Raw genomic sequence first — 60,948 nt, forward strand, 5'->3', positions numbered from 1 at the left:
GAGTTCCCATCGGGCCATAGAATGGCCTTTTTGCCCTACCCGACTCGGCTGTGTTAAGCCAACGCCATGATCCAGGCTCTCGCTCGGGAAACGGTTAAAATTTCCCCTGGAGCACAAGTGCTGAAGCCTTTGCGACCTCAGGAAGCAGCTTGATTGGGATGCCACTGAGGGAGGTGTTCTTCTAACACCATCCAACAAAGTCAGCCGTGGCCTTATGTTGGTAGGGGCCCAAACTTTTATCAGGAATAATCAGCAGCCTTTTATTAAAAATTGAAACGCTGGTCTTGGGCCCACGGTCATACAGGCAGTCACAGTCCAGGCTCACGCATCGCCAGCAGATGGCGATGTGGTAGGGACAGACCCCGTCAAGATGGTCGCAGCTGCAGAGTGGGGGGAGAGTTAAAATGACGTATAGTTGGACGCACTCTGCGCCGAGAGCCCGGACTTTCGCTCGGAGGTTCGGAGAGCCGTGAGGCGATGCAAGGATGGGTGGTGGTCGCGGGTTGCTGAGGAGATGGAGTCTGCCTCAATGGCCCGCGATCACAAATCGCTTCTTAATTCCATCAAAAAAGTAACCTGCAGCGCCACACCTATTACCATCATTAGGGGAAAGAACAGTGATCCAATCACTGACCCCCAGGAACAGGTTTGCAGAATTGCTGAGCATTTCTGTGAGGTCCTGGGGGAAGGGAAATCCCTCACCCAGGAAAACAACGTGGGACAAAGTGGGGATGACCCTGCCGAGGCCGCGGTGCCTCAAATATTGGAAGAAGAATTCACCCCCTGCGAGTGGCTGGCTGAGGTGGCATCTGTTGAGGAAGTACTAAAGGCGATCCAGAGTCTGAGACGAGGAAAGGCACCGGGGGAGATTATCTCCTAAGCAAAATGCTGAAGGAGGGTGGCGTTTGCGCAGACTGCCCTACATGACATCATAACAACAGTCCGGACCACTGGACGGGTTCTGCAGGATTGGAAGGATGCCGTGGTGGTCCCCCTCTTCAAGAAGGGGGACCGCACAGACTGTAACAACTATAGGGGCATCTCACTCCTCAGTGTGCCAGGAAAGGTCCTGGCAAGGATTATTCAACATCGCCTTGCTCGGCACGCTGAGGAGAGGCTTGCGAAGCCCCAATGCGGTTTCAGAAAGGGCGGTCCTGCACAGATCCCATATTTTCTGTCCGTTTGCTACAGCGCAGGCGTAGGGAATTCCAACAAGACCTTCATCCCTGCTTTATTGACCTGGTCAAGGCCTGTGATACCATCAGTAGGCCTGGGCTCTTGGGTTGTTCTTCGTGCTTTCAGAGTCCCTGATCCTCTGCTCACGATCATTAAGGACCTTCATGATGGTGAGCGGGCCCGGGTAAAACTACGTGGCCAGGAGTCAGAGTTATTCCTTGTACACCTTGGGGTGTGACAGGGATGTCCTCTGGTTCTCACATTATTTAACATCTATTTTGACCACGTAGTTCGTGAAGCCTTTAATTGCTGTACTGGAGGAATTTCCATCTGGTACAGATACAATGGGAGGCTGATGGTGCAGTCAAGGAATTGCTCCCTATTGCTCAACCATGTTATGTATGCCGATGATCTTGTAATTGCTGCTCACTCAGAGGAGGAGTTGGAGGCGCTGCTGCTGAACCTGGAGCTTGCCACCAAGAGGTGGGACCTTACCATCAGCTCCACCAAAACTAAGCACCTGCTTGGATATTTTGCACCAACGGACACTCCATCACCACAACTCCCAATTGGTGATGGGGCAGTTGTGGACATAGTTTCCCATACCTGGGCAGTGTTCTCATGACTGGCTCCGGTTTAACAGCAGAGGTCTCCCTCTGAATCAGTCGAGCGGCATTATCTTTTCATCGGTTGCGTAATGCTGTCTGGAAGCTACCTGGTCTCTCACTCTGCACGAAGCTTCAGGTCTTCTCGGCCACAGTAATTTCCTCCCTTCTCTACACTTGCGAAACGTGGACCCCTCTAATGGACATCTTCGCTGGTTAGAAATATTTAGGCTGGCCTGCCTACGATCCATCCTGGGTTTAACCAGGCTGAATTGTGTGAGAAGCTCACAAATCCTTGAAAGATCTGGACAAAATCCCATCGGTGAGCTCCTACGGCAGGCAAGACTGCGTTGGCTGGGCCATGTCGCCCGCATGCCTAGCCACCGCATGCCTAAACAGCTTTTGTTCGGCCGGATCGAGGGGTCTAAACGGGCTAGAGAACAGATGGAGTGATGTGGTAAAGGAAGATGGGGAGCTGAGTGGACTTGCCGATGACTGGCACCAGCGGTGTCAAGATTGGCCTCTGTGGAGGAGGCTCGTGAAAGACGCTACTGGGCAGTTGGAGGCAGTCGCCTTCCAACAACAACGGAGGGCGGAGGAGCGACGCTCACAACAACGAGCAGTGCGCCGGGTGGCTAAAGCACAGCAAGTTGGCACAGTAGGGGGCACAGGTGGTGCATCAGCCAGTCGTCTCAGTCAGTCGACCTGTGGCATCTGGGTCTGCCCCGTGACCTCCTGCCAGCGCGCGTTCGTCATTTCACGTGGCCTCAAGGTGCACATAGCCTGGCACAAGCATCGTGGCTGACGTCACCACCACTGAGTGGCGAATGGCGGTTGTTGTTGTAGATGTATGGGGAGCGGTAGTGTAGCGGCTAGTGCTATGCTGCGCTACGAACTCGGCGACCCGACGTCGGTTCCTGCTCACGGCCAACACCGGTGAAGATTATCTTGACCGGTCCTGGGCCTCCCCTAGGTCGACTCAGCCTCAAATGAGTACCTGGTGCGGTGTGTAGTAAACATCGACCCTACGGAGGCAAAGGCGGCGGGGTGTGATGCTGGCCACCATATATTTGACGGTTACTTACGATGCGTAGAGCAATGCACGCACACGATCTGTAGTATGTGTGGAGTGATAAAAGGGTCACTCCGATTTGCAGAGCATCGTCTGAAGTCACAGACACTCGCGCGTGGGTGTTTGTGCAACGAGCGCGCTCGTACCCCGGTTTGTCTGGGACGCAACCGCGGTATTCTGAAACCACGTGGCTGTTCCTGCGACACGTGCACACGTCCCGTATCAGAGCACAGCAGGTAATGGCGCATTTATTCGAGTACCAGTGGTTCTTAACCTTTACTGCAACCTGCACCCCTTTGGTTCTCAATCGTGAAAACATTTATAATGTTAATAACTACATAGGTTTGATGAAACAAAGTAGTTGTACTTACGTGCCCGTGCTTACTTTGTGTTTCCGACGATTTACCTTCTAAAAAAATCTGGCATCTCTCACACCCCCAGAAAGGGCATCTCGCACCCCCAGGGGGTGCGTGCACCCCCAGGAGGTGCGTGCACCCCAGGTTAAGAAGAATCACTGAACTAGAACCACTGCATTAGATTGCTTCTAAAACGCCCCCGAGCACAAAGAGCATCGTTACAGAGGCCATGCAAGTGCATGACTGTTCGTCCTTGTTTATCTCGTACGATAATTGCGAAGTTCCGAATGAATACATAACGATCGAATGATTCGCGTCGTTATGCGGAATAAACAAGTAAAAACATACACAAGCAGACCATTCGACTCCTCCACACAGCAGTGGTCCCCCCACACAAAATATAACAGTATGTTTTACACATCCCATCAGCCGACACGGAGTAAATGGTGGATGGTGGGGGGACCAGTAGAGCTGTTATGTGTTTTGTTTCCTATTAAGGCCACGGTGTTGTTTACGGGATGTGTTGAGTTGTTGTGTGTGCTTAAATTCAGCTGCATTGGTTCAACACAAGCTAACACTCTGGACCGCTTTGGACACTCGGTGCCTCGTGGACAGAGACACCACACGTGTGTCATGGGTGTTCGGGCTCCGACGCTTTCGCCACTGGTTTGCATCACGTGTTCTGGCTGCGTCTCGTTGCGTTTCAGCTCGTGCCAGTGCCATGCACGGAACCCGCAGTCTTCTTCTTCTTGTTGTCGTACGGCTGCTGATGTAGATGCAGAGCAACAACTACAATCTCACATTCAGACAACTACAATCTCACATCCAGATCATCGAGTCAGGAGCAGCGGAGTAGTGAATCGTCGCTGTGATTTCTCCTTCGTGTTTGTGGATCGGAGTGTTAAGTCCGTGTCACCGCGCGCCGTGCTGTTCTCCCAGTGAGCGTGCACACCTAGGACGACTCAGCCTTAAATCACGTAGGGGTATCGCTGATTGTGGTTAGGAAAAACATGACGCATTAATGGCCTCGAAGAGGCATCCCCATCACGGTCAGCAGCGACTTTTGTTTGGGGCCCTTTAAAAGTTTAATAGAACCGATGCTTGGTATTCATTTGACGTCGAACTGTGTATGTTGAACTTCTTTTGCACCGTACGTAGCCGACCATGCTAATCGTATGTGTATAACACATTTTTATTTAACACGTAGGCTAATACTTCACGGGACAGATTGCGTGCAGAAGGCGGATTTGCCTGCTTTTATTTTTGTGACGCTGCTCAACAATTCTCCGCCTGGCGCGCGACCGACAGATGCTGTGTTCAGCCCCATCGAACCCACGACCTCCTGTGGTACACAGGAGGTCGTGGGTTCGATCCCGACCCTGGCGCTTGCTATATATTTGGAGTTTGCAAGTTTTCCCCGTGGTTGCGTGGATTCTTCTCCGGGACCTCCAATTTTTATATTTCTCCTTCCACATTTAGAATCAACAACACGCGTTTCGAGCATTTGGCTGCGATACATTTCCGCACGATAAGTGGCCAGGCTTCGTTGAGCTGTCATTTGTGACCAGGTCGTGTTCTGAAAAAGGCCCCCAGATATAGATCAGTGAGTGGGGCCTCACCTGGTTAAATAGTTTACAGCTCGGGACATCTGTGTGGGCTGAGCGCCGCCCGGCGGACCGCGTGCGGTACTGCACGCGAGCCACTCCAAGCGAGCCAGGGTGGGAGAGCGTTGGTGGAAGGTGATTGGTTGAGCGCGCTGCAATTGGATGGAATGAATCGGCGACAGAACGAATGATGGATTATGTTCATGCGGAGGGAAGCCAATCAGCGTGGGGGGATGGTCAAACGTGGGGCTTTCTCCATCCACGAATCTCTCTTTAGATCCAGAAAACATGTGCGGGATTCATGATGTCCTGTGAAGAGCGCTGTTCAATGCTCGTCGTGTTCCAGGCTCACGGTCGACGCCGAGTGACGATTCATATTTGAGCCAGTCTTGGGCCTCCCCTAGATTGACTCAGTCTCAAATGATTACCTGGTGTGGTGTGTAAAAGATCGCTACTCGGGAGACAAAGGCGGCTGCGACATGTTTCTGAAACACGGTAGGACCAATACCTCTGCCGTTGCTGATCATTGTTTTAACGCTGTGGGCTCACACGAAATTGATTTTTCCAAGAAGGAGGTACTCTGCAAACCTACTGGCTACCTTCAGAGATTTGTTCATGAAGCCATCCAGATATATAAACACAGACACAACTTCAATCGAGAAGATGGGTACAAACTGAGCAATCATTATTGACCAGGTAAAGTCTTACTCTTAGGTTTTTTTCGGTAAGTAAGTCTTACTTGATACAGCAATCGTGCTGTGACGGTTCCACCTGAAGACGGAAGCTTGTGTTGCCTCCGAAACGTCGTGATTTTTATTTTACTTTTGTAAATTTTTATTTTTACCTACGTGACTTTACCGAAAAACCTAAGAGTATGAATCCTTGCAGTCACGAAAGCTTCAAATCTAGGTAAAGTCTTAATTGACTGTGATGTTTCCATCCTACCTGCCTATGTCAACTGTTATTTACGACTCTTTGTGTCTCTCTCTCTATGCCTCTCTCTTAGATCTCTCATGCTCACATGTCCTTTGGATTGCACTCTCATGCCTTTGGATTGCACCACTCTTCGTTCTTACATTAACATCTAATCTCTCACATTAACATTGCCACTTCCGTGCCCTCGTCGAGGTCGCACTCCGTTCGCACATTAACATAACTAGCCCCGCCCACTTCTTTATGACCCTTGGGCTTCACCCATTTCAAACCTTTCAAAACAGTCTGCCTCAGCAGCAGATCATGCTTTCCCACCTGATGACGGACGCTTGTGTTGCGCCTGAAACGTCGTCATTTATTTTATTTTATACCTATGTGACTTTACCAAAAGAACCAAAGTGTATGGATTCCTGCAGTCACGAAAGCTTCAAATCAAGATTATAACTATATATATTAATTTAGTCGCACCGTTTGGAGGAAGACAGTCTCATGGTGACGGTATTAATACTGTAATAAAGGACTCTTGCACTGGGTCTGTCTCCGTTGTCCTTTATTGGTTCGTACAACTTGCCCGCACAGCGTCTCGCTCAGAGTCTCCTCCGTCTCCCGCTCGGCAGCCCCCTGCTGCCGTCGCTCCTGCAGCCCCGTTGCTGGCCCACTATGCAGCCCCGCTGCTGGCTCGCTACACAGCCTCTCTGCTTCCCGACCTGCAGCCCCCACTGCTGCTCACTATGCAGCCCCGCTGCTGGCTCTCTGTCGCCTCTGTGCCCGGACACCGGTGGCCGACGGTGCCGAGTCCCAACCCTGTGGCGATCACCCCACTTTCCTTCTCCTGCCCCGCGTGGCCTCCTTCTGTCTCTACTCTCACACTCTCCTCGAGCCCTTCCGGTTCCTGTCCTTAAAAGCTCTCTCTCTCCCCACGTGACCCTAACTCCTCCCACCTGTTACGTCACATCCCGCGAGCCCGTTTACGCTCGCATTACAATACAAATAGATTTAAAGGTAACAATACTACTCACGAGTTATTGTGCGTGTGGCTTTCATCCCGTTTTCCCCATCGCTCTAGGATTCTGTGCTTCTCTATTGACACGATAGCCAATGCGTTAACGGGGCTTGATCCATGGTAGACCGCAGGTTATTTTTAATTAATACATTAAACTAAAACATCTTAACATGTTGTTACTTATTTATCTGTTAATTCGGGGCCCCTATGCATCGCATCACGCTGCCACCCCTACTGATAGTTGCGCCTCTGACCACACGCTCGATGGGGAGGTGAAATATCCGTCGCTCGTAGCGGTGACGGACACGTGAGGGCTGCAGCGAGGTCGCCTTGTCATGCAGCAGGGCGGGGGGGGGTCCCCCGGGGTCCCCCTCTAACTGACGCCTCCTGTGGGAGAGATCCTTTGCAGCGTCACTCAGCGATGACTTCTCAAAATGCGAGCAAAGACACCGGATTCTGTGAATGGGGCCAGGAGCCGGGGGAGTGTGGGGAGGGCACCTGGCACCACCAAATGTCCCTTTGGCCGCCGAATTTTCCTCTTCTCCTGAGCGGTGAGTCACTGCTGCGGTGCCCCCCCCCCCACACACTCAACGACTCCTTTGCCCCTCCACCCCACGCCACCTTCCGCTCTCCGAGAGCCGCCGCTGCCGCTGTTGAGTCGAGTTTCTCAAGTTCAAGTTCATTTATTAGGTATAGCCCTGTGAGCCATTCGGCTCTTGAATCGGGTGCAACCGCAACAAACAAAGGCTTGGAAATGGCTCGCACCAGGGCGCTGAACATCGAAACCACCCAGGGTGTTGCAGCTTCCCAAACCCCCCGTGGTACGTCCGCACCCAGTGAGGAAGAGACACTGTCTAGCCTGCCACCTACCCACAGGGGGGGTAAATGTTTCAAACAGGCCATTGGTCCCAGGTGGAGCAGTGGTGACACTTGTGTGGGGGCTGACGCCCCCCTCCTCCTCGGTCACTTCTCGCGGGGTTGCCGCCGATCGGGTGATTGGCCCCCCCACACCAGCACCCTCTCTGAGGGACATGGCTAAGTGGCTGGCTCACCACTGCCCGGAGTAATCCCACACTCCCCAAGTACACCACCACTAATGCGGAGGTGGCTGCGTGCTCGCGCGTGTCTGCGTAGGCGCACCTTCGCTCACCACGGCTCGCGCTAAAAATAGTCGTATGAATATGCACGTGCCCCTCCGCCCTCCTATTGGTCGGCCTTAATCGGCGGCCGCTGCTGGAATGTGACCACGCGCACCTCCCCCTCTCCTGTTGGGTCCGCCTTAATTCGCTGTGCAAATACGCACGCGGGCAAAAGCACTCGGGCACAAAGACGGCCGTATTGATGATAATATACGCGCGCCCCACCGTGAATGCGATAATCGCGTCGTAAACACACTGCGTAAAACGCGCTGTGTAAATGCGCACGCGGGCACAAGCACTCGGGCACAACGACGGCCGTATTGATGATAATATACACGCGCTTCACACGCACGCACATACACCACACCGACGCTCTCCCCACACACACAGAAATCACGCGGCGTCGGTGCTGTGCTAAAGTTTATTAATGGCGCGTCTATGGGACCGTCCATAAATGATGTCAAGCACCTGGGGGGGGTCAGACATTTTTGACGATGTGTGACAAGGGGGGGGGGTTTCAGAAATGTGACGTCACATCAAAATGCGCAACTTTAAATAAATATAGACAACACGTTCGACTTAAATAACATCAGTGCAGCGCCACATTAAATATGCACTACAATGACAATAGTTTAAAGCGATTTGAAGCATGTTTTATTTTTTTTGGGGGGGGCAGAGCTTTGTGACGTCATATTTGAGGGGGGATCTGACTTTTTGTGACGCCGTGTGACGAAGGGGGCGGTCAAAAATCGTCCAAAATCGCATGACGTCATTTATGGACGGACCGGAGTAAAATTCTCAGCGAGCAGCGCCCAGCCTATTCCTATTCAATCCCTGGGTGGACCCTTACTCTACTTCTCACCTCGCGGTCGTACTCACGGTGTCCCACGGACGCGGTGGGAGTCGGAGGAACGAGGGTATGAGAGGTCTCTGTCTGGGGTCGAGTCGTAGCAGCACTCGCCAGCGTCCCTCGGACGCTGCGAGCGCCTAGGAGTCCGACAGGGCAGCTGAACGGCTGGAGAACTGCTCAACGTTTTTTCGCTCCCTCCTTTTATCCCCTCGGAATCCAAAGATCCAGGGTCACGTGGTGTTATCCTGCGCGGCCAATCGGGCGCCTACCTTTCGATTTTAAACTGATGCCCCGCCCTTGCCTAGCGCGGTGCCTCCTTCACCCATTGTTGCCTTCACCCATTGTTTACGCACCACTCCTCCCCACCCCGGACTCAACCGGTTTGATCTGGGTGGCCGTCCCGCGGATACCCAGCTTCACTCGGTCAAGGAATTCCCCCCCCCACCTCCTCTTATGCGCTGCTCGCTGCCCCCGAGGCCCTATTTCCCTGTGCTGTGAGTGTTCTCATTGCGGTTCGCTCTGTGAGCTTCGTCGTGCCCATACAACTTTAAGCTAATTCACAGGGGCCGCAATGCAATTCGGCCTGGGGGGGGTCGGCCAATCTCCTGGCACTGGGAAACCGTGGGACATCCCCCCTAGGGGCCCCTCGGGTAAAAACCCATGGTACCAGGTGACCCCCCCGAGACCCTACATGGGTGCATGGGTGTGTTTAGTGGGGGTGTGCGTACGTTCGTGTGGAGGGGTGCGAGGGGATAGCAGCGCTGGCGGAGTTGCTCCGTTGCTGTGGCACCACACTTGTGCATTGCAGCAAGAAGGGGCTGGATTAGATCCCACATGAGGACGCCTTTCTGTAAATTAATTATTCCCCCCACTAGATCTGAGAAGGGGCAGAGCTTTGCTCCGTGTGGGTCTCTGAGCGCGTGGATTTCTGTGCACGTCTGGGTTTCTGTACGTGTCTGTGGGTATCTCTGATATAGTCGAGGGGTCTACCTGTAAGTTTTTTTTTAAAGAAAAGATTATTCCTCGATTCCTTCTGGAATGCAATAAGGTTCAAATGTTCACCCCCCACCACGGCGTTCCAGCCCATTTCCACCACAGGAGTATGTTCTCCCCATCCTGCATGGGTTTCCTTCGCCTTTTCCAGTTTCCTCCCAGAGCTAAAAACAAAACAACGTAACTGGTAATTGGCCAAACATCCCAATGCTGGAAATTACCCTCCAATGTACTCTGCTGAGATTACACAGCAGCGACATTGTATACCTTGCTGTGAATACATGGCAGGACCTTCCTGAAAATCGGCATAAAAATACTGTAATGAAGTCCCTCATACGACAAAGTGAATAAAATATGTTTTTATTGTAAATTCATCCAAAGCACCATTTGAAAACATAAAAAAAAAGTTAAAAGCATGATTAGACATGGCAGGGTAATAAAACACTGGACTGTAATTCACTCGAGGTGGGGAACCATTTGACAATAAGGCATCAGCGAGTTATGCACTGCAATTAAAAACAATCTCTTTTTTGAGAAAATACTTCTTTGTGTGTACACTGAACTTATTTCACACCGTGTACGCAGCCAACCGTGCTAATCGAAGGTGCGGAGGTACTTGCGTCACAAGAACGTAGCTTACAATGCGATTTAGATCGATGAAGTGTCACGGACAGGGGAAGAGAAAGCGGTGCAAGAAACTTGTGCTCCAGCCAAAGTGAGATTGCCCCCTGGGAGCGTTATGCCAAGTGCGCGACATGCGGAAGTGCGGAACTGCTGCTGCCATCGCCGAGGATGGAGATGGATTGAAGAGGCGTAAAATATATGCATTGAATAGCCCACGTGGAGTTAAAAACGATATAACCTGACTCAAATGAAAATTATTCCGTGAAGTTCAGTGTTAACTCCAATCAAAAAGGCTGGCAATTCAAAAGGACTTCATACAGTGTATATATGGGAAGCGCTGAAAGAAACGATGCAATATTATGATGGGCACTTAGCAGCAGAGGTGTGGACTCGAGTCATGTGACTTGGACTCGAGTCAGACTCGAGTCATGAATTTGATGACTTGCGACTCGACTTGGACTTGCATAACAATGACTTTGTCCCACCTATGAGATGTGGACTCGAGTCATGTGACTTGGACTCGAGTCAGACTCGAGTCATGAATTTGATGACTTGCGACTCGACTTGGACTTGCATAACAATGACTTTGTCCCACCTCTGCTTAGCAGATGTTAAGGTGTCTTTAGTCTTAAAATCTATTTGCCAAAAGTGACACTCAGTGTTATACACGTCAGGAACATTTAGATTGAAATGGGATTTTAATACATTACCTCAATTTATATGCCTATTTCAGATCCGATAAAATAAAAAAAACACAAGTCTTATGATGCATAAAAAGTGGGTGACCAATATAAAACTGTTCTGAGGCTGGAGGTCGCATTTCAGTATGTGCACTCCGTGCTAAGGCCGTCTAACCTTGTACACAGACCAAACCCGGACACGCTCCTGGGTGAGGCGAGGTCGATCAACGCCGAGCAGTCCACCGTCAACCCGGACACGCGAGAACCGCTTCCCTAACGCTGACGCCCATTGCCGGCCTGGCCAGGTCAAACCAGGGCAGAATGGCAACCCCCCAGTCGCACGAGGAGGAGGCGCCACCCCCCCTCTCCCTCCACCGGCGGTGCAGCGAGGCGTCCCGCGCCCTGCCGCACCGTGCAGGCACTGCGTGGTGAGCCGCGTGCCGCACTGCACCGACGCGCGCACGCGCACACTCTGCAATCTACCTGGCGTTAGAGATTACGGGTCACGGTTAGTGCGGCACCGACTGGCACGTAACGGAGGCGAGATGCTCCTGCGAGAGCTGCCGCTATGTGGACCCGCGTCTTCTATGGTGTCCACCCGCCTCCCCTCAACCAGCACTCGAGGCCAGTCAGCCGCTGCCCATGCAGCTCCAGCTGAGACACTCGAGAGGCAATAGGAACTATTCTTGAGAGCAACGGGATAAGAGACTGCAAGGGCAGAGCCGCTAGCGACGGGCACTTGCTAATATGGCTCGACGTTGTTTCGGCCAATGTGGAGCGGCACCGCGTGCGGCCCACCGACCCTGCGTGCGGTACGCAGCACGGCTGCGTTGCCCGGTCGGTCGAGGCAGAAGCGTGAGCATTCCGTTTGGCGGTAATCTGTGGTCAATGAGCCCGTCCCACGCAGAGGGAGCCAGGATACCTGGAGATCGCTCTGGATCTGACGGGGAGAAATGACGAGGCTGATCGGCGGCTGCTGCTGCTACACAAGGCAATTCCCTTCAGGATAAACAACGGAATCGGCGATGGCCTACGTCGTGTCACATCGTTTACACCGATGTCGTGAAATTGGCCACGGAAATCGAGGTCACGGCTCACAAGGCATTGAAGTCTGCTTGGCCTTGAACATGCAAGCGCTCTGCAGGTGAGTGGGACCTGCCATCAGCGTTTACTCGTGGTGTATAACAAAACTACGGTTGAAATTCTCACGAGGAAAAATCCCTTCAAATATAAACTTTACAGTGGCACCCAGCAGGGAAATACTGTTCACTGTTAACAGTATTGTGGATGTAAAAATATCGAAGAGTTTCAAGAAGGTTACAGAGTCAAATCTGGTTATGCTGCCCACACTGTTGAAGTTTTAAGGATGCACTTCTTACTAAGGGACACGGGACATTCCCAGGGACTTCCCAGGGTCTTCCACGGCCAAATGAGTGTTTTTACATAAAACAAATCAGTGCATGTGCACAGGTCGAGCTTGGGGAGCTAGGCCGCAGAGCAAAATCCCTTTTGGCAGATTTGATTTGTGATGTCTGAGATCAGCTTGTGACATAACTGCACGCGCTCGTTCTGAACGGCATTCACGAACCATTAAAAACCGGCTTCAATTCGCTTAGCACGTTATTTGGTGTGTGCAGCTTTTTTTTACGTTTTAAATAAACAAAGTCGGCAATTGATGGGGCCACCAGTGTCCAGAGTAATGCCACAGAAACCACCGCTTGGATTTTCAGGGTTGTTCTGCTGTGCTGCGTGGCTCACAGGCACCGGCGGAGGGCGGCGGGTGGGTGGGGGGTACAGGGAGAAGTGGAGTGTGGCTTCGCCGTGGGGACCCAGCTTAGGGGTCCACAAAGGAGACGACGATGTAGCGCGTGCCGTTGAGCACGGGCAGCCCCTCGTGGTAGTGCGTCAGGCGGCCAGGGTGCAGGAAGGCCCAGCCCTTGCGTGGGGCCGTCACGCTGCAGTTGTACCTCAAGAAGTTGCAGCCCCCGCCCTGCGGAGACGCCACAAGGGAGGGGACGCGGCGTCAGCCAGCCAGAAAAACGCCCGCGGCGTTAATCGCAGCGCGGGGGCGTTTGGCAACAGTGTTGGGATGCACCACGTTGTGCGCGCCAATTCGGAGAGCGAGCATCCAAAATCTTTCAGAATTGGAATGTTTGCAAAATACCAGTTACATCGTTTGGTTTTATTAGCTATGGGAGGAGGGAGGCGAACCAGAGTACCTGGAGTGTAAACCCATGCAGATCCGGGGGAAACATTCACTCTACACAGAAAGGCACCGTAGTCTGGAATCAAACCCAGGGCCTTCTTGCTGTGTGGCACGAGTGGTTACCACTGAGCCACACTGCCACCCACCCATATACATACCGAACACGTAATGACACGTAAACAAACACACACACTTGACGTATACTGACAAAGGGATAGGAGGCACTGTGGACAGGCATAAGAAGGTTGAGTACGAGGAGAGGGAAGCGGAGAAGATTGAAAACTATGTTCTTTAGAACTACTTTTTGTGTTTCGTTTGTTGTCCTTCCATCCGCAACCTCCAATTAGCTACGTACGGTGTGAAAGAAGTTCACCAAACATACGTACAAAAGGAACACGAGAGGGAAGGGGAGAGGGAAGGGGAGAGGGTACCTGGAAGTCCACCCCCACGCTGTTGAGCGCGATGTTGATCGTGAAGGTGGAGGCGTCGTGATGGGGGCGCAGGGAGGGCTGCTCGTCCGGCCGGTAGCGGACCACGAACATCATGTTGGACTGGCACTGGGGGAGCCACAGAGGGCACACAGTGGAAGTGGGGATGCTGCGGGCCGTCTCATGATCTTGGACATCTCACTTCCTATAATTCTACTTGCGCACAGATACGCAGCGCTAAACTTCAGGGCAAAAGCGCAGACTAAAGCAGAGTTGTGCAGCAGGGCGTGCGGAGCGCAGCAGCAGTGTGTAGGGTCCAGGTGCAAGCGGTGTGCGGAGCATGCAATGTGCAGCAGGGTGTGCAGGGTGCAGCGGCGGCGTAGAATGCAATGTGAAGCAGGAAGCACGATTGGTAGCAGGCTGTGCAAAACGCAGCACGGTGTGCAGCAGGGCAAGCAGTGCAGTAGGACGTGGTGTGCAGGAGGCAGTGCAGTATGACGTGTAGTGTGCAGCAGGGCAAGCAGTGCAGTAGGACGTGTAGTGTGCAGGAGGCAGTGCAGTAGGATGTGTAGTGTGCAGCAGAGCAAGCAGTGCAGTAGGATGTGTAGTGTGCAGGAGGCAGTGCAGTAGGACGTGTAGTGTGCAGGAGGCAGTGCAGTAGGACGTGTAGTGTGCAGGAGGCAGTGCAGTAGGACGTGTAGTGTGCAGGAGGCAATGCAGTAGGAAGTGTAGGTGCAGGAGGCAGTGCAGTAGAACGTGTAGTGTGCAGGAGGCAGTACAGTAGGACGAGTAGTGTGCAGGATGCAGTGCAGTAGGATGTGTAGTGTGCAGGAGGCAGTGCAGTAGGATGTATAGTGTGCAGGAGGCAGTGCAGTAGGATGCGTAGTGTGCAGGATGCAGTGCAGTAGGATGTGTAGTGTGCAGGAGGCAGTGCAGTAGGATGTGTAGTGTGCAGGATGCAGTGCAGTAGGATGTGTAGTGTGCAGGAGGCAGTGCAGTAGGATGTGTAGTGTGCAGGAGGCAGTGCAGTAGGACGTGTCGTGTGCAGGAGGCAGTGCATGGTGCAGCAAGGTGTGGAGCTCTGCCACTGCTTGAGACGTGTGCTGCCTGGCCTAGCGGCTGTTCAGTATGCTCAGTCGGCAGCACACCCAAGAATGGGAGAAACAGCCGGTCACGGTCAGCTATGGAGTGGCTAGTCACCGATAATATTGCCTAGCACTGGTAGTTTCACCACACCGTCTCATCGTATTTAGTAATGATTTTCTTATCCATAGTGAAACCATTAATTTGCTTGGCACGACCATCTCATCCGAGAGCCGTGGAACGGCTGCGTCACGAATCTGGAGACAGTGCAGAAGTTTGATTTCGTGTTCCGTAGCAAAGTGCTCGTTCGTAACTCCGAACAATAATCATTAATGCTGCTATAGGAAGCAGGCTTTTGGCCTAAGCTAAAATATATTGTTTATATGTCTGGAAGTGAGTGTAAGAATTTGAGAGTGTGAATGGAAAGTGGCGAGTGTAGATTAATGATTGTTAGTCGCAAGCAGTAATGAGTGTGATTGGCGAATAGTGAGTGGGGAAGTAGCGAGTGATAAGAGTGTTAAATTAGTGAGTGTAGTGAGTGAGTGTTGTGTTGGGGGGTGTGGAGGTATAGCAGTTCGCGCGCTGCACTACGAACCTAGTGACCCGAGTTCGATTCCCACTCACAGCCAACACTGGTGACGATTATCTGAACCAGTCATGGGCCTCCCCTAGGTCGACTCACCTTCCAATTGAGTACCCGGTGTGAGGCGGCCGGGTGTGGTGCTCGTCACCCACCCCCGAATGAGCTGTGCCCACCTTCATAGGTGCTCTATAACAGCACTGCCCCAATGGTCTGTTAAGGCTACACGGGGGATTTTTGTTTTTGTTAAAATAGTAAATGTGAGTGTTAAGTAGTCAGTGCGAGTGGGGAGTGAGATCTGGTACCGGTATTGTGTTGAACTTCAATGCAGGATACAGCATGCAGTTTTGATAATAGACATAGGCGCACTTGAGAAACATATCCGGGTTTTCTCTGTGGACAGGGTGGCAGCCCTAGCATGCGTTACGGGGGGGGGGGTGGGGGTGAAGCCCGGTGGGGTGGGGTGGGGTGCGGTGGTGGCGGCCGCACCTTGGTGAAGTACCCGGGGTACATCTTCTCCGTGACGGGGCCCACGTAATCGAGCAGGAACTTGAGCCACTCCTGCTCCATGGCGACCTGCTTCATGTGGATGTCGATGGTGGGCACGTTCTCGTAGCCCCCGTCCAGGCGCTCGTCCTGCCACGAGCAACACAGCGGACGGCTCAGAGAAACCGCACGCAACCCAAGCACGCAACCCAAGCAACTCACGCAACCCACGCAACTTGCGCAACCCGTGCAACAACCTGCACTGGGCGAACACCATCTGCGTTCAGTTCATTATCATTGTTCCTGCTACGCTCGTTCACCCTACAGGAATAACTAAAACTGAGTCTCGGGACTCTTTTTCAGGAAGGTCCTGCCAAGTTGTCTGGAGTAGGGGGCGATGTTGCTGCTGCTGCTGTGTGTGATCCCAACTGAGTAATTTTCAGGTCATTTTGCAGCATTGGGATGTTTTGGCTAGAGGGAGAAACCAGAGAGGACTTGGAGGAAACCCACGCAGAACAGAGGCAGAACATACAGACTCCATACAGAAAGGAACTCGAGTAAGGAATCGAACCCAGGCTCTTCTTGCCATGAGGCACAAGTGGGAGCACTTTGCCACCCAGCCACCAATCACAAATCAAGAATGAATATCAAACACGACGTTTCGATTGCAACACAAGCAACCATCATCAGGTGAGAACTGTACATTGAGGGAAAAACGTATTTGATCCCCTGCTGATTTTGTACGTTTGCCCAGCATCTTTGTTGGATGGTTATTCAAAAGCTGCTGCGAGGGTTATTATCGCACCGCCAAGGGTATAAGATTATAACTCACATTGTGGGCACCACTTGACCATTTCCCAAAATGCTCCATTTCTTCAATGAGTTCTTCACAGGCAGCTTCCGTAAAAATCGGGAACCAATACACATCTGGGCACGGCTGCAAAACAAACAAACAAACAGCATTGGGGATAAAAAATAGTGTGACAATAATAATGTTCAACTATTTTAGTTATTCACATGGCAATTATCCAATAAAAAGAAATGACACAAATAGCGGGCTGAATGAAATGTTAAAATCATGCACGCACTTATATGTGGAACAACTTCATAACATCACGATTTTTATTTATAAATTCATGTTTTTGTGGCAACCAGTCCAGTGTTGCCACCTTATTATCTACTGTAGAGCAAACCTAGCCAAGGCCTATCGGAAAGTGTGCAGCATCCTGCAATAAAGCGAAACACAATTCTGGCACCAGATCTCGGGACAAATAAATTCCTGGCACCCTAACGGAGATGCATATTCCCGTACTGTGTGGGTAGAGAACCCGCTCAGGTGGCGACCATAAATCAAGTCCCTTTAATCTTTTACGTCCACCAGGAAGCAGACGACGCGTGTTATGGTTAATACACCCGCAGGACTATACAGGGCAGCCTGCAAAATATATAAACTAAACTATTTTTTATTTTACCAGGTAAGGCCCACTGAGCTGCTATATAGATTGTTTTCATAAGCGACCTGGCCACAATTGATAGCTCAACGAAGTGGCTTATCAGTGGACATTGACAGCAGCCAAATACTCTAAACGAATGTTGATTCTAAATGTGGAGGGCAAAACCAGAGGACCCGGAGAAAAAGTCCACGCGACCATGGGGAGAGACAGGCAAAACTCTAAATATACAGGCATCAGGGTCGGCATAAAACCTACGACCTCCTGTATACCAAGCGAGGTAGTTAACATCTCGCCACTGCGGTGCCCACAATGAACCACGAACCTCTGCAGCAAGAGGCGACCATGCTACCGCTGGGCCACGTTACCGCCGCCAATTGGGTTTATGATTTAATTGATGTTGTTATTGGAGCCTTCGGTGTTGGGCTGTGGCTCCAGAGCTGTGCTACTAAAGGGGCGACGCTCACAGCCACTGATGGCACTGGAGTCTGAAACGTGGACGTTTCCAAAACCGGTTATGCAATTCATGAAGGGGGGGGGGGGTACCTTTTGCAAGAACTTACCTCCTTCACGTAGCCTTTGGTTAAAACTTTAGAGTAATTCTCGTGAATGTATTTGTCTTTCCAATCCTAAAAAAAAATATCAAAAGATACAACTTAATATGGACACCTCTGATTAGGAACATTGGCTACGTACGGTGCGCAAGAAGTTCAATATACGAACAACAAAATAATTGTAACATATTGCCAGCTGCTGCTACAGGGAGCTATGTAAGAACTAATTCGGACTTGAATGCAGCGATTGTGTGTGTGCATAGAAAACAATCATCACGCACTCCGACACCCGAGCCAGCAGTGGTGCCACATGCTTAGAGGGCTAGGGTTGGCAGATCACGTGGATTGTATCATGTTCCTGCGAGAGTCCCAACTCCATAGGTTCCATTGGCCACAGATGACAGGCGCACCGAGTGGATTCGTCACACGAGGGGGTGGGTGACCAACACTGTGCCCGACCGCCTTTGTCTCTCCAGTAGCAATATTTTACACACCGCACCAGGTACTCATTTGAGGCCGAGTCAAACAGACACTCACAGACACGCTCCCACAGACACGCTCACAGCCTAAAGCTCTCCCGCGCATTTAGAATACAAACCCCGATGTTGCCCACCGCCCCCCACCCCCAACCACTTCCCCCACCCCTCTTGTTGTTTTCTAGAACATGAACTTCAACCTTGGTCACGAACCAAGACGAACGGGACACGCTTAGTTATAGCTGGAGAACTAACTTCATTGCTGTTGAGTTGCTGTTCTGTTGATGTTCAAAAAAAGGAAATTAATGTGAAAATCGATTGTCTGCCCTGCTTATCGTGCTTACTCGTGCTGGGATGACAACCCAATTCGCAAGGGTGGCTACTTACAGTGCGAAAGAAGTTCACCATTCGTACGTACATGCAACACGACAATATGTACATACCAAGGGGTTCTGGAAGATCTGGCGCAGGTCGTTGTGCAGATGCGAGGTGTCGTAGTTTTCCATCGTGATCAAACGGCCAAACTCCACCACGTTTGTGATGTACATAAACACACCCTGCGACGCACAAATGAAGAGGAACACGGGGGAACGGTGGTGAATGTTCATGTACGAGGATAAACGAATGAAACCTCCATTTCACAGAGAGCCACGGCTCAGTCGTCGCAATGCCCGGTCTCAACGGAGGGCATCGGAGTGCGCTGTGGCCGCTCGATGTTCTGGGCGCTGTGCTCCGCAGTCGCGTGGAAAAATTCAGCCAGCCTCCATCTAGCCCACCGGGTGAGTGCTGCTCGGCGAGCCCTCTGTGCCTTCAAATGTAAAAAAATAAACTCGAAACGCTCATCAGCAACACTGCCTCAAAAATAAATGTACAACAATGCTAGTAATTATTTTGTACTTACTTGCGCAGACCTTAATTTCGGCGATGTTTTGGGCATTGGCCCTTCTTCATAGCACAATGGAAATGCTACGCAATTGAAGCTTCTGCGGCAGTCTGGAACGCTCTTCCTTCCGATATTAGGAAGCCACTGGAGCTATGCACTTTCAATCTAGATTGAAAACTCATTTCTTTAGAACTGTTTTTGTGTTTAGTTTGTGGTCCTTCACCCACGCCTCCGATTAGCATGGTTCGCTACGTACGGTGCAAAAGAAGTTCAACATTCATACAAACATGCTATGAAGAAGGGCCATTTCTTAAAACGTGGGCCGATTTTATATTTTTCTTTGTTAAGGCACTGTTGTTGACGAGTGTGTCGAATTTATTTGTTAATTGTGATATAGGATGTGTTCACACCGGGAGCCACTGCTCAAGGCCAACACGGGCTTTTAAACACGGTGGGCGTGTGGTAGAAGCAGCGTGCGCTCTCATGTAATGGGTGCGAGATGTGGCCACGCGCATGCAGTGCTGTACGTTCTGCTGTGGGCACGTTTGGTAGTGAACTACGCTACAAACCCAGCGACCCACGTTCGATTCCCCAATATCAGTGACGAATATCTGAAACGACCCCGAGGCTCCCCTATGTCGACTCAGCCTCGAATTAGTACCTGCTGCGGTGTATAAACATCACCACTGGGGAGACAAAGGTGACCGGGCGTAGTGCTGACCACCCACCCCTTTGCATGCCGTGCCAGCCTTAATAGCTGCTCGCTAACTAGCACTTGCCCCAACTATCTTTTTTGGGCTCCCGGGAGGGGAGATGTCTCTGAGCACGTTGTGTAACTGCGCAGATGGAAATGTGCGTGCATGCGTGACGGCAAGGGAAGAGCTCCCCCAGTGTTTGTGCAGACCTACCAGGGCCCGGACATTCACGCAAAAGGTCATGTCGGAGTCCTGTTTGTTCAGCATAAATATGTTCTTCATCTTCAGTTCAGCCCGGAGGAGTGAGCCGTTCACCATGTACACACTCGACATGTACGGGACATTCCAAACCCCTCTGGAAACCAAAACACATGCACACAACGATGCTCATTCCCAGCACTGTCCTTTCCCTTCCTTATCCCCGGCACCTCCGATTAGCATGGTTCGCTACGTATAGTGTTAAAGAAGTTCAACGTACATACGCACACGCTGTGCTGAGGATGACGGTGACGCTGATCTCAGGGATGACGGGATGAGGAAGAAGGCAAGAGTGGGTGGTTTCCATCTCAGACAAGCCGGAGAAAAGCCGGCTCAAGACAGCTATGGTGCGTTGCAAGAAGAGGACACCCACACGGGAACAAGGAATGTGACTGACCATGAAAGTGCCGGGGGGTGGGGGCGGGATGGAGAGGCAGGGCCTAGATAGAGGCATTTGGAGGTGGTGAACCCAGGATGTAAAGGAATATGGAGTGGACGTGGAGATGGTGGCCCGGGATAGGAATGGAGAATGAGGAGCAGGAAGGCAGAGGTCACATGGGTGGGAAACGCACCACGGTTAACATTTTTATTAAGAATCATCTTCATTAGTCATCTGCTCGACGGCACGACTGAAGCTCTCTCCATCCTGTCCGACCGACCTTCAGCTTTCCTTGTCATTTCACTAAATGGCTGCCCCTTCTTACATACCTACTTTCAGTCATCAAGCAGCGTTTTCATGCTTCTGACTCTTGACCTCTTTCTCAACATCGATATTTCCAGAACCTCCTTTATCATGAAGGTACCCAAACCACCTTCTTTGCCGTTTCTGGATTTTTCATGATAAGGCTTCTCTCCACTTGCACCTGCTCCAGAACATCATCTTTACCAAGTCTAACTCGTGTAAATGGTGACGAACCTGTCGGGGGAATTAGTATCGAGCGTGATCTCACTTGTACAACCAGGCAAGGCCAATTATACAAAAAGTAAAGACCATTTATTTTTCAATACGCTCCTACCAAGTTTTAGCAGTAGAGGGGTGTTGCTGCTGTGTACAATCCCAAAAGGGTAAGTTATAGTATAATGTTTCAGCATGGGGATGTTACGTGTTCTTTAGCTATGGCAGGAAACTGCGGGAACCCTGAGCAAACCCATGCAGAAGAGGGAGAGAGCAAAGTAACTCCACTCACACACACTCTGCAGAACGGAAGGAGAACAGAGCGAGAACATATAAACTCCACACAGCAAACAGCAGAGCCGAGAATTGAACCCAGTCCCTTCTTGCTGGGAGGCACAAATGTGGAGTGATGGGTGGGGAGTGATTGGTGGGGAGTGATGGGTGGGGAGTGATGGCGAGGGGAGTGATGGGTGGGGAGTGATGGGTGGGGAGTAATGGGTGGGGAGTGATGGGTGGGGAGTGATGGGTGGGAAGTGATGGGTGGGGAGTGATGGGTGGGGAGTGATGGGTGGGGAGTGATGGGTGGGGAGTGATGGGTGGGGAGTGATGGGTGGGGAGTGATTGGTGGGGAGTGATGGGTGTGGAGTGATGGGTGGGGAGTGATGGGTGTGGAGTGATGGGTGTGGAGTGATTGGTGGGGAGTGATGGGTGGGGAGTGATGGGTGGGGAGTGATGGGTGGCGAGTGATGGGTGTGGAGTGATGGGTGGGGAGTGATGGGTGTGGAGTGATGGGTGTGGAGTGATTGGTGGGGAGTGATGGGTGTGGAGTGATGGGTGGGGAGTGATGGGTGCGGAGTAATGGGTGGGGAGTGATGGGTGGGGAGTGATGGGTGGGGAGTGATGGGTGGGGAGTGATGGGTGGAGAGTGATGGGTGGGGAGTGATGGGTGGGGAGTGATGGGTGGGGAGTGATGGGTGGGGAGTGATGGGTGGGGAGTGATTGGTGGGGAGTGATGGGTGTGGAGTGATGGGTGTGGAGTGATGGGTGGGGAGTGATGGGTGCGGAGTGATGGGTGTGCGTACACTCTCTTCCCCTCCACGATGTCGATGTAGTCCTCCGAGCGAGCGTAGAACCCGTCCAAGCTCAGTGCTCCCCAGAAGTTCGACCACAGCTTCCCATGCCGTGACACCATTGGCGCAATGACTCCCCTGAAGAGCACGGGAACAAGAACCAGGGCAGCGTTACCGAGCGGGGCAGGAATTTGGCGCTTTTTCATACAATTTCTTCTACAGACAACAGACAGGCGTTGCACAACAGTGCGTCTCGTACCTGTTTTGCTGAATAAGTATTTTGAGGGTTTGTTGGTTTGTCAGGACAACGTCCGAGTCGATGCTCATGTAAAAGTCACAGGCTTTATCTTGGCGGCACAGGTCCCTACAAAAGACAACACACGGAGGCACGGACCACGCTGAAAGGCACTGCTCTGTAACAGTCATTCCCAGCTAGTGATTCACAGACCACTGGGAGGTTCCTATGGCCGTGGGAAGTGATCCGCAATTCTTAACAAAACTCCCATTGTCTTTTTTTTACTGCATGGCGGTCTGCAAACAATGTCTGAGCTTGACTTTGGCGGCGAGTCCGGAGGGATTGGGAACCGTCCGAACCCCAGCTAAGAGGCCAGGCCTCCCCCAACCCCTCCTTAACACTCTCAAACCATTATCATCTTACATCCAATTTTATTATCGCTATAAAACGCCTTCGGCAAAGGCGCCAAATACAAAGTTTCGATACGATGAAATAAGACAACTGCGAGTCTGTCGGTCACAACGCATGACGGGCGTCAGAGGTCGACGCTTCTGGCGGGTGGCGGTGCGCCGCTCCTGACGACTCGGCTGTCGACCGCTGGGCTGCAGCACCCACAGGCAGCGCTCCACCTGGGTGGAGCTCGTTGGGCTTCGTTGCTCTGGCTCGATGGCTCTCAGTTAGAGAACGAGTGGGATGGGCTTCATGCATGTGGAGACGCAGCAGCAGCAGCTAGGGGGTGGCGCCAGCAGCAGAACAGAGCTGTCGCCAAGTCCCCACTCAGTGCAGCCACGGGCTACTGCTTGACTCGCTATGTGTCAGTAACTTTTGACCAGCGGAAAACGACCGGCAAAGGTGACTTAGTAGAACAGCGAGTGGTTCGCAATCGCAAAGGTTGCGAATTCAAATCCTGATTGGGGGTTAACTCAACCCATCATCCCCCTGGGTTGGTACAATTAAGACCACTGTGCAGCAATCAACAGGAGGTCGGGGGTTCAATCCCGACCCTGACGCCTGTATATTTGGAGTTTGCATGTTCTCTTCGTGGTCGCGTGGATTTTTTCTCCTGGTCCTCTGGTTTTTCCCTCCACATTTAGAAACAATGCATTTTGATTATTTAGATTATTTTGCTGCTATAAATGTCCACATTATAAGCCTTTGTTGAGACACTTTTTTTAGCAAGGTCTGAAAAAGAAGTTAATACCTCAGTGGGCTTTGGCTAGTAGGATGGGGATGGTTTAGTTTCATTTCTATGTGTTTGGGAGATTTGTTTTCCTTTCTTGTACTTTGCACTACTGTTGTGCTTTAGTAATGTTTGTTGCTGTAGCGTTCTTACCCCACCCTACTGCACATCTGTACAAAAGAGATTTATAGCTCATCGGATTCCTCCAGTACAAATAAATATTCTGATTCTGAACAGTGATTGTGGTATGGATAGGCTCACCCCAACCGTGAGAATGTAGAATTTGAACCGCATGCTCAGGGTTGTAAAAAGGTGTTGAGCAGTGACTCAATGCTCACTAGAGCAGGAAATGACTTTGAGCATAAACAACTCGTGAAGATGATAACGTTGGCGTCATCACAAGACGTTGGGGGCAGTGTGTTGAATAAACGTGGCAGGCCCTGATGTCTTAAAATGAGTGCACCATAGAAGGTACTGCAGTTGCCTGTACAGGTATTTGCAGGGCTGCAACTTGACCACATGTAACGTCCAAGTGGTGCTATCTGGATGAGCTTCACAGGAAAATATAAGTGTCTTGCTATGTCGCTTATGCTCTTGGGCAAAGCATCTTGAACAGTCAGCAGCTTATGGGGATTGGAAACGGGATGTAAATGATCATTACCTGAATAATCAAATATGCTTTGGTTATTTTATACAATTTGCAAGAGGCCAAACATACTTTTAACGCTCCTGTCACCCTGCACAACAGCTCACAGTATAACTCCCCGCAGCAGCGGCAACGCGACTCACAACCTCCTCCTGCTCCTCTCTACACCAAGGAGAAGAACTTTTCTCTGCCGGGCGACGTTTCTCCGTGGCAGCTCCTGCCATCTGGAACACGGCCATCATCATCGTCCCACTGCTGCACATTTGTAGGATTAGCAGCAACATTTACTCTACACCGACTTTTAAGAGTCACTAAGAGGCCCCACCTCTTCCATCTGGCTTCAGAGCAGTACTGAGCTTGGCTCCGTGCCTCAAGAGTCTGTGAATTATTGTGTGCGTGACAAATTGCATCATTATCATACTCTTTGGGTCTTTTGGTAAAGTCACTTAGATAGAAAAATAGCAAAATAATTATCATTATTAATTATAATTATTTTTATTCCGAGTGGCTGACAGGAGCGTTCACTCGCTGTGGTGGTAAATGACCGACACGCGTTCTTGCTTACATGGCCATGTTGCGAGCCTCCCCGGGGCTCAGGTTCTCCTCAGGTCCCACGACTTGCAGCTTTGCAAACACAGCTCCATATTTCCGGAAGAACTTCTCAATCTGGCGCTCGTGCAGCACCTCCTGCAAGGCAGGCCAGCGTCATGGAAAGCACCCCCAGTGCGCTGGGTATCTCACAGTATGTGACAGCATCTCAGAACACGTCACAGCATGTCACAGTATCGCAGGGCATGTCACAGCACGTCACAGCATTTCAGAGCATGTTACAGCATGTCACGGCATGTCACGGTATATCACAGCATCGCACAGCATTGCACCACATGTCAAAGGATTGCACAGCATCGCACATCATGTCACAGCTATTCAACACGACCCTGTTGTCAACTTTCAAGTTAATTTTGTTTATAATGTGATGAGAACTCAAGAAACCTGGATGAGTCTCATTTGCAAGAGTGACCTGGGTCACAAAAATGCACAAAAGTAACGGCATAAAACAAATTACAACAATAAAAAAAAACGAAGAGCAAACACCGTCATGTAGAAATCAGAGCAAAATCCTGGAAGAAAATTGGCTTGGATATAATTTACTTTAAAAAACGATTCACTATAAAATGATAATTGTTTTTTTACCCTTCTATCTGGCAACAAAACTGACACCTTTTTACAAGGAGTCATGTTTGCATAGACCGCAATACCTGCAGTCATAATACAAACAAAAGACGTAACTCTGATAATGTGCACTGTCCTTGAAGTTGATTGGTCCACACCCGAGACAGCTTTCCTTAGAGCCTAGTCTCACATGGGTTGGACCAGATGATGGCAAATGAGGTTCCCATAGTGATTCACTATAAAATTAAGTTGTACACAAGTACAAAATAATCACCAGCATCGTTGTGGAGAATATAAATAACAAAATATCAGACAATTGGCCTCAGAGAGGTAAAAACTATCTACCCCATTATAGACCCAGACACAGTGCCCACTCAAAAGTCAACATGAAATAGAATACATGCCCTGTAGCAAAAAGTTGGCTCCGAAAAAAAATACTTTTACAAACCGTTCAACGTAAAGTTAAGTTACGGAAACATCAAAATGGACTCATGGTGATTATTTCACTCGTATGTAAACAGGCTCAGATATGTGTCAAGTTAAAATATTTAATCCTTACAATGCTCCACTTAAGTGTCTGCTTCATGTTATTTATTTGTAATTGTGTGGTGTGCTATTACTTGTTGAAAAAATGTCATTCTGCTATGTATAAGCACATTGAATTTAAACACAAGCAAACAAGAAGCTTCTTGGTTCTTTCGGTAAAGTCACGTAGAAGGGAAGTAATAAAATAATAAAAATAAAACATAATAAAATAATTCTCACGACGTTTCGGCCACAACGCAAGCAGCCGTCCTCAGGTGAAGAACAGGTCTGTCAAGAAGACAGAGTCTGAATGACAACCCCAGGCTTGGAGCGTCTTTTTAAGCTGGGTTGGAGGATGGGAAGAGCGCCTTGACAAAATAATTTGCATATCAAGAGGAATTTAGCATATATATAAGCTGGGTTGGAGGTGGAAGAAGAGCGCCTTGACAAAATAATTTGCATATCAAGAGGAATTTAGCATATTTATGGGAAATGCGTAGGAGGTGGGCTGGGGGGTTTCAAAGTCATATTATGCCCATGCATTATGCAGGATTAGCAGCTTTAAAGGGAGGGGGTAGGGGGTAGCATTAACAAAGGGAGGGAATGTTAATAGTATGTAGAAGCAGGAGACCCGCAGCAGAGCAAATAATGCATTCCCTGTGGAGAACACAAGATACACAGTCAATGCCAGATCACGGATTTTATGTACTGTGTTGAATCGGACCTGGATCTTGTGTTTAATCAGGATTTTGGAGATCTTTTTTGTGACCCCAGCAATGTAGGGTAAGGTGATGGTCTTGAAAGGCTCCTCAACAAGATCCTTCTTGATGGTTGGAGTGATGGCTTTGCGGATTGTGTAGTCGGAGTAGCCATTAGCCAAGCTCTTACCATTCACCCAAGCTCTTCAGGCTAATGGTTACTCCGACTACACAATCCGCAAAGCCATCACTCCAACCATCAAGAAGGATCTTGTTGAGGAGCCTTTCAAGACCATCACCTTACCCTACATAAAATCCGTGATCTGGTACCGTCTGTAAAAGATGTGGTTCCAGACATACAGTACCCTGGCGTCTACAAACTAAGTTGCCTCTGTGGTAGCAGTTACATTGGGGAAACCAAACGACATGTCTCGGACCGCATCCGTGAACATAAAGCAGACCTGAAACACGGTAGGACAAACACCTCAGCCGTGGCAGATCACTGTTACAACTCAGTGGGCTCACATGACATTGACTTCTCCAAGACAGAGGTTCTCTGCAAGCCATCTGGCTATCATGAGAGATTCGTTCATGAGGCGATCCACATATACAAACACAGAGACAATTTTAACCGAGAAGATGGATTCTGGCTTAGCAATCATTGTAAGGACGTAATAAACCATTTCGATACACATTAGGGTGGGTAGAATAATACATAGTGTTATATTAAAATGTATAAGGTATAGGGTGGTTTATAGCAATACAGTATATAATTTAATGTTGGGTTTATCTATGGCAGTATATAGTACGGTATATGCTCGTGTGATGTAAGAGAATAAAGTTTAGATGGAAGCATATTATATAATTTTTACGACGTAGAATTGTAATTTATTACTTGCTGTTAGTAACTCAGCTTATTGTAGAGTATAGTAAGTATACTGATGGTGCTATGCAGTTTATACTTTAGTTTTTTATGTAGTTTATACTTTAGTTTTCTACGTGGTTGTTTAGTAACTGCAGCTACATATCATTAACATTCCTTTCCTTTGTTAATGCTACTCCCTGCACCCCCCCCTTGGTGCTGCTGATCCTGCATAATGCATGGGCATAATATGACTTTGAAACCCCCCCCGCCCACCTCCTACGCATTTCCCATGAATATGCTAAATTCCTCTTCATATGCACATTCTTTTTGTTAAGGCGCTCTTCCACCTCCAACCCAGCTTATATATAAGCTCCTAGCTTGGTAGTGTCTCATTCTTCACCTGAAGACGGCTGCTTGCGTTGTAGCCGAAACGTCGTGAGAATTATTTTATTTGATTATGTTTTATTTTTATTATTTTATTACTTCCCTTCTATGTGACTTTACCGAAAGAACCAAGAAGAAGAAGCTATTAACACCTCGATGGGTGCAACTTGTAGGCACTCGGTTACAAACCAGCTCGCACCTTGTTGTGGATGAAGAGGGACACTTTGTCCATTGGGTAGTCCAGCTTCGCAATTCTGCCAAGGAATTCCGGGAGGAAGGGAGTCGGCTGATGGATGAAGGCCCCGATCATCACCATGGGGTACTCCGACTCCTAGGAGGAAATGCCACAAGCCAACCCAATGAAGTTCGTCGCGTCGTGGTCTCAGAAGCGCCAGCAGGAGGCCCTAACCAATGACAAACTGAGCAATGCTGAGCTCTCTCTTGCGGGCACCAAGACAAGGGTGGAAATTTGCACATTCCTAAGACAAGCATCTCAAAAAAGAAAATCATTTTACTGCCCAAAAAAATGGTACTCAATGCATCAACCAACCCCCCCCCCCCATCTATATATATATAAAAGTCAAAAATTGTATGTCGGTTTGTGGCTTTGTGTGTGTCCCAGCGCTTGTGAACGATTTCGCTCTCCAATGGTGGGGTTTATATTAAATATAGCCAGGTACCATGCCGTAAGCCCCGCCGTGAGCAAGCACTATTCCTTTTTCACATCCGTCAACTTTTAATAAGTTTAATTAGCAATTTAGTGCGATTTTTGCGCGCTATCTCTTTATTTATTTATTTATGACGCATGCACGACCATACCAACTCGCGTGCCCTTTGGTGGGGGGGACGGCCCATGCCAAGTCGCACGCCTTCGGTGGGAGTGAGGGGGACATTTTCTTTCACGTTAAAAATGCTTTAAAAATACACTAAACACTGAGCTTAAATCTTCAATGTGTGATGTCCCCCCCACCCCGATGCGTGCAGTTACTAATATATACAGTCGCTAGAAGCTACCACTATAGGCTGTAGATATTACTGCAGAGCGGCCGGGGACATCGTGGCTGGGGAGGGGGGGGTTCAGGGGTAGCAGCCCAGCCCCAGCCTGCCAAGGTGCCACCTCGGCCGGCTGGACAATCTAGGCGAGGCCGGAGGCTCTGCACGGGACTAGGCCTCACCAAGCCACTCTGTCAGGTGAGTACTTTGTGCTATAGAGTCAATAAATACTGCTATACAGTCAGCATGTACTACTGTCATGACAGCAGGTACCACCACAGTCAGTACGCACTGCTGTTAGATTTGTAAGAGCAGTTTTGAAATATTTTTTCGGCCCGGGCAATGGCGGGTATATAAGCTAGCAGTAAATACAATTGTCCCGTGAACAAGCGTTCAACGTGCAACGTCTCATTGTTTCAGCTCGCTGGGACGTTCTGAATTTGGTTGCGAGGAATGTTCTTCAGGTCTCAAACAACAGTAATTCACAATAAACGCTTTTGCAAGGGGAAATAAAATTTGTTTACAATTCATAAATATGGCTGCAAAACCTATAAAAAGTAACCTTGGCTCATCTGTTCACTTCGCGTGCGATTCATGCGAAAGCTCCACTCTTAACACTTGTCGCACGGTATCCATCTGTGTGGGGTGGACGTACTGATCGAGCAGAAAGGTCGATGGTGTTGAGGTGGCACACTCCACACCCCAGCTCGTACGTCCAGCTGTTGGGGATGTAGTTACCCAGGTAGTTCAGCTGCAGCTGCACAGAACATGAGCATTGACCAGATTCAGTTACACTTGTACAAGAGTCTGAGCAGAGCACAAAGACAAAGAGATCTCCCGTATAGCCTGAACAGACTGTTGGGGCAAGTGCTGAAACACAGAGCACTCACCCACACACACTCCTAACACATGTGTGTGCACAGACACATGCATAGTGGTATTGAATAAACACCCACATGGCACTAACCACCACTGCTGGTGCATGACCATTACTGCCACCACTGCCACCATGACCATCACTGCCACCACTACCTCCACTGTAACCACCATCACCATAATCATCACCGACATCACCACAACCACCATCACCCCCACCACGATCATTGCCATCATAACCATCACCACCAAATTCACCTCGACCACCACTGCCATCACCATCGTCATTTAAGTTGACAAACATTTCCAATAAAGAACCACAGAGCTTGGGCAATTGTTGGCGAGAGTTCTGGCTGCCTTCCCACTTTGTCTTTGGTTCCCAGCAGGAAACCAAGCGCTGTGATAAATAACATTCCTTCACTTGTGATGAACCACAGCACCAATTATACGGGAATGACTGCTTCATGAAATCCATCACCAGTGGTGAAACTGGAGCACAACGAGAACGATGCAACAACTTGTGCCAAAGTTGTGAGCACCTCAATGATCTTCAGCTTTGACCATTAATGTCCAAGGCTCAGGCAGATTGCTTAACGAGTCGCATAGACAGCGGATCACACACTGTGCTATGAACCCGGCGACCAAAGTTCAATTCTAAAAGATAACAGCCGCGGATTTCAGTATTGCCTGAACCAGCCTTGGTGGCGAGATGTTAACTACCTCGCCTGGTATGCAGGTCATGGGTTCGATCTCCACCCTGACACCGGTATATTTGAAGTTTGTATGTCCTCTCCCCGTGCTAATGTGAATTTTTCTTCGGGTCCTCCGGTTTTTCCTTCCACATTTAGAATCAACATGTGTTGAGTATTTGGCTGATATAATTTACCACGTGATAAGCCACTTCGTTGAACTATCATTTGTGATAGCCAGGTCGCTTTTGAAAAAGAACTGTATAGCTCAGTGGGCCTTACCTGGTAAATTTTTATTTACATATATATATAGTTTTACCAACACGCAATGATGATTGTGGTGAAGTGCGGTAAAACATCCCCCATGACCAACGGAGTGGGGAGGCCTTCATATAACCAGAGAATAAATGTACACCATCATAAGACTGCTACATTTCAACATCATTTCCGAAACACAAACTCTTGTTGTACGAATGTGACTATTAATAACTCGTTAGCCTATGGCAGCATCTGTGAATTCAAGTTTTGCTGCCTACTGCATTTACTTGTCTATGCTTTCATTTCCTTAAATCAAAAGGGATGGTCATGGTTGAAGCACTTCTACGTCCCATTTACACCCCAACCCCTTCTCTATAGGCTCCATCCCTTTCCATGTAGACCCCACCCCCTTCAATATCGACCACGCCACTTCTCCTTAGGCTCCACCCCCTTCTCTTTAGACCCCACCTCCTTATATTTAGGCACCACCCCTTCACTTTAGGTTCCACCTTCCCCTCTTTAGGCCCCAGCCCCTCCTCTTTAAGCCCCTCCCCATTGGACCTCTCTCCTTTAGGCCCCGATTCCTCTACCCAAAGTGCCTGTGACCCACCACTACCACGAATGCTGAGGCAGCGCTCTTAACTCTGCTCGGATGCAGCACTGCAGAGCGTTGGGGGTGAGGTAGGTGGTGGGGGCTGGGGGCAGTGGGGGGTGAGGCAGTGGGGGGGGGGGTACCGGCTCTGCGGGGAGAGGTGGGTCACCTTGGTGGGGCCGTTGCCGTGCAGCACCACGGGGAGGGTGTCGTAGGCAGTGTTGCGCACGCGCACCCGCTCCTTCTCGAACTTGATCACCACCTCGTCTATCGGCGCGCACACGCGAGAGCATACACTTAGGAACCACGCCATTCCGCCCTCGCCCCGTGCGTTTACATAGTTCAGAAGAATCCGAATATTTATTTTTCTGAAGGAATCCGATGAGCTATAACGCTATTTTCCACAGATGGTGGTGGCGGCACTGGTGATGGTGATGGTGGTGGTGGAGGTGGTGGCAGTGATGGTCATGGTGGTTGCTGAGCAGAGGTCCAAAGGCCCAAAAGGTCAAGCAGTGTCTTAGTTGCAATAGGTAAGAATGTAACCCGTTCATGGCATTGAGCAAGGTTATTAGTTTAAGAACTTGAGAAAAGAGATGATAAGATGGAATTCTACTGTGGTTCAGGGCGAGGGAAGAGCAGAAAGAGAAGTATTATGATCTGCGGTGTGGAGAGTGTATGAATGTGCGAGTGGGTGAGTGATCGGTTGATTGAGTTGGTGGGTGGTTAAGTGAGTGATTAGTTGAGTAGGTGAGTGGGGCGTTGTGCCCTGCAGTGTGTGGGCTGAACGCAGTTGTAGATGAGATGGATGTCAGTGCCTGGTAGGCCGAGTCCTCAACATGGGTGAAAGGATTCAGCGAGTGAAGTTCATGGGAACAGTAGCCATGGTAGTTGCAACAGAAGAGTTATAAGGAGGCGACTGACCGCCGGTGAGCGAGTGACAGCAGTGAATCAGTGAGCACGGGAGCATCAATCACCCCGATTGCTCTGTTGCATTCTACAACTGCATCATCTTTGCCGACGTATGTGACGACCTGGGCTGAACAGGACGAGAGCTATCACCGAGTATCCCAAGCGCAGGCCGCGTCTGGCAGAAGAAGGTGCATGGGGGGGGGGGGGGGAGGCCCTGTGCAAGCATGGCCGTGGCACCCTAGGGGAGTCCTGGCGGAGCCCTAGCGAAGCCCTGGCAGTAACCTGGTGGCGCCCCAGTGCGGCCCAAGCAGAGCCCCAGCGGAGCGTCACGGTACGTTTAGGGGGACTACCCCGCGTCCGCCGCAACACTGCCTGGAGATTGGCATAAAGGAAAGTGGAATTATGAAATTAAATTAACGCATAAATTCCAAACCGTGGGATTGTGCATTTACGGAGTTGGACAAAAACCGCCCAGTATACGACCACAGAGTTTGGGCAATTGTTGGGTGGCTGACGCCGGTTCTGGCTGCCTTCCTCTGCTTGTGTGGTTTCTCACGCCTCCGTGCAAAAACTGGCCCGTTACAAATTCTACAGAGTTTTGAGAAGGAATTTGCGTGTATTATGCTGCTGCCACTGTATATAAATTAAAACGTTCAAACATTACTAATAAGCACATGAACTAAGTTGTTCCCAATTGTAATTCATAAAATTATAAATTAAAACCCTTTCCCAGCAGGGCAAATATTCAATATCACCTCTTTATAAGCCATTCATAAAATTACTTCCTGTCCAAACAACAATTCTGAAACTTTGTTGTTACACAGTGATCAGTGAAATAGCCTCTGAACGTAATCCTATACTAATTAAGAACGCTGTCGCTGCTGTGGAATGCAAGGCAACGTTTTGCAATTATCATACGTAGCCGACTTACGACGCTTCGAGACATTTGGTTAGCACCACATAAATTTACGTTGTTGTTGTCTGTACAGGGAGTTCAAGTTTAAATTAGATTTTGTGTAACGAGGTGCAAACTCAAGAGACCGGGATGAGACTCGTGTGCAAGAGTGACCTTGTTCACCAAAATTACAGAAGGAATAACGTAAAAGCAAAGTAGGGCAACGGAGTCAATAGAATGAGAGCGATGTGTTATCCACAAAGCAGAATGGACACGGGAATGTGATAACTCGCAAGTGCGCGTATAAAACAGCAACTCTACTGCTGGCGCACAGGGAACAGTGTATACGACACACGCCAAGTCAGCACACAGCACCCATGAATGCTACTCAACTATGGGCATGCATTTACCAGTCTCTGGAATAACAGGCACAGCTGTTCCTCACGAAGCACTGTATTCAAAGGGCTCTTTGTTGCTTTAACAGCAGCGTCAAACAGTCTCAGGCAAGCAAGCACATATTTTCTGACCTCCACACTCAGCCAGGTTATTGGCGAGTTGTCCGTTCGAGAACAGTTAACCCCCCCCCCCCTGCACAGGGGTTTAAAGTTGTAAATCGGTGAGTGCTGGATCATCAAGCAAATGTGTGAAACAGTGTTCACACATTTTATTTCAAGCACTGTTTAAGAATCCGGCTGCTCCAATTACCATCCCTTACCGAGGGCGCCATTCAAATTTTGGAAAATCCGACACCGATGGTCAAGCGTGATGTTGATCTGGCCCTGAAAAATCAGAAGGAAAAAAAACACACATGAGTACGATAAAATTACCTTTGCTTAAGTGGACGCATTCACAAGAACGGTATGCTGAGGATTGTCTGCTTTCTGTACAGCAAGAATTTACCCGGGGCTCCCGCTGCTCTGGTGTGGGTGCCACTTGAGTATAGAAAAAACACTTCCACTTTATAAAAAAAATGAGAACAGGGGTTTCACCCTTTCTGGCCATAAGATAATGTTAAGATGCTCAAACACCAAATACAGACTTTTTGCAGGGAATCAAGTACTGCATTAACCACACATAATATTCTTTGGGTCTTTTGGTAAAGTCAAGTAGATAGGTTCAAAAAATATAACAAAACACTACGACATTTTGATCACAACACAAGCAGTCGTCATGAGGAAAAGGGGGTTAGCTTCTAAAGGGAAACTGTTAATAAAGGTTTAAAAATGGGCGTAGCCCAAATGTCAGCAGCATGGGTGGGGCAGCTAATGTTAATGTAAATGATGGGTAGCGACCGCGATGGCGGTGGGTTTCCACCCATTAAAGGGCTGCCAGGTAAAAATTAGCATGTTAATATAAGATCGGTGAACAGCATGTTTGAATGCATGTTCCCCACATAATATTTGTGGGGAACATGCAAACAAACATGCTCTGATAATATTTGCATTGTCCTTGAAACTGATTGGCCTACACCAGAGGCAGCCTTCTTTATGGCCTAGTCTTACCAGTGTCAGACCAAAAGGCGAACAGTAGAAAGACAATGCACTTGAAAGCATTTCTAGCTCGGAGTGAACAGCTCTATCATGGTATACCTTTTTTTGCCAGTATCAAAGTATGAAAAATAATAATAGGTGTGTATTATTATTGTTGCACTATGTCAAGACCTTCTTTTCAGGAGGGTCCTGCAAAGTGTTTGCAGTTGGGCAGCGATGTTCTTATCTTACCTTAAAGGAATGTATATAGCACCATAAGCAAGGCGCTTTACGAAGAATTGATAACGGTGCAACATATGAAGGTGATGGTGGAAATGTGAATGAAATAGATGAGAGAATGCAATGGGGGCAAATATGTTGTGCGTGAATTTGGTGAAATTGATGACCGTAAATGATGAATGAATGAAATGAGTGAATGGGGAATGAGTGATAGCCATATAATGAGAATATGAAGAGGGAACAGTAACTGTGGTGGTGGTTATGAGGGGGAGATTAAGGGGTTGTCGTGGGGTGAGCTAGGGAACAATAAGTGAGTTTTGAGTGAAGAGCGGAAACTAGTGAGCAAAGGTGACCGCTTAATGTGGAGGGGGAAGTTTGTTCTTGCTGCTGCTGCGTGAACTCAATTGAGTGATTTTGCATTGAACTTTTCAGTGCTGAGATGTGTGGCCAATACGAGTTACACTCTACCGTGGTCCCTCGGTTAACGATATTAATTGGATGAACAAAAACCATCGTTGATTGTAATGCTCGTTAATCGAATATAGGAAATGTGCGTAAAAAGCTTGATTTGTTCCAAGATGACGGAAGTTGACCATTTTCACCATAAAACATAGTTTCTCATATTTAAACAGGCAATTTTAATAAATAAACGTTATAAGAACATATTCAAGCATTAATATGAATCGAAACATGGATAATTAATGAAAAAATTGTAGACTATAAAGGTGCATAAAGCATAAAATAAAAAAAATCTTACCTTTATTTTCTGCTAAATTTGCACAATAATTGTTTTCCTCACTTTCTTGTCTTTCTTCACATTTATTTTGGGGACCACTGTTATTAATCTTATTTAACTTAAGTAAAAGAAAACACTGGAAACAGAGAACTGATTCCATAAGCAACGAACATCAAACATTGAAAAGCTAGCAGCCAGTTTCTCTCAAAACGCTCATAGAAGGGCATCACTGATTGGTTGAGGTTTGCAGAGTCCACTTCGGAGCACTCCGATCAGCCGAAATTGGTGGCTGCGTAATATCGTAAACATATCATTCATTGAAAATGTAGCGTTAATATAAACAATGGAACCCTATTGGAGGCGGATCGTTAATTTAAATATCCTCAATTGATGGCATCGTAAACCAAGAGACTACCGTATGCATTTGAAATTGTGGGATGAAACCCGGAGAACCCAGACAAAAAAAACCCATGCAGAACAGCAGGGAGAACACAAAAACCCCACGCAGAAAAGGGTCCCAGTCGGGAATCAACCCGCAGGCCCTCATTGCTGTGAGGGTACAAGTGATATCGCTACACCACACCTGACGCTCAAAGGTGAAACATTTTTGGAGACGAGATGCAACAGTCAACACATTAATTCTCAGAATGGACTGAAACACCCGTGCATTACTAAATGCGTTTCCCCCAGACAGTGGTTCACTGGGGTCCACTGGCGACATGAGCGTACTCGGGACGTCTGCGCACTGCCTAATCGCTCGATTCCAATGACTAGATGTCACGCGTCGCTCGGCCACACTTTTCAGAAACTAGACAAGGGCAGCACACAACTTTACTCAACTATTTGCTGCAGACAAACCCAGCCCATGTAAGCACCCGCATCATCATAGCAAGTAATTTTAACATTCATCATAAAATGTTGGCATTTGGAAGGTGTTAAGCTTACCCTTTTTTTGAGGAATACATTGGTATAGAAGAGCTGGTCGTCCTCGTCGTCACCTCCTTTCCACTCGTTAACCATCGTGTGGATCTCCTTAGCAAAGCCAATAAACCCTTCGTGGGCGAGACGGAAGAGAACATCTGCTGTCAGCTGCTGTCTGTGAACTGTGGCATCATCAAGACGTCTAAAGACACCGAGTGACCCCAGCCAGGTCACAAGAGAATCTGCGGTGAGCAGCACCGCTGCTCTAAATATACAGAGCACGGAGCTTCATATCCAAAGTGTTGGCAAGGCATTCGAACCACTGTGGTGCCACTCTTCCTATAGGACTATAAACTTTTTTTTTATTATTTTTAAATGTATGAGTATAACCAGACACTCGCTGTCATCGCTCGCATTCAAGCCATATAACACTTTTAGACATAAAGGCAAGTAAGCAGTTAGTATGTGAACTTGATTGGTGGTGTTTGAGGGCGAGTGATGGTGTATGAGGGTGAACGATAGTGAGATTGTGTATGTAGGGTGAATGACGGTGAGATGGTTAGTGATGGTGAATAATGGTGAGGTTGTGTATGTAGGGTGTGTGAAGGTGAGATGGTGTGTGTTTTTGGGTGAGTGATGGTGAGTGATGCGGCTGGCTCGGATACCTCCGGAGTTGAGGTAGGGCTTGCCGTCCCTCACTGCCGGGTAGGCCGAAGCAAGGCTCTCATCGGGCCACAGGAAGGCCTCGGCCCCGAACACCACGCGGCTCCCCGACAGATAGAACTTCCTGAGTAGCTCCTCCGGCCCACTTGCAAAAATGACGTCGTAGCTGGGGGCAAGGCAGGAACACACAAGGTGCATCACACGGATCTCCTGGGAGCCAACACGACTGTAGGATGCAGCAATCTGTGTACACACGAGATACTGGAATGCAGTGGCAACCCTCAACCACATTTCTATTTATTTCAAATTGGTTCTATTTTTATTGTTAAAGTTCTAATTCCTGACCCTACCTCATAGAGTAATGTTTTATTTTTTATTCGTGATTAAATTACACTTGTTTCCAACAGAAAAACCTCGCCGAGTCTCTCACCTTACCGAAAAACCCTCACCGAGTGTCAAGATTCGTTTTCAGGAAGGTCCAGCCAAGTGTTCGCAGTAGGGGTGGATGCTGCTGCTACGTGGGTGAGCAGTAGTGTAGCGGTTAGCGCGCTGCACTACGAACCCCGGTGACCCGAGTTCGATTCCCACTCACGGCCAACACCGGTGACAAATATTTAAATCGGTCCTGGGCCTCCCCTAGGTCGACTCAGCCTCAAATAAGCACCTGGTGCAGTGTGTCAGCATCACTACTGGGGAGACAAAGACGGTCGGGCGTGGTGTTGGCCACCAACCCCCTCGTGTATCGTTCCGGTCCTCATAGGTGCTCGCTAACAGCACTTGCCCCAACAATCTCTTAAGACTATACGGGGGTCTTTTTCTTTGTGTACAATCTAAAATTAATAATGTGCAGGTAATTTTTCTTCATTGGGATGTTTGGCCAATACCAATTACATTTTTATTTAAACATAGTCTCAAGACATTTCTCTTCAGACATATAGGTAGACTGCATTGCTTCCGATTGTTTACTCCCCAGGTTTGAAAAGCACCTGCACCATTGCTGCCGTCCACCTCTTTATAACTCATCGCTTTGATTCATCCCAGTCTGCCTTCAAAAATTGGCAAATGCTTCGGATGAGAAGATGACTTCAGCTCTGCTCAGATGAAGGGCTCAGGGAGCTTCGGGCTCAGTCGCCCTGGCTCTCGATGAAAACCGGCAACAACCCTCCCCCAACGCTTTGTGGTCCGACAGGACGGTGCATCATCACGGCACTCGGATATCATGACAAGCCGACACATCAGAAACCCTGCACGCATCCGTGATCGTGAAATTTACTTTTCGGCTATCCGGATTATGCTGCCGAGACAGTGAATGTCAAAATTGGTCGAGAGATTTGCTTGCATGAAACTAATCCTGCTGATAAACTTCACTCGCCGTGTGACTGACGGGCCATGTAAACCAAAAATATTTTCATTTTTTACGTAAAGGAATTGATATGAGGCGTATTGTCTGTTTATCTATTTTGTTGCCTGTAAAAGACGCACGCAAGAATACCTGGGCGCATACACACATGCCGCGATAAAACGCGAGCGAGCTCAGGCAAACATTATTTTATCCAAACTGCATCTGGCGTAAGCATCGCAAAGTAGGTGATGGCAAGAAACCACCAGCGACGCAATGATGTTGATGGTGGCTGCTGTGGCCAGCGATACCAAGCGCTAAAAAGCCCGTTACCTGTCCACGAACATAAGCAGCAGCGAGTCGAGCCGCTCCTCCAGGCTCTCCATGTAGCGACGCAGCAGCCGCACCTTCTGCCCGCCCCCCACGGAGCGCGCCACGTCCCCACCGGTCCAATCCTCGCCCAGCCCCAGCACCTGCCCTCCCCCCACACGCACAGCCAAGCCCAAGCCCGCACTCCGGCGGCGTCCGTTGGGGAAACGGAACGGAACATTCTCCGCAACCGAGGCTTCCGTTCGCGTCCAAGGAGGATCGCCCCCCCACCGCCCTGTTCTTGGCGTTGATCATTTTGAGTTTAAGTATTTGAACTTTAAAATGTTTAAGCCCGTACATTACGCGTTTTTTGACGTCGAGTAAAATCCGGATGATTTTGGACTGTGTGACGACGTTTGTATGTATGGATATGTATATATATGTCGAAAAATAAAGACAAAGATCCCCTGTATAGTCTTACCATACTGTTGGGGCAAGTGCTGTTAGCAAGCACCTATGAAAGCTGGCACAGCACATGAGGGGGTGGGGTGGCCAACATCCACTCCCGACCGCCTTTGTCTCCCCAGTAGCGATGCTTACACACCGCACCAGGTACTAATTTGAGGCGGAGTTGACCTACGGGAGACCCAGGACTGGTTCAAATAATTGTCACTGGTGTTGGCCGTGCGTGGGAATCGAACTCAGGTTGCCGGGATTGTAGTGTAGCGCGCTAACCGCTCCGCATATATATACATACATCCGTCACCACACAAAGTACAAAATGATCCGGATTGTACTCAACGTTCGAAACTTTGTCAAGAATGTACAACCCCCAGCACGTGGCTTTCAGTGCGTGCATGCGCAGCGGGTGGACACGTATTCTGTAGCTGCGTGTGGCTCCGTGTAGGCCTTTCGCTCGTGTTTTCTCCGTCTCTCTTTAACTCAGTTCTTGTCTCTTGCTTGCTGAATTGCAAGCCCATTTTACTAACCGTTACACCACGGCAACTCCCTTAAGTTTGTCAGTGTTGTTTGATATTCTAGACATTGCTATACGCGGGACAAACTGGTCACCGGATATTTTCTGGGTTTTTTTCATGCGGTTACTGGACCAGTTGGGAAGGCTCATACTTCCTCGCATCACCCATCACACAAATATTTCCCTTGCTTTTTTACAAAATTGCCTTGTGCGCTCTCGTCAGAGCAAGCGACACGCATACCTTGACGGTGTAGTTGAAGTAGTTTGCATTTAGCATAAATCTGTTAAATCCATCAGTAGCTTTTGTGGCCACAGTTACAACCACGAGATTATCTGGTGGGGAAAAAAAACACAAGCAAAGGAAAAATCAATGAGGTCCATTGACAGTCTGAAAAACCAATTGCGCTACTTTAAATTTGTTCTCATCTTGTTTTTATAAAGTCATTTAAAAATATGAAACAATAATTGCCAGATGCTATGTCCCCTAGCAGTATAAATGGGTACACCACAGTTAGCTGATTGGCAGGTCGCATCTGGTCAGCATGGAATCGACCAGCGGTCAGCAACCAAAATAACAAGAAGACTTTTTTTTATTCTGCAATGTAATGCGAATACGAGAGGGTGGTCCTTAATAGATATAGTCCTTAAAGAGCCGCATTTCTACTCCAGAGCTGTGGTTTGCCAACCTCTGAAATAAACCAATAACTTCCATAAGAGTTTTTTTTGGGGTTAGATCGCTTAAATATATATAAATGTGTTGTTAAAACCCGCTACCACTTGACACAGCTAACTAGTAAGGGTTGTCACAAACAGAACCTATGCGACTTCACCGAAAGAACCAAAGAGTATAGAACATGTCAATTCGTCACTACTACAGCACACCGGTGTGTTGGTGAGCCAAGCCACAACATTTACAATCTATACTTTTACAATCTATGATTTATAATCTAAGTTAATGTACTTGTTGTACTTGTGGCTTGGCTCTCCAACACACCGGTGTGCTGTACTAGTGACGAATTGACATGTTCTGTTTACGTAACAACCCTTAGTAGTTGGCTGTGTCAGGTGGTGGCGGGTTTTAACGACACATTTATATATTTACGCGATCTAACCCAAAAAAACTCTATTATGGACGATATTGGTCGCGAAAGCCTACGTGTTAAACTAACCAATAACTTATTTGGGCTCCCTCTAGTGAAGTCTTCCACCAGCACTAGCACGAGCAGGCAAATGCAGGGCTGCCCTTTTTGGCTCCCAAAGATCAAATCACACGGAAAACACCCGATCTCATCCGATCACAGAGCACTCAGCAGGTTTGTGCCTGACGACCGCTTGTGTTCTATCACTATCCGATTAGCGGGGTCGGCTACGTACGGTGCGACAAGAAGTTCAACATACACTACTGAACACACATACGAGCCACGTGGCCGGGGCCGGTGAGCTGTGCACGCTCCATCGTAAGTCGGCCGCGCGTTGTGCCGTTTAAGCCCCTGGTAAAAACGAGCTCCGTGAAGCTCTTTACTCCGCAGCCTCCGTCACGGAGGCCGTTGCCGTGTCAGGAACTCAAAACCATGCGGTCATGCGTGTGGGCCACCCTGACTGCATCTACGTTAACGGTAATGAATGCCACGACCTACGGGGGGGGGAGAAGCCTGGCGTGCCTCATCTCATTAGGCCAACTTTTTTTGTTTCCATATTCGAGTGCACGTGTAATCTGTCACGTAAGCACTTGGTTTGGTTGACCCCTCTGTCCACACTCTTATGTTGCGTCTGTAAATCAAGGATTGCTTTTAAAGAACAAAGAATGCCCTCAGATTTTGGGCTGGATGCCTTGAGTGAGTTATGCAGGCATTGCTGAAATATTTGGGTCAAGACAGTGTAAAAAAGAAAAACTTTTAACAAATTCTGGTTAAACAGATACTAATGAGACTTGAGACAGCACTGATGCCCTTGGATTTTTTCTACCTCATCAGTGTACTACAATGGACAAACTAAGCAATATATTAACAGCAGAAACCTCAACAGTACTTTGGCACTATATAGAGAGGAATAGAGGGAACATTCAAGAAAAGTGTCAGGTTTGTGGGTTTATATTACGCTTCAGTATAGGTGTGGTTATATATCGACTGTAGGAACGTGACGATAAACCACATTTTAAGCGAGGAATGTGACGAATTGGCATCCAGATTTAAATTCAGATTCGGCATTTGCTTAGGATTTGCCGACCTCTGCATCTGTACACTCAATCAGAGGCCACGTTTTGCACGGGCGTGTACCTGCTGGCGGAGCGGCGCGCACGTGGGTGCCACGTGGCAGCACCGCCGGGCCAAATTATGTCGTCCCTATGGGATATATATGGGCTGTGGATCAAAACCCTGTGTGAAGAGAGGGCTCGGGAATGCACCCCAGGTGGAGAGCAGGTTGCAGTGCTTTCTGAAAACTGCACTTAAATATCAAAAGCAACTCTGCCGAGTGATCAGCCACTGGTACTCTGCTGAGTTGCTTTTGGATCGCAAACAACGGACACTGACAAGAGAAAACATAAAACATAAGCACATAAAATTCGTGATCTGATCCCATCTGTGAAGGACAAGATTCCTGACATGCAAAATCCCGGCATCTATAAACTAAGCTGTATCTGCGGCAGCAGTTACATTGGGGAAACTAAGCGACATGTCTCGGACCGTGATCGTGAGCATAAGGCAGATTTGAAACACAGGAGGACCAATACTTCTGCAGTGGCTGATCATTAATTTAATGCGGCTGGCTCACGAAATTGATTTCTTGAAGACGATGGTACTTTTCAAGTCTACTGTCTTTCAACAAAGATTTATTCATGAAGCCATCTATATATACAGACACAGACACAATTTCAACCGAGAGGATGGTTATAAACTCAGCAATCATTGGAAAGATGTCATCAACGACTTTGGGTCAAGACTTCATTTGTGTTTTCTTGTCAACCTCCACCGTCAGCAGTGTGAGTGTGTGGAGCAAGGTGCAATTATTGCCTGGCGGCTCTTTGATTGGTAGAGACCCACTGCCGGTTAGTTGTTTTCTCCTACATTAACATTAGCTGCACTGCCCACGCTGCTGTCACACTTAGTCTACGCCCATCTCTAAACATTTATAAACTGTTTGCCTTTAGAGGCTAACCCCCCTTTTCCTGATGACGACTGCTTGTGTTGCGATCGAAACGTTGTGGGTTTTTTAATTCACATCATTTTTATGATTTTTTTTCTATCTACGTGACTTTACCGAAATAAATCTTTTTTTGACTTTGAAACCCCCCACACCTCCTACGCATTCCACAAGTAGTGACTAATCCCATATCTGAATTTCCCATAAATATGATAAATTCCTCTTGATATGCAAATTCCTTTGTCAAGGCGCCCTTCTCCCTCCAACCCAGCTTAAATATACGCTGCCAAGCTTGGTGGTGCTCATTCAGACGCTGTCTTTCCGACAGACCTGTTCTTCACCTGAGGACGGCTGCTTGCGTTGTGGCCGAAACGTCGTGAGAATTGTATTTTATTATGTTTAATTTTTATTATTAAATTATTTCCCTTCTACGTGACTTTACCGAAAGAACCAAGAAGAAGATTTACCGAAAGAACCAAAGAATAAGAGAAAAAGGATTAGCGAATACGACAGAGCTCCAAAAGATCCACGCTCAAATCATGTGCAAATTCCTGCAATGGATGACTGTTGCAACGCATTGCATTCGTGCAAATATAATGTGTATGGATAATGGGGACTATTACTAAATTAATAACTCACGGATTTTCCCTTGAGCGCAAATTAATAATCTAAAAACCGTAAAACATTGTTATTCTTGGAAATCTTTATTACAAGTCACTTGCTTAAACAGAACAAATATGTGCTATAGTTAATCCGAAATCCACGTGATCACCCCTACAGTAGAGTGGTTGCATATCTTTACAACAGTGGGCGGAGTTTGATTGATGTTGATTGGCTGTGGGTCTGCTGCTGTCCACTTTTTTTCCTACAAATGTTAGTTTTGTTCATTAACAAACTAAATTTTCTTAACCTAAACATAATTTAAACCTATATTAATGTTTTTTGGCATAGATATGCACGGAAAATGGGTATATTTTTGGATTATCCGCGATTTTGAATTATCCGCGGCCGTCCTCCCTACCAGGAGCGCGGGTAATCGAGAATCTGCTGTACTATTTTAAGGTAAGGCCCACTGAGCTCTAGTTATTTTTCAGAATCGCCCGGGCCACAAATGATAGCTCAACTAAGTAACTTATCGTGTGGAAATGTATAGCAGCCGAATACTCTAAACACAGTGTGCCACAGATTATGGGATCCATGCCATAGTGTCCCCTTATCACTGCAAAATTATTAGCATTCTGCTGTATATGCAAATCAGATGCGTCACATTGACTGTTACGAAAATTCAGTGGCCTTGGCCAGGATAGTAGCAGCTAAAGGGGGGGGGGGGGGAGATGCCAGAAGTACGATAAGATCAGCTCGTGTGCAGCTGCTCAAAGGGATTGTCTAGATACCTTGATTTAGACAGCCTAGGGAGGCCTTTATCCAACAGTGGATAGATGATAAATTGAGTTATAAATTGTTTCTACGGTGCGAGCAATAAAAAGTTACCCTGGTGTGAGAGTGGTTCGTGCAACACTAGGATTTCAGCATCCTGGGTTACATTGCTATCCGTGAACAGAAATGGCACACTGCATTCGAGCCAATTCTAGGGTAGTATTCTTAGCACATAGATAAAGGAACACAACACACTTGTTTTCTTTTGGTGCTTTATACTTGGGTCAGATTCAATATCGAATTTGAAAACTGAACGGAAGCTGAATTCGACTTGGCTTAGATGGATTTCCCTCATTCCTACTTTAAACATATATTATCGCAGCATCATGAAATTACAGTGATAAATGTGTCCCCTAAGTGTTAACATTGTTACTGATTATCTTTATGAAATATATAAAACCAAAGTGGCACCAACAAGAGCCTCTAGAACTCTACACAGCTGTTGGCTTGGAATTAAACACGCAAACAGATTGTGGGTAAGCTGTACACACAATACACATGCAATTAATAATATAATCCGACCTGTTGGCCCAGTGGTGGAGTTACTGAGCCACCAGGTTGTGAGTTCAAATCCTGGTTTAGGGGTTGACTCAGCCCATCATCCCTACTGGGTCACGAAAATAGGCACGCTTTGTGGGCAAGTCCTATGGATAGACACGCCCCTGTCATAGGAATGCGGAAATCCACTGCCGGTTCTGCACGGCTGTCAACAGGCGATGAGCACCAATGCCTCAGTATCTCATTGTGTGCGAAATTACTTTCGAATGATTAACGGCACGCAATTCCAGGAGAGGCGCCGAGTGGCAGGCACGACTGGGGGAACCAGGTAGAGCTCAGAGCCCGGGTGTGTTGGGACCTGCGCGTTGCCACGGGCCCTGCAGGCACGACCTCGCTGGCAGGTGGTGTCATCACGTCCCCAGTGGGAATGCTGCGCACATTCCTTCCTGCTGCCATCAAATCTCTGTGCTAAACGGGTGCGGCTATGTGGTTAGAATTAGAGGTTACGAGTTGGGCTAGCAAGTCGGGGTTTATGGGTAGGCGTAGTACAGTATGTAGGGCCGTCGTTAGGACATTTATTTTAACACAGTAGTTGAGCACAGGCTAAAAGGCACCAACATTCAAGCAGTTAGCAACAAACAGCGCTATCAAAGTTCTACTGGACAAGTCTTAACACGTTTATGCAATTGAGCACTGTTATACAACGCTTGGGGAAAGAGATGATGATGGTAGAACATTTCAGAGTGGAACAGTGTGGGAATATTTAGATAAATGAGGTGATCTTCAGTGTGGTGAGTGGGTGAGTTGTTGTGACCTGCAGTGTGGTGAGTGGGTGAGTTGCTGTGACCTACAGTGTGGTGAGTGAGTGAGTTGTTGAGACCTGCAGTGTGGTGAGTGAGTGAGTTTCTGAGACCTGCAGTGTGGTGAGTGGATGAGTTGCTGTGACCTGCAGTCTGGTGAGTGGATGCGTTGCTGTGACCTGCAGTGTGGTGAGTGGCTGAGGTGCTGTGACCTGCAGTGTGGTGAGTGGGTGAGTTGCTGTGACCTGCAGTGTTGTGAGTGGCTGAGGTGCTGTGACCTGCAGTGTGGTGAGTGGGTGAGTTGCTGTGACCTGCAGTGTGGTGAGTGGGTGAGTTGCTGTGACCTGCAGTGTGGTGAGTGCGTGAGTTGTTGTGACCTGCAGTGTGGTGAGTGCGTGAGTTGCTGTGACCTGCAGTGTGGTGAGTGGGTGAGTTGCTGTGACCTGCAGTGTGGTGAGTGGCTGAGTTGCTGTGACCTGCAGTGTGGTGAGTTGCTGTGATCTGCAGTGTGGTTAGTGAGTGCGTTGTTGTGACCTGCAGTGTGGTGAGTGGGTGAGTTGTTGAGACCTGCAGTGTGGTGAGTGCGTGAGTTGTTGTGACCTTCAGTGTGGTGAGTGCGTGAGTTGCTGTGACCTGCAGTGTGGTGAGTGCGTGAGTTGCTGTGACCTGCAGTGTGGTGAGTGGGTGAGTTGTTGAGACCTGCAGTGTGGTGAGTGGGTAAGTTGCTGTGACCTGCAGTGTGGTGAGTGCGTGAGTTGTTGTGACCTGCAGTGTGGTGAGTGGCTGAGTTGCTGTGACCTGCAGTGTGGTGAGTGGGTGAGTTGCTGTGACCTGCAGTGTGGTTAGTGAGTGCGTTGTTGTGACCTGCAGTGTGGTGAGTGGGTGAGTTGTTGTGACCTGCAGTGTGGTGAGTGGCTGAGTTGCTGTGACCTACAGTGTGGTGAGTGGCTGAGTTGTTGTGACCTGCAGTGTGGTGAGTGAGTGAGTTGATCTGACCTGCAGTGTGGTGAGTGAGTGAGTTGTTGTGACCTGCAGTGTGGTGAGTGGGTGAGTTGTTGTGACCTGCAGTGTGGTGAGTGGATGAGTTGCTGTGACCTGCAGTGTTGTGAGTGGCTGAGTTCTTGTGACCTGCAGTGTGGTGAGTGGGTGAGTTGTTGTGACCTGCAGTGTGGTGAGTGGATGAGTTGTTGTGACCTGCAGTGTGGTGAGTGGGTGAGTTGATGTGACCTGCAGTGTGGTGAGTGAGTGAGTTGCTGTGACCTGCAGTGTGGTGAGTGGCTGAGTTGCTGTGACCTGTAGTGTGGTGAGTGCGTGAGTTGTTGTGACCTGCAGTGTGGTGAGTGGCTGAGTTGCTGTGACCTGCAGTGTGGTGAGTGGGTGAGTTGCTGTGACCTGCAGTGTGGTTAGTGAGTGCATTGTTGTGACCTGCAGTGTGGTGAGTGGGTGAGTTGTTGTGACCTGCAGTGTGGTGAGTGGGTGAGTTGTTGTGACCTGCAGTGTGGTGAGTGGATGAGTTGCTGTGACCTTTAGTGTGGTGAGTGGCTGAGTTGTTGTGACCTTTAGTGTGGTGAGTGAGTTGCTGTGACCTGCAGTGTGGTGAGTGGGTGAGTTGCTGTGACCTGCAGTGTGGTTAGTGAGTGCATTGTTGTGACCTGCAGTGTGGTGAGTGGGTGAGTTGTTGTGACCTGCAGTGTGGTGAGTGGGTGAGTTGTTGTGACCTGCAGTGTGGTGAGTGGATGAGTTGCTGTGACCTGCAGTGTGGTGAGTGCGTGAGTTGCTGTGACCTGCAGTGTGGTGAGTGGGTGAGTTGCTGTGACCTGCAGAGTGGTGAGTGGCTGAGGTGCTGTGACCTGCAGTGTGGTGAGTGGGTGAGTTGCTGTGACCTGCAGTGTGGTGAGTGGCTGAGTTGCTGTGACCTGCAGTGTGGTGAGTTGCTGTGACCTGCAGTGTGGTTAGTGAGTGCGTTGTTGTGACCTGCAGTGTGGTGAGTGGGTGAGTTGTTGAGACCTGCAGTGTGGTGAGTGCGTGAGTTGTTGTGACCTTCAGTGTGGTGAGTGCGTGAGTTGTTGAGACCTGCAGTGTGGTGAGTGCGTGAGTTGCTGTGACCTGCAGTGTGGTGAGTGCGTGAGTTGTTGTGACCTGCAGTGTGGTGAGTGGCTGAGTTGCTGTGACCTTCAGTGTGGTGAGTGCGTGAGTTGCTGTGACCTTCAGTGTGGTGAGTGCGTGAGTTGCTGTGACCTGCAGTGTGGTGAGTGGGTGAGTTGTTGAGACCTGCAGTGTGGTGAGTGGGTAAGTTGCTGTGACCTGCAGTGTGGTGAGTGCGTGAGTTGTTGTGACCTGCAGTGTGGTGAGTGGCTGAGTTGCTGTGACCTGCAGTGTGGTGAGTGGGTGAGTTGCTGTGACCTGCAGTGTGGTTAGTGAGTGCGTTGTTGTGACCTGCAGTGTGGTGAGTGGGTGAGTTGTTGTGACCTGCAGTGTGGTGAGTGGCTGAGTTGCTGTGACCTGCAGTGTGGTGAGTGGCTGAGTTGTTGTGACCTGCAGTGTGGTGAGTGGCTGAGTTGCTGTGACCTGTAGTGTGGTGAGTGCCTGAGTTGTTGTGACCTGCAGTGTGGTGAGTGGCTGAGTTGCTGTGACCTGCAGTGTGGTGAGTGGGTGAGTTGCTGTGACCTGCAGTGTGGTTAGTGAGTGCATTGTTGTGACCTGCAGTGTGGTGAGTGGGTGAGTTGTTGTGACCTGCAGTGTGGTGAGTGGGTGAGTTGTTGTGACCTGCAGTGTGGTGAGTGGATGAGTTGCTGTGACCTGCAGTGTGGTGAGTGCGTGAGTTGCTGTGACCTGCAGTGTGGTGAGTGGGTGAGTTGCTGTGACCTGCAGAGTGGTGAGTGGCTGAGGTGCTGTGACCTGCAGTGTGGTGAGTGGGTGAGTTGCTGTGACCTGCAGTGTGGTGAGTGGCTGAGTTGCTGTGACCTGCAGTGTGGTGAGTTGCTGTGACCTGCAGTGTGGTTAGTGAGTGCGTTGTTGTGACCTGCAGTGTGGTGAGTGGGTGAGTTGTTGAGACCTGCAGTGTGGTGAGTGCGTGAGTTGTTGTGACCTTCAGTGTGGTGAGTGCGTGAGTTGTTGAGACCTGCAGTGTGGTGAGTGCGTGAGTTGCTGTGACCTGCAGTGTGGTGAGTGCGTGAGTTGTTGTGACCTGCAGTGTGGTGAGTGGCTGAGTTGCTGTGACCTTCAGTGTGGTGAGTGCGTGAGTTGCTGTGACCTTCAGTGTGGTGAGTGCGTGAGTTGCTGTGACCTGCAGTGTGGTGAGTGGGTGAGTTGTTGAGACCTGCAGTGTGGTGAGTGGGTAAGTTGCTGTGACCTGCAGTGTGGTGAGTGCGTGAGTTGTTGTGACCTGCAGTGTGGTGAGTGGCTGAGTTGCTGTGACCTGCAGTGTGGTGAGTGGGTGAGTTGCTGTGACCTGCAGTGTGGTTAGTGAGTGCGTTGTTGTGACCTGCAGTGTGGTGAGTGGGTGAGTTGTTGTGACCTGCAGTGTGGTGAGTGGCTGAGTTGCTGTGACCTGCAGTGTGGTGAGTGGCTGAGTTGTTGTGACCTGCAGTGTGGTGAGTGGCTGAGTTGCTGTGACCTGTAGTGTGGTGAGTGCCTGAGTTGTTGTGACCTGCAGTGTGGTGAGTGGCTGAGTTGCTGTGACCTGCAGTGTGGTGAGTGGGTGAGTTGCTGTGACCTGCAGTGTGGTTAGTGAGTGCATTGTTGTGACCTGCAGTGTGGTGAGTGGGTGAGTTGTTGTGACCTGCAGTGTGGTGAGTGGGTGAGTTGTTGTGACCTGCAGTGTGGTGAGTGGATGAGTTGCTGTGACCTGCAGTGTGGTGAGTGGCTGAGTTGTTGTGACCTTTAGTGTGGTGAGTGAGTTGATGTGACCTTCAGTGTGGTGAATGGGTGAGTTGCTGTGACCTGCAGTGTGGTGAGTGGGTGAGTTGCTGTGACCTGCAGTGTGGTTAGTGAGTGCATTGTTGTGACCTGCAGTGTGGTGAGTGGGTGAGTTGTTGTGACCTGCAGTGTGGTGAGTGGGTGAGTTGTTGTGACCTGCAGTGTGGTGAGTGGATGAGTTGCTGTGACCTGCAGTGTGGTGAGTGCGTGAGTTGCTGTGACCTGCAGTGTGGTGAGTGGGTGAGTTGCTGTGACCTGCAGAGTGGTGAGTGGCTGAGGTGCTGTGACCTGCAGTGTGGTGAGTGGGTGAGTTGCTGTGACCTGCAGTGTGGTGAGTGGCTGAGTTGCTGTGACCTGCAGTGTGGTGAGTTGCTGTGACCTGCAGTGTGGTTAGTGAGTGCGTTGTTGTGACCTGCAGTGTGGTGAGTGGGTGAGTTGTTGAGACCTGCAGTGTGGTGAGTGCGTGAGTTGTTGTGACCTTCAGTGTGGTGAGTGCGTGAGTTGTTGAGACCTGCAGTGTGGTGAGTGCGTGAGTTGCTGTGACCTGCAGTGTGGTGAGTGCGTGAGTTGTTGTGACCTGCAGTGTGGTGAGTGGCTGAGTTGCTGTGACCTTCAGTGTGGTGAGTGCGTGAGTTGCTGTGACCTTCAGTGTGGTGAGTGCGTGAGTTGCTGTGACCTGCAGTGTGGTGAGTGGGTGAGTTGTTGAGACCTGCAGTGTGGTGAGTGGGTAAGTTGCTGTGACCTGCAGTGTGGTGAGTGCGTGAGTTGTTGTGACCTGCAGTGTGGTGAGTGGCTGAGTTGCTGTGACCTGCAGTGTGGTGAGTGGGTGAGTTGCTGTGACCTGCAGTGTGGTTAGTGAGTGCGTTGTTGTGACCTGCAGTGTGGTGAGTGGGTGAGTTGTTGTGACCTGCAGTGTGGTGAGTGGCTGAGTTGCTGTGACCTGCAGTGTGGTGAGTGGCTGAGTTGTTGTGACCTGCAGTGTGGTGAGTGGCTGAGTTGCTGTGACCTGTAGTGTGGTGAGTGCCTGAGTTGTTGTGACCTGCAGTGTGGTGAGTGGCTGAGTTGCTGTGACCTGCAGTGTGGTGAGTGGGTGAGTTGCTGTGACCTGCAGTGTGGTTAGTGAGTGCATTGTTGTGACCTGCAGTGTGGTGAGTGGGTGAGTTGTTGTGACCTGCAGTGTGGTGAGTGGGTGAGTTGTTGTGACCTGCAGTGTGGTGAGTGGATGAGTTGCTGTGACCTGCAGTGTGGTGAGTGGCTGAGTTGTTGTGACCTTTAGTGTGGTGAGTGAGTTGATGTGACCTTCAGTGTGGTGAATGGGTGAGTTGCTGTGACCTGCAGTGTGGTGAGTGAGTGCGTTGTTGTGACCTGCAGTGTGGTGAGTGGGTGAGTTGTTGTGACCTGCAGTGTGGTGAGTGGATGAGTTGCTGTGACCTGCAGTCTGGTGAGTGGATGCGTTGCTGTGACCTGCAGTGCGGTGAGTGGCTGAGGTGCTGTGACCTGCAGTGTGGTGAGTGGGTGAGTTGCTGTGACCTGCAGTATTGTGAGTGGCTGAGGTGCTGTGACCTGCAGTGTGGTGAGTGGGTGAGTTGCTGTGACCTGCAGTGTGGTGAGTGCGTGAGTTGCTGTGACCTGCAGTGTGGTGAGTGCGTGAGTTGTTGTGACCTGCAGTGTGGTGAGTGCGTGAGTTGCTGTGACCTGCAGTGTGGTGGGTGGGTGAGTTGCTGTGACCTGCAGTGTGGTGAGTGGGTGAGTTGCTGTGACCTGCAGTGTGGTGAGTGCGTGAGTTGCTGTGACCTGCAGTGTGGTGAGTGGGTGAGTTGCTGTGACCTGCAGTGTGGTGAGTGGGTGAGTTGCTGTGACCTGCAGTGTGGTGAGTGGCTGAGTTGCTGTGACCTGCAGTGTGGTGAGTTGCTGTGACCTGCAGTGTGGTTAGTGAGTGCGTTGTTGTGACCTGCAGTGTGGTGAGTGGGTGAGTTGTTGAGACCTGCAGTGTGGTGAGTGCGTGAGTTGTTGTGACCTTCAGTGTGGTGAGTGCGTGAGTTGCTGTGACCTGCAGTGTGGTGAGTGCGTGAGTTGTTGTGACCTGCAGTGTGGTGAGTGGCTGAGTTGCTGTGACCTTCAGTGTGGTGAGTGCGTGAGTTGCTGTGACCTTCAGTGTGGTGAGTGCGTGAGTTGCTGTGACCTGCAGTGTGGTGAGTGGGTGAGTTGTTGAGACCTGCAGTGTGGTGAGTGGGGACGTTGCTGTGACCTGCAGTGTGGTGAGTGCGTGAGTTGTTGTGACCTGCAGTGTGGTGAGTGGCTGAGTTGCTGTGACCTGCAGTGTGGTGAGTGGGTGAGTTGCTGTGACCTGCAGTGTGGTTAGTGAGTGCGTTGTTGTGACCTGCAGTGTGGTGAGTGAGTGAGTTGATCTGACCTGCAGTGTGGTGAGTGAGTGAGTTGTTGTGACCTGCAGTGTGGTGAGTGGGTGAGTTGTTGTGACCTGCAGTGTGGTGAGTGGATGAGTTGCTGTGACCTGCAGTGTTGTGAGTGGCTGAGTTCTTGTGACCTGCAGTGTGGTGAGTGGGTGAGTTGTTGTGACCTGCAGTGTGGTGAGTGGCTGAGTTGCTGTGACCTGCAGTGTGGTGAGTGGGTGAGTTGCTGTGACCTGCAGTGTGGTTAGTGAGTGCGTTGTTGTGACCTGCAGTGTGGTGAGTGGGTGAGTTGTTGTGACCTGCAGTGTGGTGAGTGGCTGAGTTGCTGTGACCTGTAGTGTGGTGAGTGCCTGAGTTGTTGTGACCTGCAGTGTGGTGAGTGGCTGAGTTGCTGTGACCTGCAGTGTGGTGAGTGGGTGAGTTGCTGTGACCTGCAGTGTGGTTAGTGAGTGCATTGTTGTGACCTGCAGTGTGGTGAGTGGGTGAGTTGTTGTGACCTGCAGTGTGGTGAGTGGGTGAGTTGTTGTGACCTGCAGTGTGGTGAGTGGATGAGTTGCTGTGACCTGCAGTGTGGTGAGTGCGTGAGTTGCTGTGACCTGCAGTGTGGTGAGTGGGTGAGTTGCTGTGACCTGCAGAGTGGTGAGTGGCTGAGGTGCTGTGACCTGCAGTGTGGTGAGTGGGTGAGTTGCTGTGACCTGCAGTGTGGTGAGTGGCTGAGTTGCTGTGACCTGCAGTGTGGTGAGTTGCTGTGACCTGCAGTGTGGTTAGTGAGTGCGTTGTTGTGACCTGCAGTGTGGTGAGTGGGTGAGTTGTTGAGACCTGCAGTGTGGTGAGTGCGTGAGTTGTTGTGACCTTCAGTGTGGTGAGTGCGTGAGTTGTTGAGACCTGCAGTGTGGTGAGTGCGTGAGTTGCTGTGACCTGCAGTGTGGTGAGTGCGTGAGTTGTTGTGACCTGCAGTGTGGTGAGTGGCTGAGTTGCTGTGACCTTCAGTGTGGTGAGTGCGTGAGTTGCTGTGACCTTCAGTGTGGTGAGTGCGTGAGTTGCTGTGACCTGCAGTGTGGTGAGTGGGTGAGTTGTTGAGACCTGCAGTGTGGTGAGTGGGTAAGTTGCTGTGACCTGCAGTGTGGTGAGTGCGTGAGTTGTTGTGACCTGCAGTGTGGTGAGTGGCTGAGTTGCTGTGACCTGCAGTGTGGTGAGTGGGTGAGTTGCTGTGACCTGCAGTGTGGTTAGTGAGTGCGTTGTTGTGACCTGCAGTGTGGTGAGTGGGTGAGTTGTTGTGACCTGCAGTGTGGTGAGTGGCTGAGTTGCTGTGACCTGCAGTGTGGTGAGTGGCTGAGTTGTTGTGACCTGCAGTGTGGTGAGTGGCTGAGTTGCTGTGACCTGTAGTGTGGTGAGTGCCTGAGTTGTTGTGACCTGCAGTGTGGTGAGTGGCTGAGTTGCTGTGACCTGCAGTGTGGTGAGTGGGTGAGTTGCTGTGACCTGCAGTGTGGTTAGTGAGTGCATTGTTGTGACCTGCAGTGTGGTGAGTGGGTGAGTTGTTGTGACCTGCAGTGTGGTGAGTGGGTGAGTTGTTGTGACCTGCAGTGTGGTGAGTGGATGAGTTGCTGTGACCTGCAGTGTGGTGAGTGGCTGAGTTGTTGTGACCTTTAGTGTGGTGAGTGAGTTGATGTGACCTTCAGTGTGGTGAATGGGTGAGTTGCTGTGACCTGCAGTGTGGTGAGTGGGTGAGTTGCTGTGACCTGCAGTGTGGTTAGTGAGTGCATTGTTGTGACCTGCAGTGTGGTGAGTGGGTGAGTTGTTGTGACCTGCAGTGTGGTGAGTGGGTGAGTTGTTGTGACCTGCAGTGTGGTGAGTGGATGAGTTGCTGTGACCTGCAGTGTGGTGAGTGCGTGAGTTGCTGTGACCTGCAGTGTGGTGAGTGGGTGAGTTGCTGTGACCTGCAGAGTGGTGAGTGGCTGAGGTGCTGTGACCTGCAGTGTGGTGAGTGGGTGAGTTGCTGTGACCTGCAGTGTGGTGAGTGGCTGAGTTGCTGTGACCTGCAGTGTGGTGAGTTGCTGTGACCTGCAGTGTGGTTAGTGAGTGCGTTGTTGTGACCTGCAGTGTGGTGAGTGGGTGAGTTGTTGAGACCTGCAGTGTGGTGAGTGCGTGAGTTGTTGTGACCTTCAGTGTGGTGAGTGCGTGAGTTGTTGAGACCTGCAGTGTGGTGAGTGCGTGAGTTGCTGTGACCTGCAGTGTGGTGAGTGCGTGAGTTGTTGTGACCTGCAGTGTGGTGAGTGGCTGAGTTGCTGTGACCTTCAGTGTGGTGAGTGCGTGAGTTGCTGTGACCTTCAGTGTGGTGAGTGCGTGAGTTGCTGTGACCTGCAGTGTGGTGAGTGGGTGAGTTGTTGAGACCTGCAGTGTGGTGAGTGGGTAAGTTGCTGTGACCTGCAGTGTGGTGAGTGCGTGAGTTGTTGTGACCTGCAGTGTGGTGAGTGGCTGAGTTGCTGTGACCTGCAGTGTGGTGAGTGGGTGAGTTGCTGTGACCTGCAGTGTGGTTAGTGAGTGCGTTGTTGTGACCTGCAGTGTGGTGAGTGGGTGAGTTGTTGTGACCTGCAGTGTGGTGAGTGGCTGAGTTGCTGTGACCTGCAGTGTGGTGAGTGGCTGAGTTGTTGTGACCTGCAGTGTGGTGAGTGGCTGAGTTGCTGTGACCTGTAGTGTGGTGAGTGCCTGAGTTGTTGTGACCTGCAGTGTGGTGAGTGGCTGAGTTGCTGTGACCTGCAGTGTGGTGAGTGGGTGAGTTGCTGTGACCTGCAGTGTGGTTAGTGAGTGCATTGTTGTGACCTGCAGTGTGGTGAGTGGGTGAGTTGTTGTGACCTGCAGTGTGGTGAGTGGGTGAGTTGTTGTGACCTGCAGTGTGGTGAGTGGATGAGTTGCTGTGACCTGCAGTGTGGTGAGTGGCTGAGTTGTTGTGACCTTTAGTGTGGTGAGTGAGTTGATGTGACCTTCAGTGTGGTGAATGGGTGAGTTGCTGTGACCTGCAGTGTGGTGAGTGAGTGCGTTGTTGTGACCTGCAGTGTGGTGAGTGGGTGAGTTGTTGTGACCTGCAGTGTGGTGAGTGGATGAGTTGCTGTGACCTGCAGTCTGGTGAGTGGATGCGTTGCTGTGACCTGCAGTGCGGTGAGTGGCTGAGGTGCTGTGACCTGCAGTGTGGTGAGTGGGTGAGTTGCTGTGACCTGCAGTATTGTGAGTGGCTGAGGTGCTGTGACCTGCAGTGTGGTGAGTGGGTGAGTTGCTGTGACCTGCAGTGTGGTGAGTGCGTGAGTTGCTGTGACCTGCAGTGTGGTGAGTGCGTGAGTTGTTGTGACCTGCAGTGTGGTGAGTGCGTGAGTTGCTGTGACCTGCAGTGTGGTGGGTGGGTGAGTTGCTGTGACCTGCAGTGTGGTGAGTGGGTGAGTTGCTGTGACCTGCAGTGTGGTGAGTGCGTGAGTTGCTGTGACCTGCAGTGTGGTGAGTGGGTGAGTTGCTGTGACCTGCAGTGTGGTGAGTGGGTGAGTTGCTGTGACCTGCAGTGTGGTGAGTGGCTGAGTTGCTGTGACCTGCAGTGTGGTGAGTTGCTGTGACCTGCAGTGTGGTTAGTGAGTGCGTTGTTGTGACCTGCAGTGTGGTGAGTGGGTGAGTTGTTGAGACCTGCAGTGTGGTGAGTGCGTGAGTTGTTGTGACCTTCAGTGTGGTGAGTGCGTGAGTTGCTGTGACCTGCAGTGTGGTGAGTGCGTGAGTTGTTGTGACCTGCAGTGTGGTGAGTGGCTGAGTTGCTGTGACCTTCAGTGTGGTGAGTGCGTGAGTTGCTGTGACCTTCAGTGTGGTGAGTGCGTGAGTTGCTGTGACCTGCAGTGTGGTGAGTGGGTGAGTTGTTGAGACCTGCAGTGTGGTGAGTGGGGACGTTGCTGTGACCTGCAGTGTGGTGAGTGCGTGAGTTGTTGTGACCTGCAGTGTGGTGAGTGGCTGAGTTGCTGTGACCTGCAGTGTGGTGAGTGGGTGAGTTGCTGTGACCTGCAGTGTGGTTAGTGAGTGCGTTGTTGTGACCTGCAGTGTGGTGAGTGAGTGAGTTGATCTGACCTGCAGTGTGGTGAGTGAGTGAGTTGTTGTGACCTGCAGTGTGGTGAGTGGGTGAGTTGTTGTGACCTGCAGTGTGGTGAGTGGATGAGTTGCTGTGACCTGCAGTGTTGTGAGTGGCTGAGTTCTTGTGACCTGCAGTGTGGTGAGTGGGTGAGTTGTTGTGACCTGCAGTGTGGTGAGTGGATGAGTTGTTGTGACCTGCAGTGTGGTGAGTGGGTGAGTTGATGTGACCTGCAGTGTGGTGAGTGAGTTGCTGTGACCTGCAGTGTGGTGAGTGGCTGAGTTGCTGTGACCTGTAGTGTGGTGAGTGCGTGAGTTGTTGTGACCTGCAGTGTGGTGAGTGGCTGAGTTGCTGTGACCTGCAGTGTGGTGAGTGGGTGAGTTGCTGTGACCTGCAGTGTGGTTAGTGAGTGCATTGTTGTGACCTGCAGTGTGGTGAGTGGGTGAGTTGTTGTGACCTGCAGTGTGGTGAGTGGGTGAGATGTTGTGACCTGCAGTGTGGTGAGTGGATGAGTTGCTGTGACCTGCAGTGTGGTGAGTGGCTGAGTTGTTGTGACCTTTAGTGTGGTGAGTGAGTTGATGTGACCTTCAGTGTGGTGAATGGGTGAGTTGCTGTGACCTGCAGTGTGGTGAGTGAGTGCGTTGTTGTGACCTGCAGTGTGGTGAGTGGGTGAGTTGTTGTGACCTGCAGTGTGGTTAGTGGCTGAGTTGCTGTGACCTGCAGTGTGGTGAGTGGCTGAGTTGTTGTGACCTGCAGTGTGGTGAGTGAGTTGATGTGACCTGCAGTGTGGTGAGTGAGTTGTTGTGACCTGCAGTGTGGTGAGTGGGTGAGTTGTTGTGACCTGCAGTGTGGTGATTGGATAAGTTGCTGTGACCTGCAGTGTGGTGAGTGGCTGAGTTGTGACCTTTAGTGTGGTGAGTGAGTTGATGTGACCTGCAGTGTGGTGAGTGAATGAGTTGCTGTGACCTGTAGTGTGGTGAGTGGCTGAGTTGTTGAGACCTGCAGTGTGGTGAGTGGCTGAGTTGGTGTGACCTGCAGTGTGGTGAGTGGGTGAGTTGTTGAGACCTGCAGTGTGGTGAGTGGGTGAGTTGTTGTGACCTGCAGTATGGTGAGTGGGTGAGTTGTTGAGACCTGTAGTGTGGTGAGTGGCTGAGTTGCTGTGACCTGCAGTGTGGTGAGTGAGTTGTTGTGACCTGCAGTGTGGTGAGTGGGTGAGTTGTTGTGACCTGCAGTGTCGTGAGTGGGTGAGTTGCTGAGACCTGCAGTGTGGTGAGTGGGTGAGTGAGTTGCTGTGACCTGCAGTGTGGTGAGTGGGTGAGTTGATGTGACCTGCAGTATGGTGAGTGAGTTAATGTGACCTGCAGTGTGGTGAGTGGGTGAGTTGCTGTGACCTGCAGTGTGGTCAACACAGAGTGGATGAGACGAAACAGTGCCCTGAAGACAGTCTTCAATAGGGGCGGAGGAATCAATGAGTGAAGTTCAAAGTAACGGTATGAAAGGGGCGATAGAACGGCAGGTAAGGAGGCAATAATATCAGTGATATTTTTTTTATTCAAACAAGAAAGGTGGGCTTGGGTTTTAAATTAGTAATCTGTGCTCGGCTGGCATCGATGTCATTGGACTCGGATGAACGGATGGATGGGGTTCAGCAGCAGTAACCGTGGGGATGACGTGCCCTGCACCCAGCACCAGGCGCTTGCCACGTCACACGCACAGCACGGAGAGGCCGACACATCCACTCGCCCTCCACTCTACTCGCACTAACATCCACTCGCCCTCCACTCTACTCGCCCTCCACTCTACTCGCCCTCCACTCTACTCACCCTCCACTCTACTCACCCTCCACTCTACTCACCCTCCACTCTACTCACCCTCCACTCCACTCACCCTCCACTCCACTCACCCTCCACTCTACTCACCCTCCACTCTACTCACCCTCCACTCCACTCACCCTCCACTCCACTCACCCTCCACTCTACTCACCCTCCACTCTACTCACCCTTCACTCTACTCACCCTCCACTCTACTCACCCTCCACTCACCCTCCACTCTACTCACCCTCCACTCTACTCACCCTCCACTCTACTCACCCTCCACTCTACTCACCCTCCACTCTACTCACCCTCCACTCACCCTCCACTCTACTCACCCTCCACTCACCCTCCACTCTACTCACCCTCCACTCATTCTCCCCTGGGAGAGGCCGACAGAACCACTCACACTTTGTTCTCACTCTCTACTCATCCTCACACTCGGACATCTCACCCTACTCACCAATCGCTCTCCTCACACTCACTCTCTGCCTTCCACTCGCTTTCTCATCGTCCAACTTGGCTTACACCAACACTCTCACAAAGACAAAGGGCCCCCGTGTAGCCTTAACAGACTGGAGGGGGCAAGTTCTGTTAGCGAGTCGCAGCGCCAGTGAAGGACGGGCACCGTGACACACAAGGGGGGGGGGGAGGGTGGCAGCACCACGCCACCTTTGTCTCCCCCAGTGGCCATGTTACACACCGCACCAGGTACTCATTTGAGGCCGAGTTGACCTAGGGGAGGCCCAGGACCAGTTCAGATCGTCACCGGTGTTGGTGGCCGTGAGCGGGAATCGAACTCGGGTGGCCGGGTTCGTAGCGCAGCTCACCACTCACATAACTCACCACTCACGTCACTCACCACTCACACCACTCACCACTCACGTCACTCACAACTCACGTCACTCACCACTCACGTTACTCACCACTCACGTCACTCACCACTCACACCACTCACGTCACTCACCACTCACCACTCACATCACTCACCACTCACATCACTCACATCACTCATCACTCACCACTCACACAACTCACCACTTACACCACTCACGTCACTCACGTCACTCTCACCACTCACTCACACCACTCACCACTCACACCACTCACTCACACCACTCACCACTCACATCACTCACGTCACTCACCACTCACATCACTCACCACTCACATCACTCACCACTCACATCACTCACCACTCACGTCACTCACATCACTCACCACTCACTCACATCACTCATCACTCATGTCACTCACCACTCATACCACTCACATTACTCACCACTCGCTACACACACAACACCTCACCCTCACCACTCACCCGCTACTCACTGCCCACACACACGCCTCTGCCCACCCTCCCCCACCCTCGTCACCTGTCCACAGTCGCTGTGTCCCCGTGTCCCCGCGCTGCACGAAGAGGAGGAGGGTGAGGAGGAGGGGGAGGCTCGCGGTGAGCAGCGAGGCCCAGGCGCGGCGCGGAGCGGAGGCCTCCATCATCATCACAGCAGCAGCGGCAGCAGCGGCAGAGGCGAAAAAACCCGAGCCCCGTGCGACGCGCGGGCACCCACCACGCCCCTAGACCACCACCACCAGCACGCCCCCAGCACCACCACCACGCCCCGCCCCCAGCACCACCACCACGCCCCTACTCTACCACCACCACGCCCCTACTCTACCACCACCACGCCCCTACTCTACCACCACCACGCCCCTACACCACAACCAGCACCACGCCCCGCCCATAGACCACCACCACGCCCCCAGCACCACCACCACCTCCACGCCCCTACACCACCACTCTCCACCTCCAGCCCCGCACTCCCCTCGCCCCGTCACACTCCCCCTCCACCACCGCACTCCGCCTCCTTCACTCCCCTCCCCCTCCTCGACCACCACCGCACTCCCCTCCGACTCCAGCTCCACGCCCCTCTTCCAGCATCCTCCATCCCGCCCACACGCCACACTTTCACGACGCCCCTCCAAAGGCAAAGATCCCCCGTATAGTCTGTGACAACAGACTGCTGGGGAAAGTGCTATTAGCGAGTAGCACCGATGAAGGCCGACACAGCACACAAGGGGGAGGGTGGACAGTACCACGCCTGGCCGCCTTAGTCTCCCTCGTGGCAATGTTTACACAACGCAGTTACTGGTGGGTTGAGGTTGAGTCGACCTAGGGGTGGCCCAGAACTGTTTCCGATAATCGTCTCTGGTGTTAGCCGTGATCCGAAGTCGAACTCGGATCACCCCGGTTTGGTGCACAGCGCGCTGACCGCTGCTCTCCAGCTCCACATTGTCTTGCTCTAGCACCAACAGCTGCCTACTTGGCGGTAACGTCCCCATGCAGCTTGTGCCAGGCTAGGTGCACCTTAAGGCCACAGCTCAAGTGTGGAAGGCTCGCTGTTGACAGATCACGGGACAGGCCCATATGCCATGGGTTCACTGAGATGATTGGCAGATGCACGACCAATTGCTCTCGACTCGACATGACCCAGCCAACGTAGCTTCTGCCGGAGAAAGTCGACCAGGGGTCGGCAACCTACGGCTCCGGAGCCGCATTTGGCTGCCCCTCCCCCCCATTAGAGCAGTCGTTTTTGGAAGAAAAAAATAATACATCTTAAAAGACAATTTAACGTGATGATAAATTATTCAATATGGCAGGGAATGGTCACTATGGAATGTCTTGGTGACAACAAAATATTGTTTAAGAATAACTTTATTCCATCACCTATTTTGTTTAAGTCATAGTTTGTCATCTGCTGTATATACCTGTGGCGCGTGTCTGACGAGGCACACACTGAGGTTGGAGGCACCACAATTTATTACCATTAAACGGAGTTACAAATTACAACATACTCTAAGTTATTCTAGACCCCAACAAGGGAGAGGGGGTCCCGACCCCACGGAGTCCCTACTACCGTCGGTCTCCCGCTTCCCCCGAAGTGACCACACACCGCCAGTTCTCGCACTCGACTGCCCGATGGCTCCGCCTCTTCCTTGACCCCTCCTCGAGCGTGGCCCCACTCTGCCTCTTGCCACGCCCCTTCCTCTAACTCTCCCGACGGAACCCGAGTCAGCGTGACAGGGCCCCTCGGGCCCCCATCGACAGGTAAGTGAAAGGTAAGTGCGCCTCCCCACAGCAGTCATGCAGTATCGGGCTTTTAC

General features: G+C 50.3%; 1 protein-coding gene across 1 annotated transcript; it reads right to left on the reverse strand.

The window, feature by feature from the left end:
• Window positions 1-11,881: 11,881 nt before the first annotated feature.
• LOC144720188 (procollagen-lysine,2-oxoglutarate 5-dioxygenase 1-like) lies at window positions 11,882-59,366 on the reverse strand. The gene is made up of 19 exons (XM_078596685.1): window positions 59,160-59,366; window positions 39,913-40,004; window positions 38,720-38,859; window positions 37,050-37,213; window positions 36,409-36,515; window positions 33,734-33,797; window positions 31,384-31,481; window positions 29,455-29,556; window positions 28,006-28,137; window positions 24,727-24,848; window positions 22,360-22,464; window positions 22,113-22,238; window positions 20,091-20,232; window positions 18,743-18,856; window positions 17,833-17,898; window positions 16,651-16,755; window positions 15,822-15,968; window positions 13,673-13,798; window positions 11,882-13,025 (listed from the first exon to the last, which is right to left on the reverse strand). Exons 1-19 carry the CDS (start codon window positions 59,284-59,286, stop codon window positions 12,870-12,872), a joined length of 2,235 nt encoding a protein of 744 aa, XP_078452811.1. The 5' UTR covers window positions 59,287-59,366; the 3' UTR covers window positions 11,882-12,869.
• Between the last annotated feature and the right edge of the window lie 1,582 nt (window positions 59,367-60,948).

Source organism: Lampetra planeri, chromosome 8 (genome assembly GCF_965212315.1).
Source record: "Lampetra planeri chromosome 8, kcLamPlan1.2.h2, whole genome shotgun sequence".
Lineage (NCBI taxonomy): Eukaryota > Metazoa > Chordata > Hyperoartia > Petromyzontiformes > Petromyzontidae > Lampetra > Lampetra planeri.

Coding starts and splice junctions, on each gene's coding strand:
- LOC144720188 (XM_078596685.1), bottom strand. CDS start 59,286: ATGATGATGGAGGCCTCCGCTCCGCGCCGCGCCTGGGCCTCGCTGCTC. Junction 40,005..59,159: donor GACACAGCGACTGTGGACAG/GTGACGAGGGTG, acceptor TTTCCCCACCAG/ATAATCTCGTGGTTGTAACT. Junction 33,798..36,408: donor ATGTATTCCTCAAAAAAAGG/GTAAGCTTAACA, acceptor CTGATTTTTCAG/GGCCAGATCAACATCACGCT.